Here is a 72,089-nt window from a genome sequence, read left to right on the forward strand (position 1 = left end):
GCGCATGATTTTTGTTTCAGCTCATTGCCTGAATGTGTTCTACAGAATGGTTGAGATGCAGAGCCGAGCGATGGCTACGGTGATCGGGATGGCAGTGGCCAACCAGGTTGCCTTATCTACCGTGCAGAGTGGCATGGTGGACCAGTCGCTTGAGCTAGTACAGAAGGATGTCCAGATTTCTGAGGATGGACAAGATCACTCGTTTGGAGGAGGAGATCGTGGATATGGAGCACGATATGGAGATCTTGGCTGACCAATTCTATGATGTGAACATGGAGCTGGCGAACACCAATGAGCACCTGCAGGAGCACCACGATGAGCTTAATGTCATTCACACTTTAGAGATGTAGCAGGATGAGCCGATGGCCCAGGAGGAGGAGCCCGAGGAGATCGAGGGCTTTTTGAGCATGGACTTTGAGAAGGCCTCTCCGCAGCCTCTAGTTGGCGATGCTCACTCTCCTGTCCTTAGCTCTGCCTCCGTGGGCAACCTCGATGACTTCTAGATGTGTTGACTTGTTGTCGAGCGGTTCTCTTTTGCTTTTACTCCTCGGCGACCTATATTTTGGCCAGTGATGTAATAGGTTATCTTGAGTTGAGTATTTGGATGTTGAAAAACTGATTCTATGTAGGGTTGCCGTTGCTATCTTTAGTGTAATGTCTGAAAATTATGGCAGAACTACAGTGACTGTTTCTCCTCAGTTTTACCCCTGTCTTCACTCATTTTTGAGCCAAAGTTTGAATACCAAAGTTGTGCAAAAACTTCTGTTCTAACTACTCGTAAATTTTCAGCTCCTTCGGATCTGTCAAACGCCCGCTAGAGCCAAAACCCCACTGCTCAGCGTGCTGAAAAATCAGCCGGACAGTAACTTGCTAGAACGTCTAAACGACCTCTTTTCCTTCCTTTTCGGTCAACAAGCGTAACATGAAAGTGGTTGTGTACAATATATTCTAACCCTCGCAGAAGGAAGAGAACCTTGTGCACTTCGAAGAAGAGATATGCAACTACTCAATAAAAGTTTTGATTGTTGCTTTTGCACCATCGGCAAGACTAGCGTTTAACATTTCCGCACATAATGTTTCCGTATGGTTAAACAAGTTTTTGGGGTTATGTGACTAATGGAAAGGTGAATCTTGCAGATGGTGCATCAAACATGCTCCGGCTCTGTTCCCAGCGGCAGCGAGGTGCCTCCAACCACCCTCGAGGCGATCTTGACGGCTCAAACTGAGCTGCTGAGGCACATCGCTCAGGGGTAGCAGCAGCAGCCCTAGGGAGGAAGAGCCCATCAGCAGCCTCATGTTGCTCGCTGTGAGGACTTTCTGGGGACCCAGCCTCCTCTGTTCCACAAGACGGAGGACCCGCTTGACGCCGATGCCTGGATTCGTGCTATCGAGTCCAAGTTCTCCCTTCTCACCGCCCATTGCCCGGAGGAGAACAAGTTCGGTTCGCCGCGCAGTAGTTGCATGCTTTTGCCCTCCTGTGGTGGGATCACTACCACGCCATGCAGTCGACTAACCACGTCATCAGCTGGGAGAGGAGTTCAAGATGGCGTTCAGGGGCCATCATATCCCTGAGGGTCTTCTGGAGCGCAAGCTCAATGAGTTCCTTGCAACTTTTTGAACCTTGCAACTTGTTTGGATTTTAGAAACTCTGATGTAATAATTTGTGAGACTAAGTTAATGTGATGGGAATGTTGTAATATTTGAAAGGATTATTTTCTATCTACTAAGCAAAGCCTAGCATTGGAAAAGAACACAAATATAATAGAGTTGATGCATCATTAATCTTGCACAAATTGGGAAACAACCCATCCTATCAATACATTATTAGTATGTCTAAGAGCATCTCCAGCAGTTCCTCAATAAATGTTTCCCAATAACTAGTTAATAGCGATATCCTAATATCACTTTCACCGTTATCAGGAGAGTTGCAAAAAGAGTTGCTTTTGCAGTCTACCAATAATCTCATCCCAATCCAACTAACGTATTGAAAGAGTCACAACTCCTCCTTTATTTAGGGAGAGCTGGGGTGAATTATTGGGTTGTCCCAATAATTATTAGAAAAGGGAAAGGTAAAAGACACTGCTGGAGCATTATTTTCTTATCAACTCTCCCAATATAGTAGTTGGATTGGGGAAAGGAAAACTGCTGGAGATGCTCTAACGCACGTACAATCTAGTTATGCACCAATAGCCGAATTTCCTAACAAGAAACTTCCAAATACTTTGTTTCCAGTTTGAGTGCTCCGTTATTAATTTATTGTCCTTGGGACGAAAATAATAATTTTTGCAGTGTAGAGATGTTCTCATTATAGAAAATGTTCATGGTAGAAAAAATGCTATTGGAACCAGAAAAGGAAAAAATTATAATTAACTACGATATAATTTAACCATCCTGCTACTACATGTTTTCATTCATTGCGGATATTCGAACTTGATTAGGATCAAACCTACTTGATGTCAAAAGACATGGTTGATAGCAGTGATGGCGCTATATTTATTACTCCCTGCAAGGCACCTAAAAATATTTTTCTGTGCGGTAACCGGTATAGATTTCTCTTTTAAGTTAAAGCATTCCTTGTATGGTGTAGGTTCCTTTGAACAGGTGGCATCGTTATTTGACATGGAAGCTGCAATTTGAACGCTGAGGCAAAAGAATTCAGCTTGAAGAAGTTTCAGAAGCGGAGGGAAATGACCCATTGGAGAGAAGAAACGCAATATCAATTGAGTTTTGCAGAATACAGAGTACAAAGCATTTCCCAAGAAGCCAGAACAATGGAAGTAAAAATAAGGTGTTTGATTTGAGAGATCACGTCGTCTACAATCTCATCCATGAATTTGGATGAGATGACTCCATTTCCATATAATTCAATTAATATAACCATGTGCAGCGGGTGACGTCCTTATGGAGTATTAGATTCCATTTCAAAAGCCAAGAAAAATGTTGAGTTCGGAAGGTGATAGATCACCTCATTTCTTCAATCAAGCACCCGATAACTGAATGTCTAGCAACAGTGTATCCCCATCGATGATGTGAATCAGGTTTGAAGTCAACATGCATCAAACGATAATACAGTGATCGCAGTCGCAATTATAGTATGAATCGGTGTGATCGGCTTGGCTCGGCATCGGCTGAAATTCGGCTCTAGAAGTTTTATGCATGCACCAAATGATATGGTGATCACAGGCGCAATATCAGAGTATCAATCGGCACTGATTGATATGGTCATGGCAACGAAGGGTCATAGTATAAGTCGGTGATCACTATTTTTGGTGACCGTTGGAGCAACGACTAGTTTTTAGGGTTGGCTCTATATATACCCCATTGCCCGACCATTTGAAGTGAGTTAGAGCTTGGAGAAACTATACGCTTGGTCTCACATACACACGAGTGCTCTATCCATGAAAGTGCTAAAGAGAAGATTAAGGTAATTAGCATAAGGCTTAGGTCTTGGTTAGTGCTAGTTTAGGCCTATTAGCGTATTGATTTAGGTTTCAGCATAAAATTAGGCGAGGTTTGCACACCTCCTTTGTATCGGTGCTTATGCTTGCATGCACGAAGAGTTGTAAATCCGGGACTTTTAAGTCTTGCGAGACCCTCCAACTACGTTTGTGGAATGGCCGCTGGTGCTTGTGAGAGGGAGAAGAGACCCTCAGCGTTTTGCCAAAGCTCTACCAAGTGAAGAGTGGCAAGAAGCATCCGAGAGAGCCTAGGCGGAGACCCACTTGCGTGTGGGGAAGGCCTATCGGCTATCCTATGGAGTTACTTAACCGGGGAGTTTATACCGTCGCGTGGGCATTCGCTTTAAGAGGGGCTCCAACAACAAAGACTAGTGGAAAGCTTTGCTTTCTGATACCTCGGTAAAAATCACCATGTTGCTATGCTGGGAGTTTGCTTTCTCTACCTTATTTACCTTCAGTATTTTTTATGCACTTACTTTCTGCGTTTACCTTTCCTAGATTTGCCATATGTAGTTTATAGAATTAGAACTTAGGGTGCAAAACTCTTTTGTGATAGAGATAGCAACACATAGAAAAACTTAGTGCCCATTTAGATAGAAATTAAAATAGGTTTTTTATATGTGCTTAGAGCCTTAGACTTTAGAACACCCAATTCAACCCCCTCTTAGGGCAAGTACATTGGTGTTGTTTAATAGATGGTCTTATACATTGACATGTAATCATGAGACGACTTAACAAACAACTTATACAATAAGTTGTCTTTTTAAGTTGTCTCATAGTAATTCTACTCCCTTAATTTTTGCATAGAAAAAAGGAAATATTATGAGTTGCATGCAACCATAACTCGTACAATGGTAGAGTAGTTGTCTCGTAGTCCTAAAATCTAGCCTATGAGGCGGTTGTTTTGCGAAACAACGACCTCTTTCTCTCTCATCACTCTTTCTCCTCCACATCAGCAAAAATCCTACGTGGCATTGCATGAGACGACTTATAAGACTGCTGAGGTGTAGCAATGTACTTTCCCTTAGTGTCCCTTCAAAAAGTTTTAGTTTTTTAGAACTACATCTCATATTTTACATTCATATCTTTACAATTTTATTCTGAGATAGGAAACGTGAATCAAGGCTTTTAACCACGTGAATCAAGGATTTTAACCGGTTAACTCCCAGATGCCAGCGAAAATAAGGTATCCGCCATATCATCCCAACATATTCTTCCTTCTCATCTCGAAATATTTATTAAGAAAGATTTCGTACGATACAAGTCAGAATATTGTTGGATTCAAGTACTTCTTAATGCAAAGTCAGATCAAAGCACTCAACGGATTTGATAAGGAATAAAATAATTTGTAATTATAAACCTGTAAAATGCGTTGGTTGCAACAGTTGTTCAATTACACCATGGTGAAAGCATGGGCAAGTGGAAGAAAATTGGCAGCTAAGTTGATGATTTGGTGGGAGCAGTTGAGAAGGATGCGAATGCCCCTATCATGCCACAACCTCGCCGGTGTGCATGGCCAGCAAGATGTTCGCCTCGCCAGCGTACCCCCCTCCTGCCGTACCCTCACCGCAGGCTTGCTGCCGTACCCTCACCGCAGGCTTGCCCGCCCAGCAACAGCAGCTAGCCGACACAAGAGTTGTAACACCCCAGGGAAAAAACACACCACCCTAGGATGCTACTAAACCACACCAGACCAAAGGGGAAAATTTTGACAGCATCTACACTGAAACAGGAACATCGTGGAAACAACAAATAAGATACGTAAATAGACAAAACACACTAGTATGAACGAAGATCCTAACATGATATCCAAGCGGTTAAAGGGCAAGGTTTAACAAATCTTAGCTATCATTTGGCTAAAAAATAAAGTCTCATAGAGGAGGACTTAATTATTAAAGCATCACACTAGATAATTTTTCAATAAGAAGAAGCGTGTGACGTGCTGCTACTTCCCAACCTCTCAAGCAAAGCATCCATCCATTAAGTACCTGAGATGGTAAAAACAGGGATTGGGCCTGCACCCACTATTTAGACGACACAGACAGCATGTATTTGAAACATTGTAGCAAGGTCATGTATATAGGTCATCATCGATTTCTTCCTGCTAACCACCCGTTAAGAAAGAAAGGGATGCATTTCAAAGGGGCGCTAGACCATTGTAAAAAAATCTACACACCGTAATGGAAAGCGTGTATTTGAGATGATAAACGATGTAAGGGTAGTCTTTGAAAAGGGTCTTGGTAGCTGTTGGCGCTAGAAATCGGCTGATCGAATTCCTAGCGTCGACACACGACCCGGGAGAATCTGCTTAGCTCCTGTTCAGGTGATCGCCCTGGTGCGGTTCGCGCACCGTGCCAGCCAATTTGACCTGTTGATTGACAAGAAAAGAAACGTGTCAGATCCCAGAGGTTGCAATCGGCTAAGGTTCCGATCTCGAGATAGCTTATCAGCGAATCGGCCGATTTGCCGTAATAAGGAAATTGGCTATAATGCAGCCGATTACCGGGCAGCGTTAATAAAGAAGACTGCTGGAGAAATCTAAACAACGCTACAGTGACGACACTAGGAACAGATCTAATCGGCTATGCGTAAAACGAATAGATTAAATAACAAAGTATAAGAAAGCCGAAGGTTCCAATTCCTAGCTAGATAACTGGTGATAAAACTAGAACAACAGGTAAAACCTAGAATTCTAATGAATATCGATAACTGGTGAATAAATCTAAACGAAACAACAGCGATGCGCCCGAAGTTAAAGCTTAGAAACTATTCGATAAACGGAACTTACAAGATCGGCCGGAGGTCAAGTCGATGCAGCCCAGCCAACTCATACGAACTCGTGAGAAAGAATAAAAGTATTGGCGAAGTCGCCGGCTTGAAAGTAAGTACGAGGAAATAGTAGTTTGTTGTATTGATTTGATGATGATTACATATCTACAACGGTGGCTATTTATAGCCTGTTACAAACGACTTCTTATCCAACTAGAACTCTATCTCTAATTTTAAACAAAAAACGAATATTTACAAGTACGACTCGTACTAAGTCGATTATCGCGCTCTTCATGGGCTGACTCCCTCTTCATCTTCATAATCCTCTTTAGGCCCACACCGGTCCAATCGCTCCAGCCTCCTAATCGGCCGATTTCTACTCACTCCATCAGCAAGGAACAGCCGATTAGGGCCCACATGTCGGGGGCTCTGACTACTCCGACCCTGGGACCTAAGGTCGGGCGAGGCGGAGATCCTCCCTCGGAGGGTCGGGCGCATCCGACCCCGGGACTCAGGGGTCAGGCGAGGCGGAGCTGAACCCTTAAAGGGTAATTGGCCGATCCCTGACTGTAGCACCAATCGGCCGATTTCCAACCCTGACCTCTGTGTCTTACCGCATCTCCTGATTTCTTCCTTTCTTGTCGCCGATTTCACACGTGTCAAAATCTGGCGTCAACAGTAGCGAACCTGTTCTGAACGACGATAACGGACATGCACTTATGTGGAAGAAGAAGTCTATATTTTGGGAGCTACCTTGTTGGGAAATCCTAGAGGTCCGTAACGCAATAGACGTGATGCATCTGACGAAGAATCTTTGTGTGAACGTGCTAGGCTTCATGGGTTGTTATGGGAACTCAAAAGATACATTGGAAACATTACATAACCTGAAACGTATGAAGCAATGAGATGACCTACATCTGAAAAATAGAGATAACGGACAGCACTATTTACGTCATGCCAATTACACTCTCAGCAAGGAAGAGAAGGATAGCATGTTTGAATGCATGAATAGTATCAAGGTTCCGTATGGGTACTCCTCAAATATAAAGGGAATAATAAATATGAAAGAAAAAAAGTTCACAAATCTAAAGATCCATGACTGCCACATGTTGATGACCCAGTTGCTTCCAGTTGCAGTGTTAAGGTAATAATTTTTGTACATAGATGGCTTCTGCTACTGGAGGAAGTGGCGATGGTGGGGGCGATCGTGGTTCCTGTTTTGGTAAGGGAAAAATCATAGTTGGCCCTCAGCATAAGCCGAAGAAAAAGAGCGCGCTAGAAAAAGCAATGCTTCGTTATTTGCAGCAACGTCATGAAGAAGCTGTTGCCGCGGGTCAGGAACCTCCTTTTGGTGGTCGTTATGCTCCACCCTCAGTCCTGAGTGTTTCACGTCCACTTAGTACTACCGTTTCAGGTGGCACAAATAAACCTAAGGATGAGGCTGGGTCAGCGGAACCTTCGTCTTCACCATCCAAGGATGCTTAAAGTCCTCCTAGATAATAACCAGTGGATGGCTTGTTGTATTGTATCATGTTGTTTGGATCTTTAATTTAAATATATGTATTTGGATCTTCATGTTGTTGTATTGTACCATGTTGTTTGGATCTTTAATCAATTTTCACGCGTAATCCATTATCAAGTGTAATCCATTTTCATGCGTAATACGATGCAGATGGACCGGCAATGGATGTATAATGCAGATAGGCGGAGCAAGGTGTTTATTGATGGTTTGCATTATTTTCTCGAAGTGGCCAAAGCGAACAAGCCAGAGAATGGGTTCGTATGTTGTCCATGATTCCAATGCAATAACAAGGAGTATTCAAAGGATACCTGGGGGACTATTCACAGCCACTTATTTAAATACGGTTTCCTGCCTAACTATTTGGTTTGGACCAAGCACGATGAACTAGGGGTCGTAATGGAAGATGACGAGGAGGAGGAGGAAGATGACACCATTCCGAACTGAGTTGCAGGCCAAGCTTTTGCAGGTACTACAATGGGCGAGGCTGACGAAGATGAGTTTGCAGAAAATGGCCCTACTGATGACCTTGGTCAGGTGATACGAGATGCATACAGAGATTGCGAAACTGAGAAGGAAGCAGCAAAGTTGCAGCGCATGATAGATGATCACCAAAAATTGTTATACCTAGGTTGCCAACAGGGGCCATAAAAAACTAGGTACGACACTAGAATTTGTGCAATGGAAGGCAAAAAATGGTGTGTTCGATAAGGCATTTCAGGGGATGTTGAACATTGTCAAGAAGATTCTCCCCGAGAATAATGAATTATCGTCCACAATATATGAAGCTAAACAGATTATTTGCCCTCTCGGATTGGATGTTCAGAAGATACACGCATGCCCTAATGACTGTATACTCTATCGTGGTGATGAATACCAGAAATTGGATGCTTGTTCCGTCTGCGAAGCCCTGCGGTATAAGATTAGGCGAGATGATCCTGGTGATGTCGAGGGGCAATCTCCCAAGAAGAGAGTTCCCGCGAAGGTGATGTGGTATTTCCCTATAATACCACGCTTGAAGTGCTTGTTCAGGAACAAGGCGAATGCTAAGTTGATGCGATGGCACAAAGAAGACCGTAAGGAAGATGAGATGCTGAGACACTCCGCAGATGGGGCACAGTGGAGATCAATTGATAGAGCATTCCCGGACTTTGAAAGTGAAGCAAGGAACATAAGGTTTGGTTTAAGTACTGATGGATTTAATCTATTCGGTGAGTTGAGTAGTGGCCATAGTACTTGGCCTATGGCTGTATGTTCAACCTTCCTCCTTGGCTGTGCATGAAGCAGAAGTTCATTATGATGCCGGCGCTTATCCAAGGCCCAAAACAACCCGGCAACGACATTGACGTGTACCTAAGACCGTTGGTTGATGACCTTTTACAGCTCTGGAAGGAAGAAGATGTACGTGTGTGGGATGAGGATAGACAAGAGATCTTTAATCTACGAGCATTGTTGTTCGTAACCATCAATGATTGGCCTACATTGAGTAACCTTTCGGGATAGGCAAATAAGTGATATCGAGCATGCACCCACTGTTTAGACGACACAAACAGCATGTATTTGAAGCATTGTAAGAAGGTCGTCTATATGGGTCATCGTCGATTTCTCCCTGCTCACCACCAGCTGAGAAAGAGCGGGATGCATTTCAAAGGGGCGCCAGACCATCGTAAAAAACCTGCACACCGTAATGGAAAGCGTGTTTTCGAGATGATGAAGGATGTAAATGTAGTCTTTGAAAAGGGTCTTGGTAGCCAACGTGTTCGGAACGACGATAACGGACATGCACCCATGTGGAAGAAAAATTCAATATTTTGGGAGCTACCTTATTGGGAAATCCTAGAGGTTCGCAACGCAATAGACGTGATGCACCTGACGAAGAATCTTTGCGTGAACGTGCTAGGCTTCATGGGTGTTTATGGGACCTCGAAAGACACATTGCAAGCACGACAGGACCTGAAAGCCATGGGGCAACGAGATGACCTACATCCGGAAAAGAGAGATAATGGACAGCACTACTTACGTCCTGCCAATTACACTCTCAGCAAGGAAGGGAAGGATAGCATGTTTGAATGCTTGAATAGTATGAAGGTCCCGTCTGGGTACTCCTCGAATATAAAGGGAATAATAAATATGAAACAAAATAAGGTTACAAATCTCAAGGCTCATGACTGCCACATGTTGATGACCCAGTTGCTTCGGTTGCACTGAGGGGTGTTCTACCTAAAATGTCCGGTTGCCGCTCGTAAAGCTATGCGCGTTTCTCAATGCGATTTCGCAGAAGGCAATCGATCCATCCAAGCTATCAAAGTTACAGAACGATGTGGTGCAATGTCTTGTCAGTTTTGAGTTGTTATTTCCACCATCCTTCTTCAATATTATGACACACTTACTAGTTCACCTAGTAAAAGAGATTGATATTCTCGGACCTGTATACCTGCACAATATGTGGCCTTTCGAGAGGTTCATGGCAATCCTAAAAAACTATGTTCTTCATCGTGCCCGTCCAGAAGGAAGCATCGCTAGGGGATATGGAACAGAAGAGGTGATTGAGTTTTGTGTTGATTTTATTGATTCAATTGACTCAATTGGGGTTCCAACTTCACGCCATGAGGGGAGGCTCCGAGGAATGGGCACCCTTGAAAGGAAATCAAGTTTGAGCAATGATACTGATTTGTTCGACAAGGCACACTACACTGTTCTACAACAGTCATCTTTTGTGTCTCCATATATCGAGCAGCACAGGCAGATGGTACTTTCCAAAAACCCGACCAAATCCGATGCTTGGCTTACCCGTCATCACATGGAAACTTTTCTCTCCTGGTTGCACCAACAACTTATGGGTAACTCTGAGATTCACCCACAGCTTGCCTGGTTAGCCAGGGGACCTGCTAGCACAATCGTCAAATTCCAAGGCTATGAGATAAATGGTTATACATTTTACACGAGCCCAGGACCAGAAAAGCACGAATCAGAATAGTGGTGTCCGCATAGATGTCATGGACAGAAATAATATCAAGGAGTCGTATTATGGTTTCATACAGGAGATATGGGAACTCGAATACGGACCGCTGTACATCCCTCTATTTCTTTGCAATTGGGTGAAGCTAACTGCCGTAACCAAAGATCAGTACGGAATGACAATAGTAGATCTGAGCAAGACTGGATACAGTGATGACCCATTCATACTTGCCAATGATGTGCATTAGGTGTTCTATGTGAAGGACATGTGTAGCAAACCTCTGAGAAATTCAGAAGAGACATGGGAGTCAAAGTGAGACATAGTTCTTCCAGGTAAAAGAAAAATCGTGGGAGTCGAGGATAAAACAGACCAATCAGATGATTATGATCAGTTTGATGGCATGCCTCCATTCGCCGTTGAAGTTGATCCAAGCATCCTGCTATCCAAAGAAGAGGCTCCCTACTTACGCCGCGATCATGATCAAGAAACTTTTGTGAAGAAGAAATTTTACAATATTGTATTGTAATGCGCTAAATTTATATGACCTTTGTGTATTAATTGATACAATTTTTAATTTACCCTATGTATCATTTCATGTGTTCTTAAATTTGTTAGGTGAAGATTTATTAGATAAACATGAACAATGTTAACCACATGCGTACATGGGTTTTTCTGCGCATTGAAATTATTTAATTGAATAATTTCTTGATCACAGCGATGCAGTAAAATAAATATTTTAGAGGCTAAATGAACTGGTATAGAATTAATGACTAAATCACACTTATTGTCAATTTACTCGCTAATTAAATATATTTTTGCATGTACAAAATATGTGAAGGTTTTTGTTTTTCATCCTGAAATGCAGTAAAAAGATAAATAAAATCCATTTTCAAAAAACAGGCGGGAGAAGAAAACTAGGAAAAAGACCTTTTTGTCCCGGGTGCCAACAGCAACCGGGACAAAAGGCCCCCCTTTTCTCCCGGCGTCAAACTGCAACCGGAATAAAAGGGTAGTTTTCGACTCCCGCCTGGACGTACCCTTTTATCCCGGTTGCCAACTGCAACCGGGATAAAAGGCCTCCCTTTTATCCCGGTTGGTGGTGGCACCCGGGATAAAAGGGTAGGCTCCCAGTCCCACCTGGCGGACGCACCCTTTTGTTCCGGGTCCTGTCACAAACCGGGATAAAAGGGGGGGCTTTTATCCCGGTTGGTGAGGGGACCCGGGACAAAAGGCCCTTTAGTCCCGGGTGCCATTACGAACTGGGATAAAAGGGGGGCTAAAAGGCACTGTACCCCTTCTACCCCCCACGCCAGTTACACTTAGCAAAATTTTCGCCAAGTCCCGCGCGCGCTCTGCTCCGTCGCCGCCCGTCCGCCTCCCTCGCCGGCCGCCGCCGCCGTCGTCCCCCATTGCCCCGGCCGTTGTCGTCCCGCCGCCCGACCGCGCCCAGACATCCTCCTCCTCCATCGCCCAGGCCCGCCTCGATCCTCCTCCGTCGTCGCGCCCGGCCCCTACCTCGTCGCCGCCGGCCACCTCCATCGCGGGCCTCGTCGCCGCCTCCATCCTCGTCGCCCCTCGTCGCCGCCTCATCGCCGTCCCGCCTCCGCCATCCCGCCGTCCCGCGCGCCTTCGCTCCGTCGTCGCCTCCACCGTCCCGCTACCCCGGCCGCCGTCGTACCGCCGCCCCGGCCACCTCGTCGCCCCGGCCACCGTCGACCGCGCACGAGGTCCGCCGCACTGGCACTAGCGCTGGGAGTACCGCCTTGCTGACGCAAGCCCACCGGCTTGCGTCAGCAAGGGCCTTTTTTTAAGTTAAAAAATAAATAGAAAGGAGTAGTAATTAGGTAGAAATTCAATAGATTTTTGTATGTGTTAGAAAATCAAATTAGTGTAAATTAGTAGTAATTAGTAGTACTTAGGTTCGTCGCTCCGCCTAGGTTAGAAATGAATCGTGTTTCGTCGTGGTTCCGTCCCCGCCTCCGCCGTCCCGCCGCCGTCCCAACCTAGGCACCGTCCGTGGTTCCGTCCCCGCCTCCGTCGTTCCGCCTCCATCGCAAATTTATGTTATTGCTAGAAATTCCAATAAATATGGACAAATTAGTAGAAATTTGGTAGAAATTAATCGTTGCTGCGGCCACCACGCTCTGTCCCAGCCTCCGCCGTTCCGCCACTCCGGCCTCCGCAAATTCATGTTATTGCTAGAATTTCGTACAAAATTCATGTTATTGCTAGAAAATCGTAAAAATTCATGTTATTGCTAGAAATTCATAAAAATTCATGTTATTGCAAGAAATTTGTAAAAATTCATGTTATTGCTAGAAATTCGTAGAAAATTCATGTTATTGCTAGAAATTTGTACAAATTCATGTTATTGCTAGAAATCCATCACAAAGTACTACTAATTTGTAGAAATTTGTATAAATATTCTGGACTTTGTGGGATTCATGTTATTTTATAATTTCATGTATATACCCTTATGTACATATAACTAAAGCGATTTCTATGACTGTCATGTATCATTCCATGTATGTTTCAATCAATAGTTAAAATGGCAGACGATGAGACCGCAAGGTATATCATGGAGCAGATAATTGCTGGTGATGGTAGTGACGACAACCTTCCACTATCGTACACCGATGAAGAAGGCACCCAGGCGGACATGTTCCTCAACATGTCCGCTGATGGGAATGAAGAGCAAGAGCCCCAGCAACACCTTGCCGTGGTGGAAGGTTCCGGCGAGGTATATATAACGATTCTTGTATTGTTTCACGCCACCGTTACTACTACGTACTAATTAACGAATCTTGAACTGTTAGCCCTCTGGATCGACGCAAGGGCAGAAGACCCGAGGTCGTACAAAGATGATGGAAGGGAGGCTTGTCATCACGGAAGTGACAGAAGAGGGTGGGCCGGTTGCTCCTGAGAAAGTAGCAAAGAAGTACGTGAGTCAGATCAGGGCAATCGTCCGGGACAACGTGCCTATCAGCATCAGAGAATGGAAGGGCAGAAGCACTAATCCGTACGCCCTCCCGGAGACAGAAAAGAATATGCTGTGGGAAGACGTCAAGAGACATTTCACATTCCCCGAAGGATATATTGAGAAGGTTGTGAAAGCGTGGACGCTTAAGAAGATGGCTACACAATTCCAGACATTCAAGAAGATGCTGGATACCCACTATATTAAGAAGGGCCGAACTCCAGACTTTAATGCGTGGCCAAAGTTGAGGGACCACTGGGATGCATTTGTTGAATATAAGAGGAGTGAAGACGGTGTGAAAAAGATCATGATCAACACAACAAATGCTAGTCAGAAGGGCTACCATCATCATATGGGGCGAGGTGGGTATGGCTCAGCAATTCCCAAGTGGAGGAAGATTGAACAAGATCTGATCGAACGGGGAATCGTACTTGCAACTATTGAATGGCCCGAACGATAAAAAAATTGGTACTACGCTCATGGAGGCTCCCTGAGCCAAGAGGATGGGACGTTGATTTTTAATGACACAATACGTGAGAAGGCCGAACATCTTGTGAAGAACATTGAAGATTCTAAGGCTGGGAGGTTGAAGGTGGACCGAGAAAATGATGAGCTCACATTGGCCCTCGGTAATCCGGAGCACCCAGGACGTTGCCGAAGGTTCGGGGTCATTCCGTGGAAGTTTGCTTTCCGAGGCGACAGCGCCTCGTACAAAAGCCGGAAGCGAAGAGCTGGCGGCAGATGCTAGAATCCAAAGTGCAGGCACAAGAACAAAGAATGATGGAGGAAATCAATCGTTGAGTGGCCCACGCAGTTGCGGAGTTGGCCCAATCTGGAGCATTGCCGAATCCTAACAACGCCAGCCCTTCTCAACGCCTCTTGAGCAGTTGTGCTTCTACAGGGGTCCCCGATGCGCAGCCGCCCAGGTTACCCATGGAGGAGCAACGGTTCCCGTGAATGCCATCACGCAACGCACCACATGTGATCTGCATGCACCGGTCGGCAACCTCACTATTAAGGTATACTTATACATAATATTTATGCAATCTTGTCAATTGATCCACGCCTCGAGATCGGAGTTTAACTTGTTTACTTCTTCTATATGTACAGGTAGCGTACGGGAGTGCGTTAGCAACCCTGACGGGGCAGAGCAGTCATGGTATGGAGATTCCACCTGGCTACGCCAGTGTCCGCGTAGAGCAAATAGTTGATACCCAATATGAAGGTCTAGAGCTCGACCTCCCGGGAGGCGACGGGGAAAAGACACTGGTAGATGCGCTTCATGGGACCATTCTATGGCGAAAACGCTACATCATTATTCCCCGCACGAAGCCATCTCCTCAGAGCTCAAGACCGCTCCCCGTAGATCCCCAGCAGCGACCTTCTCCTCATAGCTCGAGACCGTCATCTCCTGCACAACCTACTCCAGGACCGTCCCTTCCATCTATATCAAGGTCTCCATCTCCACCACATCCTGGTGGTGGGAGTGACGACGACAATAACACCACCCCTCCCCGATCACCGTCGCCGGCACCAAGAGCGGCCCCCATGAAGGAACCTGCACCACCACTAAAGAAGTCACGAGCACCGCCTCCCAAGCAAAGACAGAGAAAGAAGAAAACAAAGGAGCCTGAAGTGACTCGTAAGGAACGCTAGGAGGCAATGTCTCATGCGGAGCAGTGGGCAAAAATCCAATGAGATGCTAGTGAGTGGTTCAAGAAACAAGCTGAAGAAAAAAAAGCAAGGGAGATGGCGCCATCGCCAGTAAATCGAAGAGATTTAAACTTTTTTATCAGGATGGAAGAAGGAGCCAAGAAAAGGATACCACTCTTATCAAACTATGAACGGGCTTTAGTAAAGGCTAATAAAAAGGATAAAAGGAAAGGAAAGTCATCTTCCAGCGGTGCTGTCCCTGACCTCAGCCATTTATCAAAAAAAGACGCTCAACGGGTAAAAGCAATGCCCTTGCATCAACAAGCAGAAGTATTGAAGTTCATGCAAGAAACAGGTCTGGGACTTGATGAATGCCTAAGGCAAGTTGAGACGCCAACTGCACCGCCCCCTGAGCCGAGATGGCCTTATGAGCTAGGTAAACCTTTAGTAAAGCTTTCATTGGTAGGGAAGCTATCAACAAAGATGTACGCATTCCATCAATGGTACATGATGGCATTCGCCGACTTGAGGGAGATGCTCGGCCTGAAGGTAAAACCGATAGATTTTCACGGCGAAGGCGAGAAAGTGCTGTGGCTAGACTTCAAGGATATATACGAAGTGTACCATCATGATGCCCTGGACGTCTCTCTGATCAGCGCTTGGGTTCTGTAAGTGTCCGTTTATCTCTACATGTAAATTTTGGCGTGCGTCACCATACTAACTTCGTCTTCCATTTCATGTAGGATGCTAATTCAGACATGCCACCGAGAGGCGTACCTACATATAGGCTTCATGGATCCATCTGTAGTTAACCAACAACAGATACAATTAGCGCCGAAAAAAACCTTGGTGGAAGTATACAATTTCCTAGACAAACAAACATTCAAGGATTTCATACTACTTCTACACAACTTCAAGTAAGTGTGTGTATACTGTCTACTTTCGATGTCTTTTTCCTTATCTCTACATGTTAGTTAGCTCTAATATGCATGAACATTTTACGCACGCAGCTTCCACTGGATCCTTATTATAATTGAGCCTGAAAGAAGCCACATCACTGTCTTCGATTCGTTGAGGAAAGATCCGGTGGAGTACCATGAAATGCAAGACATGCTAGGCTTGTAATAATTATGAACCTTTATCTATATGTAAAAGTTTATTTCCTAAATTTTATCCCTGTTACACTATATCATTCATTATTCTAATCCGCAGCGCATGGAAACAATTCATAAGGACACACAAAGGTCCATTGAAAGAGAAACTTACATGGAACACAGACTTCCCGGTACGTATGAAGTCTGCACATTTATTACATTGTATAACAAGAATATTTCATAACTTATTTTTTTCGGCACTGAAGTGTTTAAGATAGGAACCCGAGAATAATCTATGTGGCTACTACATCTGTGAGCACATGCACAGTTTTATGGGACCCAAGGGACTAAAGATGACGCCGCACAACTTTAAAGTACGTAAAATAAATCTATTACTAGTTAATTATTTTCTAGCTCCTTATATGTATTTGTTCGTGTAACATTCACAAATTTCCAAATTATAGATGTTAAATATTCAACAAGGACTGTTGAAGGAAGAAAGAGTAGCGGCAATATGTGAAGATCTCATTGAATTCCTAATGGACGAGGTGGTAGATCCAAAAGGAGAATTTTATTACGATGGACGACAATTAGACACTCCAATCAGCAACACATCGACAGGAAGATTGTAGATAGATACTTTGATTTATTTGTATATATAATATGCGCTAATTATGATCGATTTGTACTGGTTGAATTGTGTATAAGAATTGTGTATATATATAGTAATTGTATAATTACAAATCTCATTCGTGTTTAAATACTAGTTGATTTCATTCTAAAAAATCTCAACTACTAAAGGTTAACAAAAGGGTCGTGGTACTACGTACGTGATGCATGCATGAAAAATTCTAAAAAATCTCAACTACTAAAGGTTAACAAAAGGGTCGTGGTACTACGTACGTGATGCATGCATGAAAAATTCAGGCGCCAGGCAGGTGCCATGCAGGATGCCATTTAATCCCGGTTGGAATCCAGCCGGGACTAAAGGGTAACCCTTTACTCCCGGTTGGGAAACCTAACTGGGACTAAAAGGACACCCTTTACTCCCGGTTGGTGTTACCAACCGGGACTAAAGGGGGACCTTTACTCCCAATTAAAAGACCCGGAACTAAAGACCCCCCTTTTGTCCCGGTTGGTTTATCCCGGATAGATTTTTAGGAGATATGCACCCTACCAACCGGAACTAAAGGCTAATTCTCTATTAGTGGACAATTCTCTTGAGGAGATCCCATGAAGGTCGTTGGCATATGTAGGGTTCATCTAAAAATAACTTTGGAAGAAAAGCATGAATGTCAAGTTACTCCGTAGTTGTGAAGATTTGGTGCAATTTTAATACAGTTTGGATGGGGCTCGCTGAAACTATATACAACCATAATTAAGTTAAGACGTGTTATTCATGGCAGTGAAGAAAACCTAAGTTCCGTGCAATTTTGATTGTAGAAGAACCAAGGTATTCTGAAAATTCAATCCTGTTATTCGAACTAAATATAGATTACAAAGAAGACATGGTGCTTCCTTGTTTTCCAAACTTGTTCTAAATGTAATTAGCAGCTGCGAACACATTTTCTGCAAGTACAAGTACCATGTCTGTTCTTTCTCCTTTCCATCATTATTTCAGGTGATAGGATCAAGAGAGTGATCTCTTGCATATTGTTTCTTTGTTTTCGGAGTGCATAGCTTTGCTGGACTAGGCCGATTAAAGAAAACTGTATATCTCGTTTGTCTTTCAGAAGGTATGCCATTCCCAGCTTCTCCCATTCTCATCCAACTACGGTCACTCGATTCTCCCCAGATAAGCCTACAATCTTTCATTCACCTAATCTATCATGTATCATCTGAGTTCTTTTATACTCACTACTGCAGATGTACTGATGCGCTCACGCAGCGCGATGTATGTCGCAGAGCACAATAGCTCCTGCATGGCCTGTGTACATTTACTCATTTAGTATGTAGACATAGCCCATATCTAGACACGCGGCAAAATTTTGCATCTATAAAAATCAAAATAACTTATAATTTGGGATGAAGAGTAGTAAGTATAATCGAAGGTCTAGCTGGAATATCACATTTGTAAGAGATCACTTTCCTTTGCTACTGCTACACTGTTATTGTGGTAGAATGCAGAGATGCATGCATGAGTGATAATATACAAAGCACATAGGATGTAGTTTTGTAGGGTTTATAAAAATAAATAATCATTTGTAAAATAACACCAGAAAATGATTAGAAATGTTTGCCCAAATGCTGCATCTATCCTTAGGCCCCGTTTTAGCACCCGTCACATCGAATGTTTAGATACTAATTAGGAGTATTAAACGTAGACTATTTACAAAATCCATTACATAAGTGGAGGCTAAACGACGAGACGAATCTATTAAGCCTAATTAGTCCATAATTTGACAATGTGTTGCTACAGTAAACATTTGGTAATGAAGGATTAATTAGACTTAATAGATTCGTCTCGCCGTTTAGCCTTCACTTATGTAATGAGTTTTGTAAATAGTCTACGTTTAATACTCCTAATTAGTATCTAAACATTCGATGTGACACGTGCTAAAAATAAGTTAGTGGAAGCAAACGCCCCCTTAATAGACGAAATATATATACGACCATTATTGCTGTGCAGTATGCTTTGAAGAACGAGTAAAGCACAAGACTAAGTTTTGCCAAATGCCATAATCATTCTTCAGGGAACATATATACCACCCTTATTATTAGTTTGTATTATTGTTTACATACTTTTTTCATTTTTTTTACAGATACCGGTGTGATTTAGGGTGCGTTTGGTTGCATGCACTATATGATGCATGCATCGATGATCCTGGATGAAGTGGTTCAATCAATTTGCTTGTACCATATGGTTCACTCTAATTAGTAGAATAATATATTAAGTGGGATAACCTCCTCGTGGACGAGTTGGTCCAATTCACCCAACCAAACAAAAGGATCATTATTATTTTGAATCATTTCATACATGAATCAAATGATACAACCAACCAAACACATCTTTATTTGTTGAGTTTGAATGTCGTTAACAAAGTCATCCTTTATTTTCTTACAACGAGTTAATGCTGAGATAACTATCATATCTAATATCAAGTAGACCATAGCGTGCGGTTGATCTGACGGATGCCTCGGTCAATCGAACCAGCATTGTGCATAATCTGGGCAGTAAAAGTTTGAAACTAAGCACTTTTGTTGATAACCTCAAGCGTATCACGGTGCTTACTACTGGCTGCAGAGACCTGCGGCGGTAGCAAATTTGGAAATTAAAGCTCGATCCAGGTCGTAGGGTCTGTTCACTTCAGCTTATAAGCCGGCTGAAAAGCTGAAACGGCTAATTTGTTGTGAGAGAAAAACACTGTTTGGTGACTGATAAGCCGGCTGAATAAGCTGAAGCGAACAGGCCCGTAAAGTCTGCATTTGATAACCTCAAGCGTATCAAGATGCCAAATTTCCATGTTAAGCTGGTGATCTGTGCCCGTACACCTCCCATTCTCGTAAGTATGGGTACGTTTGGTTTGAGAGTTGGAGGAGGTTAGAATGGGTTGACCTAGCTATGGAGATGTTTGGTTGGAGGGGGTTGGAATGAGTTGGACCCAATCAAGGGAATATTCTCCTCAGATGCGGGTTGGATGCATCCATCCAAGACGAGCGGATGCATCCAACCCACATGCACGGCGTCTTCCACCATTACAGGGAGGGGTGGCGGGAAGAAGGGAGGGGCGGGTGGCGGCGAGGAGCTACCGAAGCGCCAGGAGCGCCTCGCGGAAGCAACCGTGGGCGTCGGCAGGAGGAAATCGTCGAAGAGGTGGTCGATCCAAGGCACTGCCGCCTTGTCTCAACGCCGGAACGGATCCTGCGCCTGCGGGTGGTGGAGCAGGTTGGTGAGCCCCGCTAGGAGGCAGCCCAAGTGGCCCACCCCGTCGCCGATCCACGCTGGGCTAGCCTGCGCTGGCTCCTCCGTCCAGGCGAGGAGCACGTTGGCGGACTTGTGCAGGCACGGTGACGGCCGGGTGGAAGCGGTCAGGTCGGCTGTTGGGTAGGCTGTTGGAGCGGACGCGGGAGTAGGAGAGCTTCTTGTGGCACATGCGTTGGAGCAAGGCCGCCTTGGGAACAGTGAGCGCGGTGAGCTGCCGCTGGGATCCCACTGCCATTTTGCTTTGATTTGCTTTGCCGCTGGGATCCCACTGCCATTTTGCTTTGATTTGCTTTCCAGCTTGCGGCGGAAGGAGTCCCAATCCCACTGCCATTTTGCTTTTGATTTGCTTTCCGGCTTGCTGCGGAAGGAGTCCCGACGTCGAGGTAGTATGGGACGTCGAGGTAGTATGGGTCGCTCGCGTCGGGGAGCACGGAGCGGCAGGGAGGATGGCTGCTAGGAGCTCCACCACCGGCCCCGAGAGCTGCTCAAGTGTGGGGGAGAAGATAAGACGGGGTAAAAGAAAAAATGTTAGATGGATGACATGTGGGACCTAATGGATGATAGGTGGGCCACCAACAGTGGCTAATAGTGATAAAATGACATCCATTCCAACCTTCTCAACCCCTCCAATATAAAAAAACTAAAACGGACCCATCCCTCTCATCCAAACAGGTTGAACTCAACCCATAAAAGTGGGATGAACCTAACCCATTCCATGTGATCCCAAAACCAAACACATGCTATGACACTAACACCATATAGTCTGCATTTTTCTTCCATCTGCCTCGTTCATTATAAGAAGACTCTTAAAAGAATGGATCATGCTTCTTGCTCCTACCGCTACATTATAAGTAACATTTGGTTTTGGAACCTTATTTATAGCATGAGAAAACATCACTTTAATTTGCTGACATACTTGAACCATATGCTTTCAGTGCTGACCAAATCCCATGAAGATCGTTGGCATATGTAGGAGTCATCTAAAATAACTTTGTCAAGTTCCTCATAGGTGTGAAGATTGGGTGCAGTTTTAATACAATTTAGGGCTCTTTGAAACTACTAGTATATATACAACCACAAGCAAGCCCTGTGTTATTCATAAGAGTGATGCAATTTTGATTGTAAAAACAAATTCAATCCTGTTATTCTAGCGAAACATAAATCATAAAAATACATGGTACTTGTATGTTTTCTATTTTCTGTTCTAAATGTCATTTGCAGCTGCAAACATGTCTGTGTGAAAGAGCAAATGACACATTCTCTGTGTTCTAAATTATAAGTCTTTAGCCTTTTTTTTTTACATTCATTGGTTTTACATTCATATGAACCTAGAAAATCCACAACAACCTATAGTTTGGGACAGAGGGAGTACTTGTCTTCCACTCACTCACAAAGCTTTTTACTTTCTCCTAACGTTCATTTGGCACTAGCATTTCTATGATATTCCGATGCACCCTTTTTTATCATTTCTTTTCGTTCTGCTTTCTGCATCATCACCAGGTGAGGGTTAGTTAATTACATCGTTCGTATTACCTATTACTGTATGCCATGATGTGTCTCCGTCTCATTCATTATGCATGCATCCCTCTTCCTGCTGAGGCTAACCATGATCTATGAGCATGGCACAGTGCAAACATTACTATAACAAGTCGGTACCAGCTGCATAGCTGGAAAGGATGTGAGTATCCTACTTACGAGCCAGCACCAAGGCCAATACCGACACAGTCACGTGCTACAAGCAAGTAACAAGGTAGTTTTTGCACAAAATATACATGCATGTAGTTTCCAGATTTCAACCAAGATCTCTCCCCTTGGGAGATACCTTCGTAGTTGTTACCATCTGACCTATGTTTCATTATTATGACAGATTTATATTCCTTTTTTTGTTGTTGTATAAAATTTTGATCAACTAAACAACTTTAACAATCGTATAGAAAGCTGAAACCTACGATTGTCTTATAAAGGTTATCTGCATCTAAGTCTGAAAAAAATTGATCACAAGCAATCTACAATATGCCCAGTTCGTTACGAAAGCTATTTGCAAACAATTCATATAGCTCCAAGAAATCTAGGAAGGAAAATGGTAATTTACTGTTGTAACAAATGCCAAACAAAAAAGTAGACACATGCATACGAGCAGTTCTTAGCCTGGCTAAGTTAGCCAGACCTCTAATTGGTTACTACTACCTATCATCCATAGTTATGGCCTATTATGTAAGCTAACCATCTAGTTATGATGTAGTTATATCATAGTCATAATCCAACAATTCGAATAAAATATATGACCTTGACACAGCACCAAAAGGTAGTCCCTCAATACAAGGTGGTGTGGCAATATTAACACTAAATAAACATAGATATGTCACACAAAAAATTAGCTATGTGGTTCATCTGTAGTTTCCCCACGAGCTGTGACCACCTCTGTCCCAATGCCTACCACTCCTATAATAAAATTCCTATATCTTGCTAATCTCCCACAGATAGCTATATTCTTCCCCATGTAGCTAAATTCTCCAATGAAAAAGAAGTAACCATAACTGCTAGCTGTGTCTGCTGCTACTCGTGTTATTATAGTGAGAATGCTGTTGTTGAGAAGAAGGTAGTTGTTGTACATAGTCATGATATCTGATGAGCAAAGGGCTACTGAAGTCAATATGGGAGGATATATAGGGTGGTTGTTGATAGTATTTCATCAACCCCTATTGGTTTGAGTATTATCCTACATTTCACAGCCAAAGTTTTCTGCCTGATATACATTGTACTTTGTCAAACATCAACCCAGAGCATTATTTTCTAACATATCCCTACCAAGCGTGACCTCTACAGAATCACCACAGTATCCACCACACGAGTTCAGCACTGTCTTTCCCCAGTTTCAATTTTTAGAAGAAAAAAAAACTGTATTCCTTGATTTTTACTGCAGTACTTCTCAACAACACTGGGAAAGCAGTGGATCCAAGCATTGAAACACCCTATTCCTATTGGACAAAACATGTACCAAGGAGGTCCAGGGACCAAATGCCTGTATAAACATTATTAGAGCTGTGCGTGCATGACGATAATTAAGTACTAACCAGAACTAGTTCTCAGCAGGGCAGATATCTTCCAAGCTGCAAGGCAAAAGGTGGAGCACATGAAAATGAAGAACTCAAGTACAGGTTGTTCAAGATGTGGTGCAAGCTCACAGACCTTTTGCCCAAGAACTCGATGATGTCTGTGGTGACGGTTGATCGCTTGTTTTTCTCGAAAGCAAGTGACGCGGCTTTCCTGAGCAGTAGAGAGCCAGCTATGCACCCCAGGGTCATAGGATTGACTCTGCATTGCATGAGAACGAAACAGAAAATTTGATTTTCGATGGAGGAGTCAACAGAAAAAGAAGGAATGCAGCATTACCTCTTCTCTGTAGGTTGCTCATTTGACAAGATAAAGTACCGTGCCCATGATGTAAATACTGCTACACTGCCACCAACAATCAATATTAGGAAACAACCAAAGGCAATGCTAACTTTAGGGTGTTTAAGTTTACAGATATGCAACAAAAGGAAAAAGCATCATATGCTTGTGGATTTCTTCTTTAATGATATGATACAGCTCTCCTGCATCATATGATTGTGAACATCAATATTGTGACGATTAAAAAAAGCCTACATATTGATTTTAGAAAATGTGCTATATTAAACGTTATAATGTGTTCAATTTAATGAAGAGAGTAGTTCCAAGTTATTCAATGAACAACAATTACATAATTATTACAAATTTTTCAAAGTAAAACCAGTATAAACAACTGAGCTGATAACAGACCTTCCAGAAAGGATGTCCCCTTGACCACCACATCGCCTTGGGGAACCAAAAGTACTCACTTGTGTCACTTCAGAAAACAAGTCGATGAAAATATGGTGGAAGTAATGAAATTATATCTGTGGCTAACTTTTCTAGACTTTTAGTTAAGCAGCTGTCTATACTCTATAATACCTGTTTTACCATCACTAATGACATCTGCTTTTCCTTTCCGCATTATAGTCACACCACCAATTCTGACATCGCAAATGAAACAAAAACATTACTTACAATACATCAAGCATTTAAAAAACATGACACAAATGTTATGTTCATACTTTCGGCAAAGCAGCGTCAGTTGCTCAGCAGCAGTTTCCTCATTTACATCAAAGTTCAGCACCTTCTGAACAAGACGTTTGTACTCATATACATTTGGTGTTAAAATGGCAAGAGGGTTGCCTTCAACAAGACCAAGGTTATTGGTTATAAGAAAAAGGCCATCCTGCATATCACAATAATATAATTTTAAATAGAGTAATAACTTGAGATAAAGGAAACAAGACCAAAAAAAAACTTCAACTAGTACCCCATCAACAACAGTAGGAATATTAGCCTGCCTTGCATGCTTCATAATATTACTCACACAATCCTACAAATAAGATATGTAAAATCAAACATTAGAACGCAGGTAGATCTCGATATTATTATTATATTGTATTTAGACTGCTCACAAAATTTAAACAAACAGAAATTTTCTTAAATAAAACAAAAGGATCACGGATATGAGGAACCAATCAAAAGATTAGTTCCCATGGACAGTTCTGTAAGAAATTATCCCTTGTACTGGAAATATGTACCTTCCATGACTAACAATCATGCCCAAGTGGTTGGAAATCCATGTATAAACAGCATGGCAACAAGTAAGGTTCCGCATACACTGGTTTGCTAATCTTTGCAATGAGTACGTCTATTACAGGTTTCTTGCTATCTTGTCATGTTACATTACTAAATCTACACAGATACTGGAAAGATTATGAAATTATTTAATCTTTTCCTTTTTTGCATTTCCTTTCATGAGTCAATCTTATTTATTTAATTAAACAAGCACAAAATAATTCTAAGTATAGCATCACTGAACCTACTGGATTCAAAATACAAGGATAACAAAAAATAGTTGCACTGGTAGCAATAATTAACACTCAATGGGACATAGGTACGTATTATATTTTTAAAGATGACATGTGAGCAAACAAACCAGAAGAAATGAGTCCCTTCCAAGGCCAGGACCAACGACAATGCAATCAAAGCGCTCCATCCACTTTGCAACTTCAGTGAGAATTTTAGAAGAAACCAATGCTCGTTCATCGTCTCTGACAAAGTTATTTACGGGATGAGATCTACAGAATATTAAAATTACTGTAGCATAAGGGTGGGAACAAAAAAACGCAATTCAAGTTACCTCACACTGTATGATTCCTCCAGTATCGGATGCACGATCAGCTCAGGGCTATAACTCTTAATTACTGTTGCCGCATCTTTTGTGCAGAAAACATGCGAAAGATCTGCACCCTGAACAACATCATGTGAAATATTTGCATTGATGTGTTATCCATGTGATGAAACATTAAGAAGATACTGACAACTTTCAAGGCAGAGATAGCTGCAAAATATGGAGCACCGGTGTATTCACGACATCCACCAATTACTGCTATCTTCCCTGTAAAACATATTTATATATTACTAAAGCAGCTGTTATCAAATGAATTTTTCATTTGAAACACACCAGAGTTAACTGGAATGCACAAGCCACATTTCCATACAAGATGTGAACACATGAAACACTTTTTGCCAAATTCATGGTTCCAAATAGGAATGGAAAAGTTTAACAAAAATGATAATAATGAGCTGAAAAACCTCGCAAAAGATGGATCAACAAATAGGACTTTGCTCATGTTTGTACAATTACAGTTGTAGATTAAATTATGCTGTATGTATCAACTCTACAGTCAATAACAAGAAAGATCACCAAGAATAACAAAAAAAAAACAGAAACTAAACGAGTATTTTTGCAAAACATGTTTGCCTACACGACCACTTATTCAGTTAAGGGTTAAGTCACTAGACAAGATTAGAAACGTTGGAAAAGCTCTACATGAAACTTAGCAAAAACTAATTCAAACTGATTCGACACCTATCAGCCAGTTCTATTCACATCCCCAACACAACAGGGATTTGAAGTTCAACATTAACCAAGCCGGTGACTCTCTTGTAGTGGCATAGAGCTTCACTGCACAGCAAATCAGCAAGAGAAACACAGGTTGACCCCCGTACCACCAGAGATGGGCTTCCGCGCTTACCCTTTGAGCGAAATGAGCTTGAACCCACCCAACCCATATACCAATTATCACCAAAGATGTCCGGTGCTGACACTACTCCCAACAATCCAAAACTTCCTCCATCGAATTCGAACCATTACCATCCCATCAACCGCCGCAGCCGGTTCGCAACGCAACAAACAATCCGCGACCATTCCTCAAAACATAATCTACCACGGCGGGACATTCCAACAAACACCAAGCGCGCACCAGCAGCGCCGCCCGAAACCCATCCGCCAAACACGCACACACAGAACCAGACAGCACAGCGCGAGCAGGGAAAACAAACGCCGACGCCCGACGGCTGCGGCTCACCTGCCTGGCCCTTGTGCCTGGCGCGGTCGAGCGGCGGCGTGATCCGGCGGACGACGGCCTCCGCGTCCGCCTCGTACACCGTCGCCGTGGATGCCGCCGCCATCGCGCGGCTTACCCTGAGGGAGCTGGAGCTGCTCGAGGTGGAGGACGACGGGGCGAAGCAGCCTGCGGCGACGGAGGAGGTGGAGGAGGGAGGAGGAGGCGGGGGGAGGAGGGAGCGGAGCAGGACGAGCTGCCTACGGAAGGCCGGGGAGGCGGCCCACATGCGCCCCCGGTGAGGAGGCTCCGGCTGCGGCCTATGGCGACACGCGCCCATAGGCCGGCTCATGGGATGGCTTTGCTCGCTGCCTGCCGTGTGTGGGGAAGGTACTGGAAACTGTTGGCGTGGTGGACGGCTGGATGCCGTCTGCCCGTCCGTATCCTGGAGGTTTTTTTCTTTGTTGTTGTTAGGGGACCAAAGTTAGAGAGAGAAAAAATTGGGTAGGAATTTGTTGGGCTAGTTTGGGCTGTATTCTGAGACGGGCTGAGCCTTATTTGGTTTTCATTTTCCAATAATTGTCACAATTGGATCCATTAAGGCTATTGGCTTGCTGGCTGGGGCAAGACCAAAACTGCTGTAAAATGGTTTCGTCGGAGGCCCCGCGATTTCAGCTAAGAGAAACTAAAATGAGACGAGAAGCCAAACAGCTTCATCCTCTCAGTGGAGCCAAAATCCCCAACTTGCCCCTTGAGCGCAGCGGGGCTGGTGAGCGGTGGCGGCACGAGCGTAGGTCCAAAGGCTAGCGTGGCGCGGGCGAGCCGAAGAAGAGAGAGGCAGCAACGCGGGCTCGGGACTAGAGAAGAGTGGCAGGGTTGGAGGGTGATGATGGGCGCTCGGAGGGTGAGGGAGCTGGAGAAGAGGAAGGCATAAACGGATAACGAACAGGTAGAGAAGGAGAAGGAAAAAGAGAGAAGAAATAATGGAAAGAAAAGAAAATGGTATTTCACCTCTTTTACCACTAGGAGAAGTCATTTGACTAAACTTTTTTTCTACCCAAACAAGTCAAAGCTAAAAAACGCTGCTTCATTGAAGGAGCCGCAGCCGCAGATGTTCTAACCATAGCCCAAGTCCTACCAAATGAGCTCTACATGATGCAATTAGTTGTCCCTACTGGTTGCTAGGCATGTTAGAGGAAAACAGAGTACATTTGAATTTTTATTATCAATTTTCATGTCCGTGAGTGAGAAGGACCAATTCGGTGATAGGAGGCTAAAGGTGTTTACACCGGTAACCTACAGTTGGCGCTCGTTATTGCCTCCATTTTAGTACTGCTTTAGTGGAGTTATTGGACTAATTATTATACTAACTCGTCACTTAGCATCTAAAATAACCCCGTATTCGCCTGTGTTTTCTATTTTGGACCATATTGCAAAATGATAGAAAATATAGATCAAATTGGATGATTTGCACAAGGTCCACATAGAAACACAAGCCCAAAGGAATCGAGATCAGTTGAGGAAGCTCATGCGATCACCTAATGGGCCATGTGTGTTTTCATAGCCCAACCATGGTCCTTAGGTCTCCACATTCAATGAATCTCGGGATGACGAGACTTAAGTATGAAGAAATTGGAGTTTTGAAAAGTTATCCATGAGATCAAGTCAACCCTACATATATTCACGTAGCCCAAGACATCATGATATTTCGGTGCAGACCTAAACGACCTCTAATGAAGAAATTTTGACTACCAAAGTTGTAGCCATCGTCGAGAGTTTCAATTTGAACATATGAAAAGTATATTTTGGATTATGGAACTAAGTGATATGGCTCCCGAAATACGTATTGCGTAGAGAAGTCTGAAATCAGATGAATTATCTTGCGACCTTAACTTTGTTTGCATGAAAAGCAGTGAATACCAAAGTTGAAGATCTTTTCGTACTACACAATTTACGCACTAGATTTTCCCTATTTGGAGTTCGGGCGTGAGAGATATGACATAGGGAAGGAAGGGTTGGATAAAAGGAAAATCTGGCGAGTCAAATTTTATATAAATCAAGTTTGCTTCACCTCCAAGCAAGGATCTCGTGCAAGAGAAGGTGGATCATGCACCAAGGCTTCCCAAGAGCATAAATATGACCCCTGTAACATCCACAGAAATTACCAACTAAAATCACCCATTAAAAACCGTCTTTAAAATATTTTTACCGCTGAGCTCCCGGAAATCGGAAATCTCCCCGGCGATTTCATCGTCCCGGTACCCATGCCGACCCCTACCTTTCTATCTGTGCCCGTAAATCTGGTTGCGTGCCGTTGTCAGACGCCGCGCGCGTGCTCCAACCGCGTGCCGAAATCGCCGCCGGTCCCTCTCTTTTTCTTTCACTTTTTCCCCCTTTTTCTTTTTCTTTTCCTTTCTTCCTCCTTCTTTCTTCTTCTTCCTCCTTCCTTCTTCTCTCTCCTTCCCTTCCTCCTTCCTGGCGCCTGAACCACCAGGCCCCAGCTCCTTAACTCTGCCCGGCGCTACTTCTTCCTGGCACCACGCCGCTCGGCCTCCCCACACGTGGGGCCCGTCACCAGCCACGCCGCCGCCTCCCTCGAATCGCGCGCCCGGTCCGGTCCCCGGCCGCCTGCGCCATCCACTCCGGCGCCGGCCTCCCCGGTCTCGCACGCCGCCCTCCCGCGCCGGCCATCTCAGCCCCGCACCACGCCGCCTCGCCGGCCCTACCTCCCGCCCGGCACGCCACTGGTGCCGTGGCCGCCGAGCTTCCGCCGCCGGCCAGTGACCGGCCCCTACCTCCGGTCACCACCCCGTCGGCCTATAAATAGGGGCACGACCGGCCTCCCTTGCCAAACCATTCCCCTCCCAGCTCACCACCAGCACCCCTGTACCGCTCGTCGCCAATCCGCCGCCGCCGCCTCCGTGCCGCCGCCGCCGCATCCCTGCCGCCGCCGCCGCCCCACGGGCGTCGGTGCCCCGCCCCTCCTTCGACGCCACCTGCCCGAGGTGAGGCAAAATGGGGTCCCCTCGACTCCCTCCACCGCCCCTCCGCCCACGGCTCGCCGCCAGCGAAGCCCGGCCGGCCGGCCGCCGGCCCATCCTCTCCCCACTCTCCCTCTCTCCAAGTTCCTAGAGAAGAGGATAAGAATACCCAGATTTTGGATCTGACCCCCAACTTTCCCCAAATTACACATAGACCCTCCCACCTCTCTCATAGCATTTTCACGGATAAGCCCCTCCACCTCCGAAAGTATTTACAAATAGGTCCCTGGTTTATTACAAATCAGACCTAAACCTCCGTTTAAGCCCCTAATTCATGTTTAACCCATCATTTCATGCGCCAAACTTCCTCCAATTAATCCCAAATTTCACCACGTCATCCTCCAGAATACTTTCGCCGATCCATATCCAAATTTCCCAAAAATAATCCCTCTACCTATTTTCCGTCAACATTTCCTGTTCGGAGCTCACGGTTAAAAACCGTTTCCTCTTTTATTTATTTGTGTGTCTGTTTGTGTGTGCCGTAGATCGCGGATTGCCCGAGGAGGAGCCCGAGGAGGAGTTTGACCGCGAGCCCGAGCTCGAGGACTAGTACCGCGAGCCGGAACTCCCGGAAGGCTTTGAAGACGGCAAGTCCAATCTCACCCTTTGATGCATACTTAATACCTAGTTTTTCAAACACAATCTATTGGCCTGTTTTACAAAATGCATATTATTTCATCGCAAGACATGGTTGGATAGCCACCCCTTGATTGTTACGAATATTCCTTGCTATCCTATGCTTATCTCTAAATACGACTTGCTCTGTTTAGATGATAACCACTGCTAGAACGCTTAGGAATTTATTACTCAACTGCAATCATTATTACCATGGTGTTTTCGGAAAATGAACGTGTGTGTGTGTGCAAGTGAGAAAAATGGCTTTTCGGGGTCAAGGGAAAAGGATGTGTAGACAGGATGGATGGGTATTCCTTGTGTGGGATGCCAGTTTGTTGTGCTCGTACCTTGGTGGTTGAGCAATGTCGGGAGATATCCATCTTGTCGTAATTAAGGACCGAGTTGATGTGTCATCTTGCCTAATCCCATCATCGTGCAACCACTCGACCGTTGTATGGGCAACGGCTTAGCATAAATCCCACTAGCTGAACTGTTAGTCCTCAAGGGTGCTGGTGAGCAACGGGAACCCATGGAAAAGGAGTAAGATCTTGGTGACTTAGGTCCCGGTTACAGTCTCATGGACGAGCCGTGAACCCCTTGGGTGTTTCCGCGAGGGCTAGCCAGTCTTAGCTAAGGTGGGTAATGGCTTTGTTAGGATCCGTACCGTCACTAAGGTGATCGCGATACGGTACCCTACTTGTGGGAAAAGTGTACACCCTCTGCAGAGTTAAAACCTATCCGGGTAGCCGTGTCCACGGTATTGGACGAGTTACGGCTTGGTCACATAACTAGCAATTGGGCAAGAATGTCATGTGTGTATGCGTGTGTGTTGGATTTTGGAAGAGTCCGGCAGTTGTGCCGTGTGCTATGGCGGACGGGGAGTCTGATAGCGATGAAAACTTGAATCCTTTGTGTAGGATCAACCCCACTCAATGTTTCGGGTATTAAAGGAAAACTTTACTAAAACCCTTTTGAAAACGATCCCCTGCATGTGTTAAAATTTAGCTCTACCGCAAATAAACTCTAGCCTATCCTTGTTGTACATGTGCATAAACTTGCTTGTATCCCCCTCCGTGGATGGGGTTGGACTTGTTGAGTACGTATGTACTCACCCTTGCTTCGTTGCTACAGAGGAGGTCCCGGACTTCGTCGCCGAAGACCTCGAGTAGAGGTTGTGTCCGCACCCAACGTTGCCTGTGGTGTGGCCTACCCAAGATGCTGCTGCTGCCGTGTAGTCCTGAGTGCTGTCTTTTGGCAGTCGCTTGGTTAGCCGCCATTATTTATTTACTGCTTATCGCTGCGTGGCTTTCACGCCCACTCCCTCGGGAGTTGTACGGTAACTGAATTATCTGTTGAATAAATGTGCTATCAGCCTCCTGGGACTGATATTTGTATCACATTTAGTCTCTACTTATGTGGGGATGCTTCAACCCCCTAGGCACCCTCATTGAATAATCCATTCACCAAAAGTCGATGAATAGAGGGACACACACCAGAGAGAGCTGAGGGCCGCTATAAGTCCTCGAGGTTGCTTAGGAGATAACTTAGCTAGACCATAGCCACCATGGTCATCCCCACGTGGTAAAGTCATGGTAGAGTTCCAAGAGACAAGCCTTGAATTCATCAAGGTATATATACATTTGATGGCGATATCAATCCGTTCTTATCTCTACTATGATTCATGCTTATTCATATGTGTAGCTACCATATGCCCTTAGTAGGAATAGATGTAACCATGGTGATTAGTCTATGTGTGACAACTCAACTTAAACTAAACTTGGTTAAGCTGAAATTGGAAGCTTAAACACTAATCTATCTCGTGAAAAGTCCTTTTTGCCCTTAAGAGCTCAAGTTTGGAGTTAATTCAAAACTTGAAATTTAGTATAGAAACTTAAAGTTTTGTCAAACTAAAAGTTGTAGAGTTTTACATTTCTAACAACTTTCCTTATTAGCATGTTTGCTAGTTTGGAGTGGAAAAGGTTCAAAAACTAGAATTAAAATCAGTAACTTTTGAAACTCACTTCAAAAACTCAAGTGCTGAAAACAGTGAATTTCCCCAACTTTGCAGCCCTTTTTCTCAAATTTTCTAATGTGAGCTCAAGTCAAACCTTATTTAAAAGTTTTTGTGCTACAAAGTCTTTAACAACTTTGATTATTGGAGTTTGGCCAAAATCTCCACAAAAACCCTTCAAAAGTTAGGTCAAAGTCAACCAAAATGGTCAACCCAGCCAAAACCTCACAAATATACTAAGTCTGAGAGCAGTTCAAAATTTGTATCTTGGCAAGCAAATTACTCACAAAACTTACACTAAACTTAAGAAAAACCCTTTATAAGAGTTCTAGTACCCAGTCTATGAAACAACTTTGTCAATAACACCTTGGCCTAATTCAATCAGAAAACCGTTCAAAATTCGGGTCAAAAACAGCTAAACCCCTGAAAATTAGCAGATGTGGAAATCTGCCTAAGTCCGGATGACCGGCGTTCTAATAAACTTTGGAACCTCATAACTTCAAATCTGTTCCGTTTTGGAAGTGGCACCTTTTGTAGGTTTTAAACTTTGGTTTAAGGATTACAAATCTTAGAAAGGCAAAAGTTAAAGTTTAATTCAAAAATCTAGCTTAAGCTCGGCCTAAACTTCAGCCCTTTGCCCTGCCTCACGTCGCCCCCGCGCTAGAGCGCGCCCGGCATGTTCACCCGTGCGCCACCCGCCGCGTGGCTCCCGCTCATCGGCGAGCTCGCCGACAGCCAACCGACAGCCATGACGGGACAACTCGCTCGCCTAGTCGCCCAATGACCGCGTGACCATATCCTCCCTGTCCTCGAGCATCTCCTTTGCCCAATGCCGCGCCACGCGTCTGCTGCTTCCCTCCGCCACGCCATGGCCGCACGTTAGCTGAGCTCCGCCTCCCCAATCCGCTGCTCGACGGCGACAGGACGACGCCCGGCTTGCCAAATCGCTCCGCCAGACAAAGAGGATCTCGCACACCTCCTATCTCTCCTGTCCAATCGCCTGAAGATCTTCGCACACGCCCGCATCTTCCCTCCGCCAGTAAGTACCACCGGCCAATGGCGCCGCCCTGTTCTTCTCCCCCGCTCGCCTTTGGCCACGTCCGCTGCCAGCTTTGGCTCCGCCCTCGCCCTCCGCACCTCCATGGCCCTATAAAAGGGGTCAATGCGCTGCCTGCGCAGCTCCCCGCACCCGCAAAGCTCCGCCGCCCCCTCTGCTCTAAGCACCGCCGCACCACCCCTCCGTGGAGCCCCCTGCTCCGTGCTACCCCGCGCCTTGCCAACACCTCCGCAAGCTCCGCCACCACCATGCGCAGCTCACAGCCCCCTCCATTGGCCGCCCGAAGCACCGCCGGCGTCGGAACACCGGAGACTCCTCCGCCGCTGCCCGTGTTTCGTCCCCATGCCGTTCCGTTGTCCACACGCCATTTCCGCGCCCCCAAACCGCCGCCAAGCCTCCTCTAGTGAGCTAGCGCAGCTCCCCTATTACTTCTTCTCCGCGATTAGGCCAGCCATCATCGGAATCGCAGTCGCACCATCGCCGGCCGCCATAGGGTTACGGTTGTGAAGTTAAAAACTTCACAGGGACCTAGTTGTTAGAGTTAAGGGCTTATCTGAATCTTTGAAAACTTTAAGGGCCCCGATGTAAAGCTGCCTCTGTTTTGTGTTTTGTTTTGTCAAAAAAATGATTAAACTTTGGAAATGCATTGAAAAATGTAGGAAGCTCAGAAAAATGTCAAACCACTTTTGTTGGACTCACTGAAGTACATAGTTTCATGAAAAAATAATCTTGCCCATGTTACTGTTGGAAATAATGCTCCATAGTTTTATTTCATATTTAGGCCTTTTAAATCGTGGTAAATCACAGAAAAATGTAAAAATAACAAATCCACCTCTAAAGTGTTTGTTTCTTTGAACATAAGCTTGGAAAAATAGTTAAGACACTGGCGTAGAACTTAACTTTATCTTTGAAATCTAAGGTTAAATCTTTCTTTTTGCATAAGTTTTAAGCCAGAGCAGAGAAAAATGTGAAACCACTTGGCGTACCTTTCTTTTGAAGAGTAGTTTTTAGGAAAAATATGGAACACTAAATATAACTTGTTGAGACATGCCTTTCTATTTGAAGAAAGATAAATAGAAGATAAATGTGGGAAATAGTTGTCCTTCACTAAAAATCATGAAAAATTCACCAAAGTCTCTATAATACACCTTCAACCCACTCTTAAAGTTTCACGCTCATAATCACTATAGATTTTGAGATAAAAATGGTGAAGTACATGCTACCTTGGGTTAATAAAATAATTTTAATTATTTTTGTACTAATCCAATGGATCTCAAATTTTTACAGTAACTCATTGATGACATGGGTGAGATACTGCTAAATGCTTAGTGTCAGATGTTACTGTTTGAATATGGAAACAAATTTTGAAAGATGAACCAGTTTAAATGAACAAAGAAAATGTGAAGTCCTAGTAAGCTTAAATGGTAATTATTGAAAGAGGTACATAAAAACATTCAGAAATAAATGACTTTCCAAATAAACCTTGAACAATCCTAAAAGTGACCCCCACCTTCCTTGTGAAGCTCTAAGTTGTAAGAACCTTATATATGTACACAATCACCATCAAAGTCAACCTCGAGTTTTAAACCACAACACACCTTACTTCATGAAGATAATGAAAGTTTAGAACCTTATTTAGGTGAATGTGGTCAAAATGTAACTTACACTTTAATAATAATTCATGTCTTGCATCCTTCAGGTGGAAGCATGGAAAATTGAACTATCTACATATGCATGTCATGTAGAAGCTAATATGACCGACGGAACCTACGAGCTCCACCCTACGCCGGACGAGGAACCTGCCGCAGAGCTACATCACGCGGAAGCTGAGCCCGAGCCAAATCAAGACCCCAAGACCAACTAACTTTCTCTGAACCTGAAGGCAAGCCCCAGTGCATGCTTTCCTGTTTTAAATTTTGCAATATGTTGATGCTTATGTTTGTGCATTTAAGTTCATAGGAGTTGATCAAAAATTTAGTTGCATAATGTTAGGTACCTATGGTTGAATACTAGCATGATAAGTCGAGTAGTTGTTGTGCTAAATAGGACTCGGTAAAAGTCGAGTGATTGCCTATCACTCGTGAGTTATAGGAGTTGTTTGTTTACTCATACTACAACTATAAGGATGACGGACGGGACCGGGAATGGTTCCAATGTGGTGATTTGCCCCATCTGTCTAGTAATGAACTTGCTAAGGTCGAAATGTGTCGGTGTTCATGATCAAGTGTTTGAAAGTACTAGTCTCATACCTAGTATGGGATGGGGAAGCCTAGTACCTGATTGAACTGGAGCGTGGCTTATACTCCCGCTATCCCTGGAATGAGGTTCCCATGGTGCATCATGTGGGTGCAAGTGCGGTCACAGTATGGCAAGAGGTCGGGACTGTGGAGCATTGCATACCAAGGGAAATTTGGCCCTGACACGTGCCTGAGGATCGATGGGGATGGCTGACAAGTGAAGTGACCCTTCGTGGTGCACGGATGTCGTAGGATTAGGTTCGCCATGCATGGTTAATAAATTCGAATCGATTCGTCTGCCTCTCACAGTTTGGGACTGCTTGATCGCTATTCCGCACTGAGTAAAGATGGAACATGTTGATGATATTAATCTTGATGCTTGTTCTTTAATTGTTTGGAAACTATGCTTGCTTAGTACAAGTTGCTAATTTAGATTGGTTAATGAACTTAGAACCTGAGCTAAAATATTGAAAGTAAGGACCAACTTTAGTCGCTTTTGGCAAAAACAAACCCACAGCCAAAAAGCCTTGCATGTCTAGGAGTCAGTGAAGTAGTTATCACCTGTCGGGTTAGTCTTGCTGAGTATTAGTTGCTCAGCCTTGCTTGTGGCATAACTTTTCAGGTAATGTCGATAGTTTGGCTGCTAGCGCCACTTGGCCTACCCAGCTCCCTCTGAGTTGGATAGTCGAGTGGGATCCCTCCTCGAACGGTGGGGACATGGATCATTGATATCATGGTCGGCTTCACCATGGTATTGCACATCGATGTGTAGCTTCCACTTGTTTTACTTCTTTGTTGTTTACAACCTTGCAAATTCTGTTTGAATTTCGAAAACTCTGATGTAATAAAATGTTGAACTATGTTAATGTGATAAGAATGTTGTAATCTTTGTGCCCACTCACCTTCGTGTGAGCAATTCTTCTCGATCCTATGTGATTTATCGGATGAAATCTGACGGATGACCAAGTTGACTTGCTTAAAGTGCATGATCGCGTGTCAGGCAATTTAAGTGCATTTTAGTCAGGTTAATTTGGGCAGTTCCGCCACACTATGTTTTGCGGATAGATCATAGTAGTGCGTAGGAAGTCGGTATGATTAACCTTGTGTGGTGATAGCATGTGGGAGGGAAAAGGCCGAACGATAGCATAATGGATGACTCTTTCTCAAGGTATGAGATGGGTTGGTTACCCCTTTGGTTGGAGCTGCAACTAGAAGACGTTAGGCTCATGCTACCTTTGGTCATGTTACCTCATGTTATATGAATATGATATGTCCATGATATTCATCTCATACTCGTATTTACCCTCATATGCAATCCATGCTTCATTATAGGATTAGATTTGTTTAGCTAGATAGAAACACTAGTCAGTTTGATGTTGATCCATGGATTAATAAATCTTAGATCGAATACTATGAGGTAAAAGCTACAAATGATCCGTGTGCTTGCGGTTCAATCTGACATGCTAACTGCCGCCAACAAGCATTTATGGCGTTGTTGTTGGGGATTGGCAACTATTGACGGTCGTTAAGTACCAAATATGACCGTCAATATTTCCAAGAATAAGGGAGAACTAGCATTTCTTACATGCATATTTGGTTTTGAATAATACAGTTCCACATGTCCTTAGAGATTATTTGAGTGCAGGTGAAATAAGACAAAAGGAAGGAGAAAACACACTCCTGTGGCAAAGAAACACAACTCCAACCAATGAGAGATCACCACGGGGGCAGCACACGGATCCATGGGCCCACAACAAGGACAAAAACCGCCTAAACGTACAGCCAAACACCTTGTACCCACTTGGGGACCCACCTGGCAGTGTCCGGGATGAAAGGTGGTGCGAGGGAAGGTGCCGGGGGTTTGGCCGAACGCCCTGTTTGGACGAACCCTTGGTGACACCCCTCGTCTCTAGCCGTCGTGTGTCACCTCCAATCGACGTCCTAAAGGTGGTTAGGGAAGATTCCTCAGCATATTCCTCCTGTAAACTGCCTCTATGGGACTATAAATAGAAGGAAAGGGGCTCCATTCCAAGACACACCAAGAAGAATCCCTATCTCCCTCATTTAGTCCCTTAGCTAGTGGAGTTAGGCTAGAGTAGCCCTAATTAGGTTTTGGGTCCTCTTGGAGCTGAAGGTACGGCGCATGTATCTTTATTTCCTTGTAAGACTTTATGCTATTCAATAGAATCATCTTCTTTATATAGTGTTGTGCTTGGCTCATATGCTACCTTCGTAGTCATATACCCTTGTAATACTAGTATGGTAGGCTTATATGCTCTTGTGATAGTCAATTAGTCATATGCCATTGCCATGGTTTATATGTGTTACATATGCAATGCATGTTTAGGCTAGTTGATCTATGCTACGACATTGATCCAATGATCTTTATGGATAGCTCTAGCCTTATGCTTGGCCATTGGAAGGTGGGAGTCCTAGGGGGGTTAGAGTATTGTTCATCAATGCAAGCATGGTGCTTGTACTGGTTGGCTCCATTGGATATGAGTTTGCCGTACAGGTTGCTAGGGGTAGGCAGCAGGTGGTGACAGCCCTGTCCATCCTTTGTAATCCCCCACATTCGGGTACGTTGTAGAAGTTCGTAAATTAGCAGTAACTATGCCGGCAGATTGGTAGGGTATTGTCTCCCCATGTGTGTTTGGGTGCATAGGCGTCGTTCTAAATGTGTGTATGTTGTGTATGTATACTAGTATGAGCTGTGCAGTATATAGGAAGTACATAGAACCTAGAGCTATCTCTTTGTCTTTTTCCCTAGCCTTAACCTATCTTATCTTGAGTTTGGTTCTCTTGTGTGTCACACTACCAAGCTATTATCCATACCCCTATTTGAGCTTTGGTCTATTCACGTAACATATACTCATGTACATAGTACTCTCTTGACCTACCCGCCTTCCTTTGGGAAATATGATACCCTTGGGAATACTTTTGGGTGAAATGCTACAACGGTATATTCGTGCACTTGTGGATTTATTCATGATCGTTAGATGTACCAACAAGTATTTCTTGCACCATTTCTGGGGAAGGCACTGGTTAAGAGTTATACTATTATTCTATGATTGTATTCTTGATTGGTAGCCACTGCTTAAATAGGTTAACCTTGCTTTGTTTTCTCTCTCATGTGAAAACAGGTAGTGTACTAGTTTCAACTTGCTAAGAAACTTCATTGAGAATCCGAAGTCATTGGTGGGAAGAGTACGATCCCATATCATCCCTCCTCAAATAATCCTCTCGGCAGCTGATCCAGCTTTCATTGCATCATTAACATTCAAAGTGATGGCCCAGAAGACCCTTGGCGAGTTCTCGACTCCCTCGACCTCCCAGGTTTCCGTTGGACCTACGGTCGACATGGGGAATGTGAACTTTGAGATCAAGACGGGTCTCATCAACATGGTGCAGGCTAGCCTATTTTGTGGGAAAGCTAATGAGGACGCAAGTGCGCATCTCCAGCAATTCCTAGAGTTGAGCAGCACCTTCGTGGAAGGATTTCAAGTTTCCAGCAACAACTATGGAGTCAATCCCCGAGTTGTGGGAAAGGCTTCAGGATTACATCCTAGCCTATCCTCACCACGGGATGGATGATTGGCTTATTCTCTAGAACTTCTACAACCTCGTCAGGACATGTTGTACATGGATGACAACAACAACAGGTACCATTCACAAGGAGGCAAGGAGTGGAATCAACCACACCCCAACTACCAAGAAGGTAACAAAGTTAACAATTTCAATTTCAATCAATCCTCCTTGAAAGATCTTGTTTTTGGCAAAGCAAAAATAATTGAATCCCTTTCTAAAAAGCTTGTTGCCAACAAAAAAACCATGCAAAGCCTTTCCTCTGCTTTTAAGAACCAGTTGAGTTTCAATAAAATGCTAGAAACTAAGATAGCTCAGTTGGCTGCTGCTATTCCTTCTATTGAGATTAGACAGATTCTAGGGCAACCCGAACCTTTCTGTGAAAATGTTAGTGTGGTGATCGAGAAGTGGGAAAAATCTTCTCGGAACCTGCACTATGCTAACAATGCAACAAAGTTCCATGAGGAGAAAGGCATGACATCTCAAAGGAGGTGGTCTCCAATCAACGGAACCAAGGGAACGAAGAAGAATCCTGGCTACCTGATGCTCGAGTGGTCGATCTGGGGTTGCCACGCCGAGCATGCTTTATGTGACCTTGGATCAAGTATCAGAATCATGCCGAAGGTAATATATGATAAAATCAATTATCCTCCCTTGCACCACACAAGAATGTGTCTGCAGATGGCCAACTCGTCAAACTACTATCTCATGGGTATCATAAGGGGTGTTCCAGTGAAAATCCAAAACACCTATCTCTCCGTGGATGTTGTGGTTGTTGACATGGAAGTCAACCTGGAAGTATCACTCATTCTTGGGCGACCGTTCCTGAATGCCGCCAAGGTGAAGGTCGATGTGAGAGCCAAGATCATTCATCTTCATCTCAATGGAAAGATAGAAGAGTTCAAGTTCCGGGAACCGTGTCATTGGGTAAAGAGATTGGGGAGGCGAACTGATCCATAACCTCCACAGTCCGAGCAATCATTGTCCACACCATTACAACCACAAAAGATCAAAGAGGGTGTGGCGTACAAGGAAGGACAATCATCCGAATCCACTTCTCCAGGATTGGATGCCATGTCATCAAGATGAACACGATGGAGAAGGGGCCCACTCGTCAGCCTCAAAATGGTGAGCCCTTCGCCGATAGGTAAATCGATAGTTATCTCATATTTGCTTTTCCAAAAATTTGATTTACCAATCCTTGCATTTGCATGAGCATGCTTGATTTTCCAACACCACATTTGCATGCTAAAATTCTTTCTAGCCTTATCCCTTTCAAAAAAAAAATCTCTGAAAGCAAAATTGAGTCAAATTTTGATTGAAAAAAATCTTTTCGGGCATTTTTTTTGGGGGGGGTGTTTTGCATCCACTTCATTCAAGTTTTTGCTCTCGGGATTTTCATTCGAGTTTTGATCAAGTTTAAGTGCAAGAAACTCTTTCCCTTTCTTGTGTTCTTTTGCTACAAGATTCCTCAAGCTCTAGAGGACTAACCACTCGGGTAATTTCATGTGTTTGCACTAATGTAACCCGTTTCGAGTTTGTTCCTTCGTGTTTTTGTACTCTGCAGCAACAATAGTAGGAGTGGAGGGCTTGCTACCATTGGCATGGGTGCAACCCTTACCAAGGGTGGTAAGCCAGAAGCTAGCTTGGGGGAGGATTCCCACATAAGAGGTAACTTTTATCTTGCTTGTTTTCAGTGTGCATCATAAAAACAACATAAAAGTCTAAAGAAATTAAAAAGATCAAAAATATTTACTGCTTTCCTATGCATGGTAAGAATGCCTTAGTTCTTCATGGTTGAAATGATGAATAGTTGCTCTGTTTATTTCCTCTCATATGTCTAACTATAACTTAGTATTCTACCTATGTTTTTGAGTTTGTTGGCTTTCATGATGAAACCTTAGCTTGAAACTTGTGGGTAGCAAAAAGCATGATCTAAGTCTAGGTTGTTATGAGATATGATATGGTAAGTAGAGTTGCTATGATCTTGTTCTACGTGATTCTTGATATCCAGAGTTATATTTTTAAAAATGATAAAATGATAAGTTCCTCAATGATGTCAAATTCCTACCAAGACCATATGTTGTTCGTATTGAATATCCTCCACATATGTTGCCTGTTATCTCATTGAGCTTTGTCAAATTGTTGTGACCCTTTGTGAGATGCTTTTTATACTCCCATGATCAAGCTACAAGTGGAACTATGTTATTATAAATGAATATGCGAGTAAGAAGTGTTAGTTTTCCCTTATTTGTTGAGTATATTGACAGTCGGATTTGGCACTTAAGGACCATCAAACAACTCCCCCAAGCTTGCCCTTTGCTCGTCCTGAGCAAAAGCTAAGACTTAGGTTGATGATCAGGAGTTGCCACAATGCCTCATTTCTTTTGTGTAGAATGAGTAGAACAAAGGATTCTTCCTTAAATTGAATAAGTTGACATTGTCCACCCTTTTTTTTAACCTTAGTCCTCATGGGGCTTTTGGCTTTTCCTAGTCTTGGGAAGTTGCAAGTTATAACAGTTATATAAAGTCACCATACACTTTATTCCTTGATCAACTATCTTTCTAGAGGGTTTTTGATAAATTTTTTAAATAAAAGCAAGTTCCTCATATGATGCTCTTGATCGCTCAATGTGTATAATCCTCACCAAGGCATGAAGTTGCCTCTTTTTCATCCTACTACTATAAGGCTTTTTGTGAGGTTTTGGGTAGGATTTGAAATGAGACATACTTGTATCACATATTATTGCAAAGTCAAAGACCAGATCCACAAAGATGCAAGTCATACAATCTGACCAAGAAGTGCATGTGTGTGGAATTTCTTGGTGGAATTTATTTGAACTCTTTTTTTGCATGACTCTCTCCCTTTTTTTCCTTTGGGGATATGGGCTATCTTTCTTCTTCGTTTTCTTTTCTCTTTTTTTTATATCATGCTTTTGAGCATGGATATCTTTTCTTTTTCTTTCTTCTTTTTGCATAGCCCATACCCTTTTGCATAATGAATATAGAGAGTCCTGTTAAAGGGATGGAGTATTTTGTGCGGATGGAAGGCATATTTTTGTGTAATTTCTAGTGTAGAACTCAGCATGAGTATATGTGGAATGTACTTGGTCTTGATCATGAAAGTATGACAAGAATCTCTTAAGGGTCACAACAATTTGACAAAGCTCAATGTGATAACGAGTAGCATATGAGTAAGGTTTTGCAATGCAAACATCATATGGCTTTGGTAGGACATATCATCATTGAGGAACTTTATCATTTTATTGTTTTGATAATAAAACTGTGAAAGTCAAGTTTCACTTGGAACAAGATCATAGCAAACTCTATTATACCATATCATATCATGCAACAACTTAGACTTGGATCATGCCCTCGCAACCCACAAGTTTCCAGCTCTTAAGATGAACATTAGTCAACAAACTCTAAACTTGGGAGAATACTAAGTTGGAAACTAGGCACATGAATGAAATTGAGCAGAGCAACTATTTATAATTTCAAAAGGAAGAACTAAAACATTCTTACTACACATATGAAAGCAAGTAAATATTTGTTCTTTTGTCATATTCAGGTTTATATATTTTTTAATATAAGATAAATGGAAAGTGCAAGATACAGGTTACTGTTCTTGTGGGGGTCCTCCCCAAGCTTGTTCTTTGCCTTTATTGGCTCGCTTGATGCGTCTGTCCTGGTGTTATTCCTTGTAGCGCAAGCGTTGGACCCTTCTACTTTGAGTCTTGGTCAAGCCTTCTGGACACCAACGTTCTCTAGGAATTAGCTTCTCTCGTTGCTTGATATGCTCTTCCTTGGATTCGTCAATAACAACAGATCTACGCCCCGGAGGATAACCTAGCCTGTCATGCACAAACTGCACTTCCTTGTGTTCATTGGACCCCTCAACTGCTTGATAGTGCCTTGAGGACTGAAACTCCCAACATTCATGCACTGATTAGCATTGTCTCTTGGAATCACAACACTTCTGATACCGTGAGCCGCACTCTGGGCAATTAACAGCAGACGGCAACCTCAGCTTCTGATCCCAGCAATATTGGAAGAAAGGACAATTCCAGTGTGATTCAAACTTGTTTTGGCCTTCATCTGTCCTAACTTCTTGATCCTCCCATTTGCACTAGTACTTATTGATCAGCATTTTGGATGTCGCTCTGGGATTCCTAACGGATTGGCTAGTTTCAACTTCCTCTACTTCTTGAGCCCATCTTACTTTTCTTCTTGAATTCCTTAGCCGATACTTGCACCCTTGGATCCACTGTGCCAGATTCCTTTGCCCTCCTTGATGTGAACAAGATTGACCGAAGTCTTGATTCATCTTTTCTGTCACCTGACGCAAGCTCCACTATGTTAACGGCTGGGAACGGATGCTTGTCAACCTTCATCAGTTTCTTTGAGTCATCAATTTTAAGCCTTCCTTGCTCTATAGCAATTTGAATCTATTGATGGAAGTCTTACAATCATTGGTATGATGCATAATAGAGTTATGCAACTTGCAATACTTACTCTATTTGAGGTCCTCAACCAACGGATTCTTGTGACCCGGGGGCAACTTGATCTGTCCTTCTTGTAACAGCAAGTCAAATATTTTTGTCGGCCTTGGTAATGTCGAAGTCGTAAGTCTCTATATTCGTCCTGATCCAAGGGCACACAATCGGCTTCATGTTCTTGACCCACTCCGTGACATCGATCTCCCCTTCTTCATCAGAATCGGAATCAGATGAGTGGTATGTATTGAAGTGGGAGATCCCGAACTTATTCCTTCACATATCCTGGAATCGGCTCTCATAGGTCGAGACCTTGTGCACCAACTGGGCTAGGCTCTGTTGAGGAGAAAACTTCTCCTTGATAGGATTTAGAAGTCCTTGGAAAGCCGACTCAGCTTAGTTGTCCATCAGTCAAGTATATGTAGTGCTGGTTATGCACATCTCTAAACCTCTGGACAAATGCAGCTATTGATTCCCCCTTGCGCTACTTCATTGTGCTTAGATTGGTAAGCTTCATCTTTTGAGTCTCCGTGTAGTAGTGCTTATGAATAGCTTCTCTAGATCTTCCCAGTTGTTGATAGAATTGGGTACCAGTGTAGAAAACCATGTGAAGGAAAACCCTGTTAATGATAGTGGGAACACGCGCATTTTAAGTGCATCCATGGTAGCTGCTTCTCCACATTGGACTAGAAATCGGCTAACGTGTTCCGTTGTGGATATGTTGTCTTCTCCAGAGAATTTGGTAAAGTCAGGAACTTGGAATCGATGCGGCATCGCTACATGATCAAACCATGCAGGATATGGGCACTGATATGTGTATGATTACTCCTTAGGCTTCAAACCGAACTGATTCCTTATCACATCGGCTATCTTTGTGGCCCAATCTTTATTGCCTTGCCCCCCTGTCCTTGCACATGTAGAGAAACTGGCTGGATAATATTTCTAGTATCTTGATCTTGATTAACTCCTCGATTATCAAACAAAACCCTTCCATCAGATATGAAATCTACACTTCTCGGTAGTGTTGAATGATGATTCGCAGTCTGAATAGGATTTTGCGCTGTCATAATGTGAGCAATCGGTTGGCCATCAACTGGTCCTGTCAAAAACTTTCCTGTCAGCTATGAGGGTGGTACTGTAGCATGTGATCCTGTCGGTTGCCCATAAGCCGATCCGGATGCACCTCCTTGGTAGCCAAATGCGTTAGCTGTGTATCTTCTCCAAGATCTTTTGCTAATATAATGCTCTACAACTTGCAACATCATCTTCTGGATTTCATATGCCAATACCCCAGTTGGGCTGATCAAAGCATTGTTGACTATGGAGTTGACCCTAGATTGGAATGCGAGGTCTTCTTCTTCAGTTAGCTCATGCTTATCTTTGGTTTGCACCATTAGCACTAGCAGCTCTGTTTTTTTGTTGATTTTGTTGCGGTTCATCTCATATAACTTCAAGCAAGCTGCTCTATATCACTCAATGGCTTGATCTACTTCTTGCTTTTGTTCATTAGAGAGCTTGTCCATGGTCAGCTCAGCCACTTTGAAGTGATCCCCAACTTTATCATCGTCGCCGGCCATGTGATTAAAATCAAGGCAATGACGAGCACTAATAGTGTTGTTGAAGATGTTTGCCCCACTAGGCCTGCCAAGAGCGTGTTGACGCAAAATCTGGACCTCAGGCTTTTGCGTTAAACAACACGGAGGACCTGGGAGATCTTCTTAACTCCAATGCAGGCTCCAAATAGGCTCACGAGTGGTGCAAGGTATGCCAGTCAATTTGACCTGCAATTGACAAGGGAAATGTAAATTCATGAGTCGGTAGGCGGCTAAGCCTTCGGACTCATAGGTAGGCATTTTTTGAATAAACACCATGACAGATAGATTCAATGTAATCATGTGGTGTAAATAAATAAAACATTAATGGCAGCCGACGGGCTAAGATAAAGCATTGTAACACAACAGCCATAAAAGGAGCCCTTGTTTACCACGCGCTTATTGGATAAGCTAATAGATCTAGCCAATGTCTTGACAAATGTATGGAACTCAGACAAGGTAACACGAATGAGAGGGCATTGATATCAGTCTACTAACTTAAAAGATTAGAACATAGAAACAAAGACTAGCCGATGTTGACTGTACGCAAGCTAGAGACATTGACAGGTCTTAATCAATGTGTTGATAAGTGTATTGAACTTAGACAAGGCAACAAGAATGAGAGGGCATTAACCTCGATCTGACAACATAAAAGACTAGAGCACAATCACTATAGACCTCTTGCCTACTACTTACAAGTCTATTAAGCTAACAAAGTCTAATCAATATCATGATTGTTTAATTGAACTTAGACAAGGTAACATGGTGAGAGAGCATTAAATCCGACCCGTTAACCTTAACAAATAGGCTCGTGGCAGCAAGACCTCGCATGCGCCCCTATCAGCTCAATGATATCATCATGCTTTCATGAGATGCGGATAAGATCCAACCGAAGCATTGACTCTCAATGGTAGCACGCTGACGTCAGAGACCTTACAGTTAGCAATACGAGGGGTAGGGTAAAGATCTATTGTACGTAGCATATATAAAGTAGTAAAAGCATGCAGAGTCTACCAGCCGATACGATCTGATAACTATGAACATTTAAACAAGTCAAGGGAGCCGATGAAGATAGCCTAATCAGATCTAAGCCAGTTGATAACTTGAGCAACATCAAAGACAAGCTGAATATTGGATAAAACCTAGAAAGTTCTACTTGCAATATAAGAATACTCGATAACTAGCCACACAACAATATCAGAATATAAGACTTAACTTAGAAAGTTCTGATAGAGGTCGTAATGACCAGGTGACGGTACTCACAAGCTCACCTAAGATCAAAGCCGATGCAGCCCTGTGCGCTAGAAGGAACTCGTCAAAAAGACTTAACTTAGAAAGTACTTTTTTAATCCTCACCGAGTAGTTTCATCTTGCTTCGAGTACTTGACTTTGGCTGAATCCTCAATATGCTTCAATGTTGCCACGAGGGTATCTTCATCTTTCGATTGTAATATGGAGGTAATATGGAGAGTGGTGAAAGTCGCACTACATATAGAGTAGTCCCCGAGCAATAGGTTGAATCGAAGAATCATGCTAAGGGTCAATAAAATCTTAAATCCTGTTATCTCTTCTTGAAAAAATCAACCGTTGGGGCTAGTCAATTAGCCCCCAAGCCTTGGAATGATTAAAATAATCAATTCAGGGGTCTAACGACCTCGATCTTTACTCCAATCATCATCTGAGTAGTTTTGCGGCATTCAGCCCCCGAGCCTTGGAGCTAGGTTAGCCATAGGAGCCTCGTTGAGTAGGTAATCACACCCAGCCCTCCGAGCATGGGAGCTAAGTGAGCCATTAGAGGTACAATGAGTAGTAATTGGTGCTAGCACCCGCGCCTAAGAGCTAGCGAAGCCATTGGAAAGATGTCAAAGCTTGACCTGTGAAAGGATGTAGCGTAATGTAGAATATTGGAGATACTGAAATTTATTCAATGATGAATGTAAATTTTTTTGTGTAGTGCTCTTGTTTAGGCCATGTAATTCACCAAGTAGTTAGCTTGTTATGTTTAAGCACCCAATCACTATTTTAGCCATTGCCGTTGCGTGTCTAAGATCTTTGTCTCGTGTACGCGTAGAGGCATTACCATTACACGATTGAGACCTTTGTCTCGTGTATACGTACTGACGTTAGGCGTGATAGAAGAGCCGAGGTTTCACAAACTAAGGCGTGTTCTACTTGAGTAGATTAGCAACTGTTAAGATGAGACAATAAAATTAGTAGTCGTTGTTGTGATGAAAAGAGAGCGTGATTGCGCGTAAAGTAGTCAGCTATGGTTTTCTGCCATTTGGCGAGGAGAGCACATATTGTAGCGCACACAAGGTTGTGCATCCATAGGGTGTAGCCATTGTGAGCCCTACATAACTCAGTGTAACAAGTCTGTGGGTGGAGCCCTACATAACGTAGCTTTACAAGCTCGTGGGCAGAGCCTCCGGCACTCGGTGCACCAAACTCGTGGCCATGGCCTCCGTAATTTGGTGTACCAAGCCCATGGTTGTTGGTCAACATACCCGTGGAGTAGTCAGTGAGGTGTAGCCCTAGAGTGTAATTCCCATCGAGAGGTGTACATAGAGCAGTAGTCGGTGCTTGGCCAATCATGCTTGAAACAAGTAGGAGAAGAAAATAATTATTAAAAAAGTGACTTAACTTGATTTGTGGGCGATTGCCGATGAAGCCGTGTTGGATGTTAATGAAGTTGACTAGTCAGAGTTGATTCTTACTAGTTAATGATCGTATGAAGTCCATTCCCAACTAGTTTCTAGTCGAGATGAGTAGTTGGAGTCATCGGCGGCAAGTTGGCGTTCGTCATGGTGGAGAGAGCCATGACGGAGTTGAAGTAATCATCAAAAATTGTTGGATGTGAACTGGATGATGATTGACTGACCGACTCAACCAACCCGATCCATCATGGAGTAGAAGTCTGATTGGAACGCAAGCTTTTTCGTGTTCGAGGCGGATCATAAATTGTGAAGTTGTCGAGATTCTTGACGGTGTTTGCTTTGTGCCTCGCGATGAGACATCATGGCGAGAAGTTGGCTCTGCGTGGTGGTTACGAAACAACGATCGAAGTTTCCCAACGCTATTAGCAATGCAGACCTAGGAGCTGAAGATGAACATCATGCTTTGTGATGTCGAGGTTGAAGATGATTAGGTCCATCAAGCTTGCTCCGATGATCTCGACGATTACCCCTATTTGACACGCCAGCTATCGGTGTTTAGACCGGCAACCTAGCCAGGGTATCTTAAGGTAGTGGATTGGTTGGTGGGCTTTCACTGAACCTGGAGCCTGATGGTAAATGCATGGACACAAGACATAGATTTATGCAGAGTAGCGTAATACCCTATGTTCTATTTGGGGTGTTGTATATTGCGCTCTGTGCTTGGGTGTTAGTTATGAGGATACCGATCTAGGTACCCCTGCCCTCCTTTATATATCCCAAGGTTCAAGATTAGTAGTCGGTTACAATGGAGTTCTAGTAGGATCACAAGGATTACGAGGGAATCCTAGTAGAAGTCTAGTTTCTTCCTTCCTTGCGTGTACCTAGGGATCTATCCCGGACAGAGGCTTGAGGATCAGTGATAGTTGCATTTTTCTAAGGGTGTGTTTTGTTGCATGAATCATTTGGTTCATGTATGAAATGGTTATTTTTGTTTGGTTGAACTAGCATAAATAGTAGCTTCCATGATGTTTTGCGTGTGACACTCTGAAACTTTGTCATTGAACATACCACATCTATGACAAAAATCCCAAGTTCGTCGTAGTTCATCAGCAGCAGCCCTCAGCCACTATGGAACTATGACATAAGTAAAATGAGCGTCATAAAATAATATCTCATACCGTCACAAAACAGTGTGCCATCAACACCTCGTATTTGTGACAACTGCAACTCATCATAGAACTGGTGGGCCACATGTAGCGTTCAGACCCATAGTTCCACATGTGATGATAGAGGGTCCAGCGAGTCTACGTGGCTGCCACATGTCAGGGACATGGGTCAAATATGTCAACACGGGGTCCACTGGAGAGGTGTGACCCAGCCATCCACGTGTACGAGTGCAAGCCTAGCAGGCCGACGTGGCTAACACATGTAACTGTAGATCCCAGTTGACTGGTCCAACATGTCTACCTGGCAACAACGTGTGGTGACTTGGATCCAACGGTCCACGTGTCAGGGTTGTGGGTCAAATATGTCAATGTGGGGTCCACTTAAGAGGTGGGACCTAGCCGTCCACGTGTACGAGTGTGGGTCAGCAGGCCGATGTGGCTAACACGTGTAAATGCTGGTCCTGGTGGTCCATGTGTATGTGCAGTGGGTCCAGCAGGTAGTCGTGCAGCCACGTGTAGATGTGGGGCCTTCTTGCCTGGTCCAGCGTGTCCACATTGTGGCCACGTGTGATGGTGGAGCCCGTAGATAATAAGGTGTTGGCTTGTTTCAAAGTCAGGCCCGAGATGAAATTGATGCGGAGTCGGTTCAGGTTTGAGTGAGCCACAAGGATCCACTCAATCCGGCCCAAGAAGAGAACATGTCTGCATTGAAAACAACAATCATGGCGGCGAGGCGGCACCCGTCATATGAGTGACGCAGCTAGAGAAGCAGTTGTAAGTCCCTGCACATGCTTATTTGCTTTTCCAGGAATTAGATAATTTGCTTGACATTTAGAATTTTATTTCTATTAGTTGTCATGCTCAATAAGTCAGTACCAGCATCGAATCTCTACGTGGTCATTTCACCTGCATCCATATAATACACATGTTTTCCTACAATTATGTCCGTCTACATTAGGTTTCTCTTTATATATGCAGCTTCACGATCTACAACAAAACATATAAAGTTGAGTCTATTGTTACGTCAGTCACCTCCATAAATGATAATATGCCATTAACTTACATGATTCTTAAAATATTTATCAAATCCTTCTTCCAAACTTTTATCCTTCTTTCTCCAACACTTCTCTGTACATGCTGCATCTTATAGATTTAATATTCATAGCTGCCCCTGTCTTTCAGTGGTGTGTTATATTAACACTATTTAGTAACAGTTATCAAATCTGCCTTTGTTCCCAATTTGTTTAATATAATCCTACTTTTACTATAATTAGTAAACTTATAGTTCATCTTTGCATTTTCTAGGTGTCAATGGAAACCATGCGGGCAGAACATGTTGCTGATGGGCAGCCACCATTGCCTAGTGCTGAGGTGGTTTCTAAGGTCCTCTCGTAGAATAGCTCCAACACCACTTTCTTGAAGAATGTTGGTATACTCAATAGCTCCTTGAAGTCTTGGTCAGCTAGTGAACAAGCACTTCGTTAAGAACTTGCTGCTGAAAAATAAGGTTCAGTTGTTCTCCATCAACAAGTGTAAGAACTAAAGAAGACTGAAGCCGCAAAGGAAGCGCTGGGGAGAACTCAAAGACAATACAAGGAGCTCAAGGAGAAACATGATGAGAGCAATGCCATCCACATGAAGATCTTTAACCCGAACACCCCTGGTATCTCTTCTCAACCCTCATCCTATGTGTGTGGAACTGTTGTCAGCACTACTTGGCATTCCATCGTGACCTCCGATGCTTGTGTTATGAACTTTATGGTTCTGAACTGTTAGTTAACTAATTGTGGTGGTGTCATGAACTTAATTGGTTGTAACTTAATTATGGTGAACTTCCTGTGAATTCTACTGTATCATTTGGTGTTCTGTGATGAAATGGTTCTGTATGAACGTGGAAATGTATGATATGGACACACGTAACATCAAGAAAAAGACACGTGGTGGTCCAAAACGGACATGCAGGAGAACCAGAAACGGACACGTGGTCCAATAGGATACGAACACGTGTACTAATCGGGAACTAACATGTGGGACAAACAGAAAAGAACATGTGTCATAAACAGAAATGGATATGTGGACTGATTAGAAATTGACACATGGACCAATAAGAAAAAGACATGTGGAATTCTAAGAAATTGACATGTGGAACAGCTGGAAAATGACACGTGGACCAATGGAAAACTAACACGTGGAACACTATGGAATCGAAACATGGAACTGTAAAAAAAAATGACACGTGGACCAATAGGGAAATGACACGTGGACAACTATGAAAAAGACACATGGACAAACTGGGAAAGGACACATGGACAAACAGGAAAATGACACGTGGTTTAAAAGAAAATTGACACCTGGACAAATGAGAAAATGACACATGGACACGTAAGAAAATTACACGTGGGCCGATTAAAAAGCCGACATGTGTCTATACGTGATGGAGACACGTGGGTGATTAGAATAATGACACGTGAACTTACATGGTCTGGACACGTGGCCTTATGCTAGCTCGCCATGTGGTGGTCCTCTTTGTGACACGTGCTACCCGACACGTCACCTGCCAGCGTGGACGAAGCCACGTCACATGCTAGTGTGTCTGAGCCACGTCACTTGCCAGCATAGACGGTGCCACATCATCTGCCAGCGTGGACAGGGATCCGGAAGTTCTGTGACATTTTTGTGGCTTGTCATGGAAAGGAAAATGGTTTCATGATGAAAGCTTTTTCGTCAAAGATAAAATCAGTTCTGTGATATTTTTTTCATTTCGTAACGAAAATACAAACTTGACGCTTGGTTTTTGACGAACTGAAATTTGTCACAAAATTTTCTGTGTGACAATTTGGCCTTCACAGCGATGAAAGCCATTCGCCACCAAAGCTAGGATTTCGGATTTCTACGTGTTGGGTGAACCGTAACAACTCATTCAGGATGATACCATCCCACTTTGTATAACTATCTCCAAAGCGGGGTGAAACATATGATTCAAGCAAATTTGTTGAACCATACCATGCAAGATCATCCATCATGTATCATGTTGTGCATCCAACCAAACACAACCTGAGGCGGTGCTGGGTTGGTATTCGATTAATGGACTTGTTATTTTTTCAGTCGCATTGTGCATTCAGGTTTTCATTTTTATTTTTGATTGAAATTGTATGCTTCTCATGGGCGGAGCCAGAAATTTCTTCATCCACGTTTCCATTCTGACTTTAACTTTTCACATAGAAATGTGGGATGTTACAACCAGGGTAGAGAAGAGGAGGAAGGAAGATTCTCACTATAACGTGCCTCCGGAGCCTATCTATTCTGTTAGGACTTTGTATCCACCAACAACAACGCAGCGGCCAAGCGTGGCAGGCTTCCCGTCCCAGCCCTGCGTGTAGGAGCCATCCACGGCAAGCACCTCCATGACATTAGCTGGGGCTTCTCCCTCCGGCAAGTCCATGTACACCGTGAACTCCGTCGTCTCCCCGGCGTTGATCGCGCCGACGTCCACGTAGCCGGACCTCGCATCCTTTCTGATGCTGGCATTCTTCTCCCCTGACTCTATCTTCGATATCGACACCCCAGGGTGCACAGACGCGAGCTCGACGCGCGCGTTTGCGGCGGAGAACGGCCGGGACACCAGGCCGCCGAACGCGGCGGCGAACTTGCCGAGGTCGTCTCTGGTGGCGATGTCGCCGGGGAAGTAGGTCCCGTTGGTCTTGCCGGCGATGTGGCCCAGCGTGTCGGCCTTGTGGTTCGTGAAGCCGAACGTGTGCACAGGGTACTTGGGGTCCTTGAGCGCGCTGTTCCCTCGTGTCCACTCCTTCTCGCTGAGGATGGTGTCGTCGCCGCCGTCCGATAAGAAGATGATGAACGCCGCGCGGCTAACGTCATCTCGCTCCATCAGGATCTGCGTGCATAATATTCATGTTACTATTGACTAAATTTTAAATCTTAGGATAAAATTTGTTCAATGCTACATTATTTCCTAAAAAACTTTACCGTCTCAGCCTTGTCCAAGGCGGTAGAGAACCTGGTGCCGTGTCCAGGCGCATACGTGCGTACTTTCACCAGGGCTCCGATCTTCTCCTTGTTTTGGTCAGACATTGGGAGGAGCCTCTCCATCTCCTTCGCGGCAGGGTCCTTGGCGACCTCGTTGAAGAAGGGCACGACGGCGAGGCGGTCGCTGGGGCCAAGCTTCCCGGCGACGAGCTCCACGGCGGCCTTCTCCAGCTCCAGCATCTTCTCCTTGCCAGGAAACGTGGTGCTCATGCTGGTGTCGATGGCGACCACGACGTCGACAGGGATGTGCACCGGCTGGTCGGCCCCTGGTGCCGTCAGGCGCACCGCCACCGGGATGGACTTGATCTTGGTGAAGGTGCTCAGCTGAAGCGCCGAGGCAGCTGGGACCTGAGAGAAATCACAAGTTGAGCTTTGCGATGCATTTATATGTTTTAGAGGCATCGATTCTCCCAATAAGAACAGATATTCAGGCATTGTTTGAAAAAAAACGAAGAACAAGCTTTGAGGGAAAAATGTTCGAAACATATAGGTGAATTGTTCCATGAAATGTGACTTAAACAGAGATAAACTTTAAGGCACATTACGTGAGGTTGCATTCAATTTCAATCTAAACACAACGGTTAAATATGTGGGTTGCACGGGAAACAGCACATGGGTGAAGCATGGATGGGATGCACGGGAAACTGCCATTGGCCTCACCTGTCCCTCCATCTCTGGCACTGAACAGTGAGTAGAGAACTGAGAAATGTGTGACCTCTGCTGCTAACTTTCTGTGCTGCTACTCCAAGTGTCAAGCACGGCTACCTATGTGTGAATATATACACACACAGGTAGATTTTTACGTGCATGATCTTTTTTAAAAAAAATTATAGGTGTGCAAAAAATGCTGTTGTCCTGTAGTTTAATTTCTCTTTTTATAAACCATATACATCGGCAAAAATGGATTTATTTGGCTTGTCTCTAGAGCTAGGTCGTGAATCACGTCCCCGGCCTGCGGCCTTGGTTTTTTCTCGGCCTCGGAAGCCGACGTGCGTGTGGCTTGTGGCCACGCCCATGGACGTGATGCACGCGCTTCATCTTTTCGTTCGCTTTCTGACGTCTGGTTGCAATCCTGGCTGGAAGCTTCTCGATCGAGTCCCGGAAACATGCAAATCAAGTTGTGTGAGAATTTCTCCGTCAAGTTCCCTCGTCATTTCAGTTCACACTCGCAGTTCTTGGGACATCACAGATTCTCAGTTCCTGTAGGTTTTATCCGTTTCGATCGTTGCTTTGCTGATTTTTCATATCCACTTCAAAACATTGGGCCACGGAGTGTTTTACAATGACGTTAGAACACACACACATTCCGTTCTTCACTTGTGACTCTCACTTGTCCTCAAACGTACGGCTCCGCTACCTAGCCGCAAGCCTTGTCTCCGGCGTTCACACGCTCCGTCGAGGTCTCGCCGTCGAAGCCGCACGTCCTCAGGTTAATGGCTTGAACGACGGCCTGCTTGCAGAAGCGCAAATTGTCATAAAACATGAAAAAAAATGCAGAAAAGTACTTGTAGAATGTAGCACGGCAGGCAAGATGACTGACTCGAGCACGGCCTCGCGAATCACCACCGTGAAATGGCACTGGCACTTGCCGCCCGTGCCGGCGTCCTCGTGCTCAGCCCACTGCACAGCTCCTGCTTCACCTTGCACCAGTACTCGAGCCGCTCCTCGACCCGGTCCAGCTCTTTGCACGGGTCCTGCGGCGGCGGCGGCGGCAGCGGCGGCACGGGTGCCGGCTCTGGCTTTCGCGGTGACGGCGGCGGCGGCACGGGTCATGGCTCTGGCTTCGGCGGCGGCTGCGGCACGGGAACAGGCTCTGGTTTCGGCGACGGCTGCGGCAAGGGTGTCGGCTCTGGCTTCGGCGGCGGCTGCGGCACGGGTGTCGCCTCTGGCTTCGGCCGCAGTGGCGGCGGCGTTGGTCTGTCCACAGACACGACGGAGCGCCCGAGCTTGGCAGGCTTCCCGTCCCAGCCCTGCGTGTAGGAGCCGTCGACGGCGAGCACCTCCATGACGTCGGCGTCAGCGTCGCCCTCCGGCACGTCGAGGTACGCCATGAACTCCACCATCTCGCCGGCACCGATCGTGCCGACGTCGACATCGCCGGACCGCGCGCCGTCGCCGACGCTGGCCTTCCTCTCCCCGGATTCTATCCTCATGATCGTCACCCCGGGGTGCGCCGACGCGAGCTCGACGCGCGCGTCAACGGCGGAGAACGGCCGCGACACCAGGCCCTCGAACGCTGCGGCGAACTTGCGAAGGTCGTCCTTGGCGATGTCGCCGGGGAAGTACGTCCCGTTGGTCCTGCCGGCGATGTGGCGGAGCGTGTCGGCTGTGTTGCACGAAGCCGAACGTGTGCACCGGGTTTTTGTCTTTAAGGATGCTGTCGTCGCCGCCGTCAGATAGCAAGATGATGAATGCTTCACGGCCAGCGTCATCGCGCTTTGCCAGGACCTGCGTGTGAACCACATTCATGTTATCGATTCCAAAAGGCGGAATAGCCGATTTTGTCCTCAAAGTATTGCTCAAGGCTCACTTTCGTTCCTGAACTACGAAAACGGCCGTTCTAATCCTCCAACCTTCTCAAACGGCTCAAATTCGTCCTCCTGCCGACGTGGAGCGCCACGCTGGCCCGCCTCGTCATCGCCCAGTCAGCTAGGGTTTCGATTTGTCTTGAACTGACCCTTTTACCCCCTCTCTTCTTTTTACATTAGGTTCAGGATAGCAGCCACCTACCTCTCATTTCTCCCTCCCTATGGCGGCTGCACATGAGGACTAGGGTTTCGTGAGGGGGTGGACGACGTCCTGGACGGGAGGAGTCTGGCTTCTCTTGGTTATTTGGCGAATCCGTGGAGTGAAGATCCTGTATCGCGCAGGTGCGCCGACAGTTGAAGGTGAGTTTCGAGTTGTACTCGTAGGATCTGAGTTTGATTTCGTTTTTGGACGGAATTTGACCATGCAGTGGATCTGTAGGGCGGATTTTGACATGGCAGATGTCGAGGTATTAACTGTTAGGTTTCATTTCAATGGGGAATTTGTTCTTGATGGGTGGCAGATGCAGTATTGTACATGATGAGGATTTGGGAGTGTCACACATAGACAAGGATAAATTATCAATCCCAGAGCTCAGTGGCCATCTTTTGGATCACACAACCTTTCGTAGATTTGTTAGGATGTACTGGTTGCCAATTGGTGCAAAGCTAAATAGTGCAATGAGTTTACTTGTAGATGATAAGTCATGCATGGACATGCTTGATGAGATAGGTTCTGTTGGGGCTGTGGACATATACACTGAAGAAATTGAGTTGGACATGAGTGGCAATGAAGGTACAGAGATACAATATGGTGATGATGATGTGCTGACCTCTTTCGAGATGATAACATAATGAATTTGGATGCTCCAGTAGCTCTTAAGGATGGTCAGAATGGACAAAATGGTGACCAACATGTAGAAAATGAGGAGGGTGAGGAGGAAGAAGACGACAGTGATTTTGATACCACAGGATTTACAAGCGATGACGATGGTGAAGTAAGGGAAATAAGAACTAACACTACGGGAAACACTAAAGTTGCCGAGTGTAATTTGTTCACCGAGTGTATTATTGCGGGCACTCGGCGAAGGCCGGGTTTGCCGAGTGTATCCCAAAAAACACTCGGCAAAAATATTACACTCGGCGAAAATAAGGTTTGCCGAGTGCTAAAAAAACACTCGGCGAACTCAGGGGGGCACTCGGTAAATAAAATACACTCGGCAAAACCTTAAGCACGTGAGCAGCACGTGCGGCATCTGGTAGGGGAGGTGACGGACGTTAGCTGTTTGCCGAGTGTCCCCCGTTGACACTCAGCAAAGCTTGTTGTGTGCCTAGTGTTAGGTGCCACACTCGGCAAACATCAATGTTTGCCGAGTGTTTTCATGGGACACTCAGCAAACATTGACACACTCGGCAAAACTGAACCATTTTTTCCCTCCTCCAGCCTACAAACTTTTTATACTCCCCATGTATGACATTTGGCACTGCATGGTAGAAGGTGGACTATTTATTGACCTATTTGCTATATTTAATGAATTAATTTCATTTAGAGTAATTTGTTGATTTAAGTCAAATTTGAACTGCAGGTGATTGGAATAATGGAATAATATGAGTGGAAAAATCATATTCATGTTAGTGAGTCCAAATTGAGGTCTCATCCGGAAAATCAAAAGAAATTTCGAACATTTTGTTAAGGAAACATGACTACGAACGTGTGGCCGAATAATTTTTTAATTCTCAAAAATACAAACAAAGTTTGAAAATCACGAGATTTTCCAAGATGCTATGATTTCATATGCAGAGGCTGTGGTAAAAAACTGAGAAGGTTTCGCACAAATTTTGACATATGATGCTTAGAATTCGAAGCATCTCCGGAGAGGATTCGTAGAAGTTGGAAGGATCCGGTAAGATTTTAAGTCGAATCGATACTTGAATTTGTCATTGAGTTCAAATTTATTTTTATAGGCCATAGAGAACATAGATTGGTTCATGTCAAATTTTGGGAATTTTTCGGATCCGTTTGATAATTTTTATTTATTAATTGCAAGTATATGAATTTAATAGATATAAATTCAATATGAGCTATAAATCCATGAAATAATGGAATAATATTACTTAAAAATGAAATACGCAATGTTTAGTGAATTTAACTAGGTTTTTGTAAAGTTTACACTATTTTTAATTACTAAAAGTACTTTGCACATGCAATATAAGTACTTCTTTGCCGAGTGTCACAATGAGAGGCACTCGGCAAAGCATATGTTTGCCGAGTGTCCTCCATCGGACACTCGGCAAAGGTCGCCGCGGCTCCATGTGCTAGCGACATCCAGGGGGAAAAAATCCTTTGCCGAGTGCCCCTGATCTAGCACTCGGCAAAGACGCAACATTAAGCCGGCTAAGTCCCCCACGCGCACACACCCGCACACGCACAGGCACACGCACACGCACCGTACGCCCGCGCCGCCGCCCCGCGCCGCTCGCGCCCCCGCGCCGGCCCCGGCGTCGGCCCCGGCCGCCCCGCGCCGCCCCCGGTCGGCCGCCCGTGCCGGCTCCCGGAGCCGCCCCAAGCCGCCCCCGCTCCTCTGTCCGTGGCCGTCGCCCCTCCGGTAAGTTTCCATGCCGCTTCAACTTATAAATTAGAGTAGGTATGAAATTAGAAATTAGACAATGTTGAAAAGAATAGAGAGGTGGTAGGATGTGGTAGGATTTTTTTTATAAATTAGAGGCATGAAATTAGAAAATTAGAAAATAGAAATTAGAGAAGAATGAAATTAGAAATTAGAAAATGTTGAAAATAATAGAGGTGTGGTAGGATGTCTAGAGAGGTAGTAGGATTTTTTTCATAAATTAGAAAACTAGGATGTCTATTTGCTTGTGAAAATTCTTTGGTGTGGATGTATTTGTCGGCCATCGTGCCATCTCTTTGGTGAGATTGTGGTTGTTGGCCATCGTGCCGTCTCTTTGGTGAGAATGTGGTTGTTGGCTATCGTGCTGTTTAATTTGTTGCAAGTTTTGGAAACCTCCCCGTGCAGCGGAGTTGCTACCGAAATTTTGACTTAAACAGTGCTATGTTTCTTTTCTTGCAGGAGAGGCTCACAAGGACCGTCCTCGACTCGTCACTTTGCAGGATAGCAAGGTGAGGCATCCTACACCTCTCTTTCCATAAAATGTTCGTAGATCACGTAACCTAGTTAGGCGTCTCCCGTTCGAAGGAGATACGGTTGGAAATATGCAGATCTTTGCATATCTATAACCGTATCTGTTTCGAATTGTCCACGTTTTTTGGACAACCCGAGGATGTTTAGGTGGGTTTAGTATCCATGGTCTATTCCGGTCCGAAATAGAGTTTCGGCAGCACCTCCCTGTTGTTCTCCAGATACACAATCTCCTATCAAGGACGTGTATTTGGAGAACAGCGGGGAGGTGCTGCTGAAATTTTATCTCGGGTCGGAGTAGACCATGGATACTAAACCAACCTACACATCCTCGGGTGGGATTAGGACCTATCTTTACCTAATAGACAATATAGGAACGTGTATATGCAATGTGAATTTTGTATTACTCGCTTATATGCTAGAGGATGGAGGATCGTTAGTGGATGTACACGGGTCACACTAGTCAGAATACGTTGACCAGTGGATTGATTGACAAGATGGATGCTTTCTTGGAACGGGCGTTTGCAAGTGTCAAAGGAGCTCGATCGACTTGGTGTCCGTGTAGCAAATGTGGAAACATGCGTCGGCAAACCAAGCTAGACATGGGCAAACATCTGGTGAAGAACAGATTTACGTCAGACTACACCAGGTGGATCTACCATGGTGAATCTGACCGTGGGAGAGAGGAGGTCTTGAGACAATGCATCGAGGAATTTGATGATAAAGCCGGGGTGGGAGACAAGTTAAATAACTATCATGAAGCACACTTCGAAGAAGCACGTAGGGAGGAGGAGCCAGAGGCTACCACTAAGGCTTATTACGAAATGTTGTCTGCGGCACAGCAACCCCTTCACGGCCATACCAAGGTTTCTCAACTAGATGCCATTGCACGCCTAATGGCTGTGAAGTCTCAGTTTAGTTTGAGTCGAGACGCGTTTGATATTATGTTGATAGTTTTTGGAAGCCTGCTCCCGGTTGGTCACATCTTGCCAAAGAGCATGTATGAGGCACAGAAACTCCTTCATGCACTTAAGATGCCATACGAGCATATACATGCTTGCCCGAAGGGATGCATCTTATTTAGGAAAGAGTATGCGGAAGCAAAATACTGTGTGAAGTGCGAATCGTCTAGGTTTCTGGAGGTAGACTGTGGTGACGGTCAGAAAAAGTAGCTCGCAATTCCTGTGAAGGTTCTACGGTATCTTCCTTTCATACCGAGGATCCAACGGCTTTTCATGATTGAAGAATCCGCGAAACAGATGACATGGCACAAAAACGGCCGTCGATATAATCCTGAGAAGCTGGTACACCCATCCGATGCTGAAGCTTGGAAAAGCTTTGATGCGATTTATCCTGCAAAAGCTCTAGAGGCCCGTAACGTACGCGTTGCGTTGGCAACAGATGGGTTCAATCCTTATGGAATGGCGGCTGCCCCGTACACCTGTTGGCCTATTTTCGTTATCCCCCTGAATCTCCCCCCTGGCGTCCTCTTTCAATGACATAATATATTCTTGTCGTTGATAATTCCAGAGCATCCGGGGAATAATAGGAGTGTGTACATGGCGCCTCTGATTGATGATTTGCTCCGTGCTTGGGAGGAAGGGGTATGGACATATGACCGATCCACAAAGACAAACTTCAAGATGCATGTTTGGTACCAATACTCCCTGCATGACTTGCCGGCATATGGGATTTTCTACGGATGGTGTGTTCACGGGAAGTTCCCATGCCCAGTATGTAAAGCATCTTTGAAGTTCATTTGGTTGTCGAAAGGTGGCAAATATTCTTCGTTCGACAAACATCGACAATTCCTCCCTCCTGACCATCCATTTAGACGAGACATCAAGAACTTTACCAAAGATGTCGTAGTTACAGACCCCACAGCGCCGATGATGACAGGGGCCGCAGTTTGTGCTCAGTTAGACGCTCTCGAGGTCAATAATGAAGAAGGTGGTTTTTTGGGATATGGCGAGCAACATGCTTGGACGCAGAAGTCATGCTTGTGGAATCTTCCCTATTTTGATGACCTTCTTGTTCCACATAACATTGATGTAATGCACACGAAAAAAAATATCGCCGAGGCAATTTTTGGTACAATCATGGATATTCCTGACAAGACAAAGGATAATGTTAAGGCTAAATTGGATCAAGCGACGTTGTGCAACAGACTACAGCTAAACATGGCACCTCCAAGAGCTGGCAAGTCGTGGAGGAAGCCTAAGGCTGATTTCGTTCTGATGAGGGCCCAAAGGAGGGAGGTTCTAGAATGGTTCCAAACGTTAATGTTCCCTGATGGCTATGCAGCGAACTTGAAGAGGGGAGTGAATTTAGCAACTATGCGAATCAACGGGCTCAAGAGTCATGATTACCATATATGGCTTGAGCGCCTACTTCCGGTGATAGTTCGAGGCTATGTCCCTGAGCATGTGTGGCAGGTGCTAGCGGAGTTGAGCAATTTCTTCCGCTGGCTTTGTGCGAAGGAGTTATCTCGTACCGTAGTTGTAGAAATGGAAACAATGGCGCCTGTGTTGCTCTGTAAGTTGGAGAAGATCTTTCCGCCAGGCTTCTTCAATCCAATGCAACATATGATTCTACACCTTCCGTATGAAGCACGAATGGGGGGGCCTATGCAGGGTCGTTGGTGCTATTCAATTGAGAGATGTCAAAAGGTTCTTCGAACTAAATGTAAGAATAAGTGCAAAATTGAAGCATCCATTGTAGAGGCATACATTCTGGAGGAGGTGTCAAACTTCACATCAAAATACTACGCTGACAACCTTCCTAGCGTGCATAATCCACCTCCTCGTTAAAATGCCAGCGAAGATGAATTGAGCCTTAGCATTTTCCGAGGGCAACTCGGAAGTGCAAGTGGTGCGACCCGCAAGACCTTGAACCATGAAGAGTGGCGCTCTATCATGCTGTATGTGTTGACCAACCTATCTGAGGTGGAGCCGTACATGATGTAAGTTCTCAACAAACTTGTTTCGAAGTAGTCACCATTCTCTTGCCTAAACATATATTTCTCGTTGCTACAGGCAATTTCATCGTCAATTCTGGCATAAATCAAGGCAACCGTACCCGCACGAAGCTGAGACTCTTCTCAAAGGGGGTGCGGGAAATGGAATGCCCGATTTCATTTCTTGGTTCAAACAGAAGGTACAATCCAATTTATTCGAACATTCTCGTACATACGATTAATATAACGAACCGCCCTGTTTGAACTTGCAGGGCCGAACCGATGCGTCTATGAATGTCGAGTTGAGACAGGTTGCCGATGGCTGTGACTATAGGGTCAGGTCGTTTGCCGGTTATGACGTCAACGGATATCATTTTCACACAACAAGGCACGAGCAGAGTTGGCCCAATCGAAGAACCACAAATACTGGAGTTTTCACGTCAGGCTCTGATGGGGTCGAGTACTACGGAAGAATTGAAGAAATATAAGAACTAACTTTTCATGGGTGCAAACCTCTTAATCTAGTTATATTCAAATGCCATTGGTTTGATCCATCTATCGTGAGACGGGTCCCAAATCTTGGGCTAGTCGAAATTCGACAGTCATCCATGTTACCAGGAGACGATGTCTATATTGTGGCTCAACAGGCCACGCAAGTTTATTATTTGTCATACCCGTGCTAAACTGACAGCCATCTTAAGGGTTGGGATGTTGTGTACAAGGTATCACCATACGGTAAACTACCTGTACCAAACAATGAAGATTACAATATAGACCCCAACACGTACGAAGGAGAGTTATTCCAAGAATATGGGCTTGAAGGGAGTTTTGTGATAGATTTAATCGAAGCAATCGGAATGGAAGTAGACAACGAAAGGGTTGTTGCAGAGGACGGTGGCGACAAGGTTCAGAATGTGAAGGACTTAGAATTACTTCAATGATTACAATTAGCTAATGACAGTGATGACGACATTCCTCCTTCGGAGCATGGGCTTGACTATATCAACACGCGTGATAGTGATGATGAGACTTATGATCCAGCTAATCCCGATCATGATGATTATTTCTAATACATGTATGAGTCGTACTAATTTAGTTATAATTTATTTATAATTTGCATATCTTTGTAATTATGTTTTGTTTAACTATGCTGACTGGTTTACTCTTTTTAATTGCAGGTCATTGAGCAATGGTGGGCGGTATGAGGAAGCTCACGTCGATTTGCGAGAGACTGGCCGTGTCAGGGACTGGTTCAGGGTCAGGGTCACGTTCAGGGAGCGGTCGAGGGAGGCGTCGAGGTAGGCCTCGACGTAGGGTTGAGGAGGAGGTGGTCCAGAGGCCTTGAGGGAAGGGTAAAGCGCCGAGACCCCCGTCGCCTGAACCTGAGGTGGAGGAGGAGCAGGAGGAGGAGGAGGAGGAGGAGCTACCTTCCGCACACGCCTCTGGGGACGACGAGCAGGAGGAGGCGGAGGAGGAGGAGCAGCAGAAGCAGGAGGGGGACCGGGAGGCAGGGGATGCCCAGTCCAAGATATGGTTGCGAGGTCCCTCATCCCTCCCGAAGTGTCCGATACCTGAGCATTTACGCCCGCTAATTAAACCGGTTGGGACCAAGTAAGTAACTTTAAATATTCTTAATAATGTTCTTATGTTGAAAGTTACAAAAACTAATAATTTATATTAATGACTTGTGCAGGAGTTGGATTAAGCTCAGTGGGGTTGACCACAACCATAAGACCAATGGGATCCTTGGCCTTTTGTGCAGGGTTCACTTCCCTGGCTTGGTGGTGTACTCCGGACAGCAGCAGCCAGCCTACACATGGGACCACTACGTCGCCGCCCCCGACGTCCCTGATCGTCAACAGAGGAGATTCCCCAACATAGCGAAGCGGGTCAAGGCCGAGCTGTGGGTAAGTACTCCTCGCACTAAATTTCTCAATACATCACTTACGTTCAACATTCTTGAAATAATAACTGTATACGTGTCTATATGCAGGATTTCTATAGATGCCAGGAGGGATTCGAGGCCAAGGCGAAGGTCGTCTGTGATGTAGCCGCCAAGAAGCTCGTGAAGGACATGCATTAAGAGGCGCGCATCCAGGCCATCATCGAATTCCACGCTCAATACAGACAGATGAAGGTTAGAAAAGAGGAGGCAAGAACAATGAACCTGACCAAGGACCAATTCATGAGGGTAAGTAAAGAACGTTGATACTTACTATTTAAGATTAATTAGGCTCAATTTCTTTTTCATATGTCACACGCTTGATGCTGTAGGTGCCTCCGTGGTGGTGTCGTGCGCATATCCAGTGCTGGGAGAAGATGGTTGACGTGTGGTTGGAGCCCGGGTGGTTGGAGAACAACCTTGCTTGCCAACAGCGGCGTTTGCAGATGCCGACTGCAGCACACCATCAAGGCAGCCTAAGCCTTGATGAATATAGAGAAAAATGGGTACGCAACTTCAATTCTTTATTCTAACATTCAATTCTATATAATTCCTAATCATTTTGTATTTTTTTCCGCAGTCGGCGTCACATTATGGCCGACCTTGCTCCCAGCTCAAGGAATGGGTCCTCTCCAAAAAGGGCAAGGCGACAGCCGATATCGATTTCAACCCAGACAACCCGTCCGAGGCGTACAGCCATCCTAGCATACACAGTCGCGTCAGCGAGTATACAAAGATGGCTAGGGAGGTTCACGGGCCAGACTTCGATCCGAGCTCCGAGGACATTGATGGAGAAATCATGATGAGGGTGGGAGGAGGCAAGAAGCATAGCCGATATTGGATTGGCGACAGCGTAATCGACACGGCCTCTACTCCCACTCTCTCCCAGATCCGAGCTAGGAGCACGGACTCGAGCCCGGCGATACGGCCACGACCCACCACTGCATAGTTCCAGATGGAGGCTCTCCAGGTTCTTTCTCTTCCATTCATCGTTCGTTTGTGTTATACTTTAGCTTTGCATTATAACATTGCAATGAAATATTGTAGGCCCAGGTGGAAGAAGCAAGGAAGAAACAAGAGGAGATGGCGGCGCAGATGGAGGACATGCGGCGGAGGATGGAGGAAGAAAATCGGATGAGGATGGACCAGATGTTCCAGTACATGCAGAATTTTGCTTCGAGCATGGGTCAGTCTTTGCCTCTGCCACCGCCGATGCTGTTCCCTCCGCCTCAGCCACCCACAACTAATCCTGTGAGTCACTTGACACATTGTGCTTAAGACTCAATACTTTAATTTTGACAACTTTAGATGTTAGCTCAGAATGTCCTATCCTATGTGCAGAATCAATCGGCGGCTTCGAATAATGAAGATCAAGATTTATCGCAGTGGTCTCCTTGGCCTCCACGGAACTAGACTTGGTTGTGAACTTGATTGAAACTAAATTGTGACTTGTACTTAGATTTATGGATTGTTTCGTGCTTATGTTGAATTATGCCTATGATGTTTATGAATAATGTTTCTAATGGTGGTTGTGAATTATGCATGTGATTGTTTATTACAAATGCCTGTGATGATGTGTATTGTGAATTGAGAGGGGTCCGTTATACGTGGCAAAATGGGAAAAAAAAGGGGGGTTCTGGAGGAGCCTTTGCCAAGTGTTTTGGCTTTAACACTCGGCAAAGGGGCCAGTCCCAGGTGCAGGCGCAACTTGTTTGCCGAGTGTCATGGACATGGCACTCGACAAAGTGCCCCTGTTTGCCGAGTGTCAGGGACACAGCACTCGGCAAAGTGCCCCTGTTTGCCGAGTGTAGGCACTTGGCAAACACCACCGCTTTGCCGTGTGCTGACACTCAGCATAGCGGGGGTGTTTGCCGAGTGTTGGCACTCGGCAAAGCGGTGGTGTTTGCCGAGTGCCTACCGTCTGGCACTCGGCAAACCCGCCGTTACCCTCGACGCCGTCAACGCCCATTTCGCCGAGTGTGTCTTTTCGCCAAGTGTTTTTTGGCCGTTGGCAAAATGTTTGCCAAGTGCTCAAGTTTTGACACTCGGCAAAGTCGTGTTTGCCGACACAAAATTTGCCATGTGCTAGATGCCGAGTATTACACTCGGCAAAGCCTTTGCCTAGTGTTTTTAGGTCTTCACCGAGTGCCTGTGGCACTTGGCAAATTAAGTGTTTCCCGTAGTGCAAATACAAAGAGTTTAAGGCACAAGCAAGGAAGAGAGGAGATATTCCATTGGACACCCTATTTACATTGGAAATTCCTGAAGGTATCGTTTGGTTTTGGGACGATGTGGGTTGGGTTGGAGTTGACCCATCTCTTGTTTGGATTAGTGGGTTGGAGCCGACCCAGTTTTTGTTTGGTTGAAGAGGTTGAGAGGGTTGGGATGGATGTTTTTTGACACCGTTAGTTGTGGGCCCCACTTGTTAGCCGTGGGACCCACCTCTCAACCTCTTTTTATTTTTCTTTTTTTTAACTCCCGTTCATCTTCTTCCTCTGCCGGCGGATGAGGCCCCCGCCGCCGGCCTGAGCCTGCCCCCGCCGCGCTGGCCTGAGGCCCCCCGCCGCTGGCATGAGGCTCCCCCACCACCGGCTTGAGCTCCCCCAGCCGCGCCTGGCCCTAGCTCTCCCACCGCCGGCCAGAGCTCCCCCTGCTGCGCTGGCCTGAGCTCCCCCTCCCCGCGCCAACCCGAGCTCCCCCGCTGCGCCGACCCAAGCTCGCCCCCGCCGGCCGCCTGAGGCCCCTCCCCGCGCCGGCTTGAGCTCCCCCGCACCGGCCTGAGCCCCGCTGCCGCTGGCCTGAGCTTCCCCACCGCGCCCGAGGGCGAGATGGAGCCGAGGGAGGCATGCGGGCAAGTGCGAGACGGAGGCCTCCGTCTGGGTCCGCAAGATCCCACCGATTTGGAGGGATGAGTTGAACCCGGATCTTTGAGGAATATTCCTCTAGTGGGTTGGACCCAAACCCCACCCTCACCAACCAAACATGGGTCGAAGTGGGTTGGCTCCAACCCAACCCACTTCGACCCCAGAACCAAACACACCCACAGAGACTAATATAAACAGTGCTCAAGTCAATAAAGGTGGAGATGGCATTGTATATTTTGACTCAGACCATGATGCATCATATGATGAGGACAGTGATGGTGTTTCAAGGAGAAGGAACTGCAGGTTTTTTTAGTCTTTACGTAGCACAAAGTCTGGGTGTCTTAACTACTGCAGGGAGGCTTAGGGTCACAAAATCCTTCACAACAGCAGGCCAACAATGCACTAAGTCAGGCAAGTACCACACCCTTGGCAATAGAACCTGCACAATCCAAGCAATCTAAAAGAAAGCGTGCAGCCTCATCATCAAGTGCTGGAATGGCTCATCTTTTCTTCAGGTTAGTAAATTTCAGTGAAGTGATATGAAACGAGAAGTCAATTTCAGTGAAGTAATTTCAAACCATTTTTGTGCAGTCTGGCCATAAGAGAAAAATGGTATCCTTTGCAAACTCGAAGTCCATTGCTGAAGCATCAGCAAAGGCAGTTGCTGGTGGCCTGGTGGGAGTGCATCTGTTACAATTGAGACAAGTGCTGGCATAGCTACTGGCTCATCTGCAAAGGCAACCATCAAGGTGTCAGGTGGAACAGGATCTTCAAAAATTCGATCATCTTCAGCTGGACGTGGAGGAAAAAGAAGCTCCTCTCGAAAAGATTAGGGAAACCTGTAGTGTCATCAGAGAAGAGCATCATGTAATTCTAGTATCCAGTGCATGGCACAAGTATCATTTGTATTTAAAGATTCTCGTGGTCTGTCGGATTGTCACTCTGAACTTAGAACTAGAAGCTTTGAATGAATGGCTACTTTTTTTATATCATTTGGAGATATGCTAACGTTTCAAAGCATTAAAATAGGGCGGCGAGTTGTTGGGAGCTGGCGAGCTAGGGGCGGCGAGCATCGAGCGGAGATGCTAACGAGATGGGAAAAAGAGGGAGCAAGCAAAGAAGGGTAAAAAGTGTATTTGGCCATCGAAGCTGACTAGCGATGAGGCGGGCCAACGTGGGGCTCCACATCGGCAGAAGGATGGATTTGAGCCGGTTTAGAAAGGTGGAGGACTAGAATGGCCGTTTTCGTAGTTCAAGGACGAAAGTGAGCCTTAAGCAATATTTTAAGGATGAAACTGGCTATTCTGCCATTCCAAAAATCATCTAAATTTTGTAAACTGATGGAGATAAAATTTTCTCAAACCATTCCTAAAAAATATTACATTCACTACTAGAAAATTGAGCATTCGTCCAACGCGTTAGTACCGGTCATCACGCACAGTGCTACCGGATCCCCTGTAGTACCGATTTGGAGTCTCAACGGTACTAAATGGCAGTATAGGGACCGGGTGGCCAACGGCTAGAAGCCCCTAGAAGCCATTTAGTACAGGCTGGTAGCTTCAACTGGTACTAAATATTGTTCACGCATGTATGTACCGGCTGATAGTTTCAACTTGTACTAAATATCACAATTTAGTACCGGCTAGAGCCACTAGCCAGTACTAACATACACCTTATAAAATAAGCTCCTTTTGCCCTCCCCGAGTCCGAGCTCAACTATTTGACTGAGAGCTCGGACTTTCGACCTAAGGAAGGTGTTGCCCATTTTTTTCCATAATGTGGGGATTTCACTCTTCCAACTGTTCTAAAGTTAGCAACTTCATTCTCCCTCCTCTCATGATTAGCATTCTATGCTTTATGCTTTGTAGCTAGAGAAATTTGTGCTTTTTAGAGTGAGGATGAATGGAGAGTTTTTTTCATTTATACATGCATGGAGAATATAGATTTTTTACTTATGAAAGTATGTTCGATATTGAGAAAATCATATTGGATGTTGAAAAATATGTGTTGTGTTAATTACTTTTAGTACCATAATCAAAAAAATAATCAACTAATTTTGTCGCTTTACATAAATAACATAGTTAAGCTCAAGCTGACAAAGATTCGGGATGAAGGGAGTTGCTTTCGAAATTCCTCACAAAATTTGTACGGATTTAATTTGGTCATCGAAAGTGGTCCATAAAAAGTCAGCAATATTTTCTAGAAAGTTTTTTTTCATTTGTTGCTTTACAAATGGAGAAGTAAATTAAAAAAAATTGCAGATGGACTGGCAATGGATGTACGACAATCGGTGCTCCATGCCATTCATTAATAACCTAAAGACTTTTCTTGAAGCGGCAGAGGCCAACAAGTCACCGAAGGGTTTCATGTGCTGTCCATGCAAAAATGTGCAAAAATAACAAGGATTACTCTAAAAGAAATACTCTACACGGCCACATATTCCATTAGGATTTCATGGAAAGCTATATTCTTTGGACTAAGCACGGTGAAAGAGGAGTTGTAATGGAAGACGGTGAAGAAAATGATGATAATAACAACATTTCAGCTTACTGGGCTGAAGGCGGTGCCTTTGCAGATTTTGAAATGGGTGAGGCAAAAGAAGATTTTGCATAAGATGAACCATCTGATGAACTAGGTTAGGTATTGCTAGATGCAAAGAAAAACTTTAAAAATATGGAGATAGAAGTTTGAGAAGATGTTGGAGAATCACAAAAAATTGTTGTACCCCAATTGCAAACAGGGTCACAAAAAGTTAAGTAGCACACTGGAATTGCATCAGTGAAAGGAAGCAAATGATGTGACCGATAAGGATTTGGGGAGCTATTGAAAATCGTAAAGAATATGCTTCCCAAAGGTAACGAACTTCCCCATCCACATATGAAGCAAAAAAGGTTATTTGCCCTCTAGGATTGAATGTACAGAAGATATCCTTTACCGCAGCAAAGAATATGAGAACTTGGATGCTTGTTGTGTTTGCATGGTATTGCGGTATAAGATTAGGCGAGATGACTCGTGTGATGTTAAGGGGCAGCCTGTGAAGAAGAGAGTTCTAGTAAAGGGGATGTGGTTTTTCCCTGTAATACTACGTTTGAACTACTTGTTCAGAAACAAGGCGCACGCTAAGTTGATGCAATAGCATAGAGAAGAACATAAGCAAGATGAGAAGCTGAGACGCCCCACAGATGGTTCCCAGTGGAGAAATATTGACAGAGAATTCCCAGACTTTGAGAAGGACACAAGAAACATAAGGTTTGGTTTAAGCACTGATGGAATGAATTCATTTGGTGAGTTCGGCAGTGCTCATAGTACATGGCATGTGACCCTATGTATCTTCAACCTTCTTGGTTGTGAGTGAAGTGAAAGTTCATCATAATGCCAGTTCTTATCCAAGGCCCAAAACAACCTGGCAACGACATTGACGTGTACCTAAGACTGTTGGAAGGTGTACCTGTGTGGGATGAGGACAAACATGATACTTTCATTCTTAGAGCATTACTTTTTGTAACCATTAATGATTGGCCTGCACTTAGTAACCTATCAAGATAGACGAACAAGGGATATCGAGCATGCAGCCACTGTCTAGATGAAACCGATAGCATGTATTTGAAACACTATCGAAAGGTGGCGTACATAGGCCCTCATCGATTTCCTCCTACGAATCACCCTTTAAGAAAGAAAGGAAAGCATTTTAAAGGGGAACCCGACACTCGTGCTAAGCCTTTGCACCATAATGGAAAGCGTGTATTTTCTATGATAAAGGATGTGAAGGTAGTCTTTGGTAAGGGTTTCAGTAGCCAACCTGTTCCAAACGATGATAATGGGCGTGCAGTCATGTGGAAGAAGTCTATATTCTGGGAGCTACCTTACTGGGAAGTTCTAGAGTTTTGCAACGCAATTGACGTGATTCACCTGATGAAAAATCTTTGTGTGAACCTACTAGGCTTCCTCGGTGTTTATAGGGCACCAAAGGATACATTGGAAGGAAGGCAGGACTTGAAATGTACGAAATAATGAGAGGACCTACACCTAGAAAGAGAGACAATGCACAACACTACTTATGTCCTGCCAGCTACACTCTTAGCAAAGAGGAGAAATAAAGCATGTTTGTTTGCTTGAATAGTATGAAGGTCCTGTCCACGTACTCCTCTAATATACAGGGAATAATAAATGTGAAAGAGAAGAAATTCACAAATCTAAAGTCACATGACTACCATAACACAATTGCTTCTGGTTGCAATGAGAGGTATTCTACCAGGGAATGTGAGATTGGAAATTGTAAAGCTATGTGCATTCCTCAATGAAATTTCACAAAAGGAAATCGATCCAAACAATCTAATAAAGCTACAGAATGACGTGGTCCAATATCTTGTCAGTTTTGAGATAGTTTTTCCACCTTCCTTCCTTAATATTATGACTCATCTCTTAGTTCACCTTGCTAAAGAGATAACCATTCTGGGTCCAATATACCTGCACAATATGTGGCCTTTCGAGAGGTTCATGTCAGTTCTAAAGAAATATGTTCGCAATCATGCCCGTCTAGAAGGAAGCATCGCTAAGGATATGTAACAGAGGAGGTCATTGAGTTTTGTATTGACTTTATTGATGAACTTAGTCCGATAGAGGTCCCTGTGTCATGCCATGAGGGCCACCTGAAGGGAAAGGGCACACTAGAGAAGAAAGCTAATATGAACATATATGAGACTGAAATCCGCAAAGCAAACTTCATAGTGCTGCAGGATCCATCCTTGATGGCTCCATATATGGAGGAGCACAAGAATATTGTATGGTCTGAAAACCTAGGGAAGTCTAAGGCCTTGATTACATGGCATCACATAGATACTTTCACAACATGGATCCGACGACACCTCATGGGTAACGAGATGATTGATGAACAACTTCAATGGTTGGCTAGGGGACCATCTGTCTCGATATTGCAATACCAAAGGTACAAGATAAATGGGTATACATTTTATACGAGAGCCTAAGATCAAAAGAGTACCAACCAAAATAGTGGTGTTCGTATAATTGCAATAGACAATAATGGGAATAAGGACAGCTACTATAATGTCATAGAGGAGATATGGGAACTTGAATATGGGCCTTTGAAGGTACCTCTGTTTCGCTACTAATGGGTTGCTGGAGGAGGCGTAACAAAAGATTGTTATGGGATGATAATAGTGGACCTCAACAAGATTGGATATAGAGACAAACCATTCGTCCTAGCCAAGGATGTGAGTTGGGTTTTCTATGTGAGGACATATCAAGCAAACCCAAGACGAAGGTCGGTAAAAAGTCAGAAGATGAGCCAAAATGCCATGTAGTTCTGCCAGGGAAAATAAAAATCGTTGGAGT

General features: G+C 44.6%; 2 protein-coding genes and 1 pseudogene across 7 annotated transcripts; 1 reads left to right on the forward strand and 2 right to left on the reverse strand.

The window, feature by feature from the left end:
- Nucleotides 1-5,583: 5,583 nt before the first annotated feature.
- Nucleotides 5,584-27,192, reverse strand: LOC117833558 (ATP-dependent (S)-NAD(P)H-hydrate dehydratase). 6 transcript variants are annotated; one of them, XM_072295551.1, is made up of 12 exons: nucleotides 26,822-27,192; nucleotides 25,772-25,848; nucleotides 25,591-25,700; nucleotides 25,387-25,501; nucleotides 24,718-24,780; nucleotides 24,470-24,633; nucleotides 24,327-24,388; nucleotides 24,156-24,222; nucleotides 23,748-23,813; nucleotides 23,544-23,669; nucleotides 23,429-23,464; nucleotides 5,584-5,826 (listed from the first exon to the last, which is right to left on the reverse strand). In XM_072295551.1, exons 1-11 carry the CDS (start codon nucleotides 27,147-27,149, stop codon nucleotides 23,434-23,436), a joined length of 1,209 nt encoding a protein of 402 aa, XP_072151652.1. In that variant the 5' UTR covers nucleotides 27,150-27,192; the 3' UTR covers nucleotides 5,584-5,826; nucleotides 23,429-23,433. The 6 variants fall into 6 exon arrangements, with proteins under 6 accessions (XP_072151652.1, XP_034569000.1, XP_034569002.1 ...); XM_034713109.2 differs by lacking the exon at nucleotides 5,584-5,826 and adding an exon at nucleotides 17,836-18,356; XM_034713111.2 differs by lacking the exon at nucleotides 5,584-5,826 and adding an exon at nucleotides 19,417-19,596.
- A 25,227-nt stretch (nucleotides 27,193-52,419) lies between these two features.
- Nucleotides 52,420-54,071, reverse strand: LOC117833557 (uncharacterized). The gene is made up of 3 exons (XM_034713104.2): nucleotides 53,956-54,071; nucleotides 53,236-53,643; nucleotides 52,420-53,143 (listed from the first exon to the last, which is right to left on the reverse strand). Exons 1-3 carry the CDS (start codon nucleotides 53,965-53,967, stop codon nucleotides 52,550-52,552), a joined length of 1,014 nt encoding a protein of 337 aa, XP_034568995.1. The 5' UTR covers nucleotides 53,968-54,071; the 3' UTR covers nucleotides 52,420-52,549.
- A 5,985-nt stretch (nucleotides 54,072-60,056) lies between these two features.
- Nucleotides 60,057-62,050, forward strand: LOC140223643 (uncharacterized; annotated as a pseudogene).
- The last annotated feature ends 10,039 nt before the right edge of the window (nucleotides 62,051-72,089 follow it).

The sequence above is a fragment of the Setaria viridis genome, chromosome 8 (assembly GCF_005286985.2).
Source record: "Setaria viridis chromosome 8, Setaria_viridis_v4.0, whole genome shotgun sequence".
In the NCBI taxonomy this organism is placed as follows: domain Eukaryota; kingdom Viridiplantae; phylum Streptophyta; class Magnoliopsida; order Poales; family Poaceae; genus Setaria; species Setaria viridis.

Coding starts and splice junctions, on each gene's coding strand:
- LOC117833558 (XM_072295551.1), bottom strand. CDS start 27,149: ATGAGCCGGCCTATGGGCGCGTGTCGCCATAGGCCGCAGCCGGAGCCT. Junction 24,223..24,326: donor CATTAGTGATGGTAAAACAG/GTATTATAGAGT, acceptor TGTTTTCTGAAG/TGACACAAGTGAGTACTTTT. Junction 23,814..24,155: donor GGGGACATCCTTTCTGGAAG/GTCTGTTATCAG, acceptor TGTTGGTGGCAG/TGTAGCAGTATTTACATCAT.
- LOC117833557 (XM_034713104.2), bottom strand. Junction 53,144..53,235: donor CCTTGGACAAGGCTGAGACG/GTAAAGTTTTTT, acceptor TTATGCACGCAG/ATCCTGATGGAGCGAGATGA.